Source organism: Lathyrus oleraceus, chromosome 7, assembly GCF_024323335.1.
Source record: "Lathyrus oleraceus cultivar Zhongwan6 chromosome 7, CAAS_Psat_ZW6_1.0, whole genome shotgun sequence".
In the NCBI taxonomy this organism is placed as follows: Eukaryota; Viridiplantae; Streptophyta; class Magnoliopsida; order Fabales; family Fabaceae; genus Lathyrus; species Lathyrus oleraceus.
The window spans coordinates 414,687,092-414,759,180 of NC_066585.1; the positions used below are offsets into that span (position 1 = coordinate 414,687,092).

The 72,089-nt window shown below is 35.4% G+C and overlaps 2 protein-coding genes across 2 annotated transcripts; both read left to right on the forward strand.

The window, feature by feature from the left end:
- The first annotated feature begins 33,698 nt into the window (after positions 1-33,698).
- LOC127104112 (uncharacterized mitochondrial protein AtMg00810-like) lies at positions 33,699-37,812 on the forward strand. The gene is made up of 2 exons (XM_051041320.1): positions 33,699-33,884; positions 37,228-37,812. The coding sequence occupies exons 1-2, from the start codon at positions 33,699-33,701 to the stop codon at positions 37,810-37,812; spliced, it is 771 nt and encodes a 256-aa protein (XP_050897277.1).
- A 32,659-nt stretch (positions 37,813-70,471) lies between these two features.
- LOC127104113 (uncharacterized mitochondrial protein AtMg00810) lies at positions 70,472-70,945 on the forward strand. Its single transcript, XM_051041321.1, has one exon. It carries the CDS (start codon positions 70,472-70,474, stop codon positions 70,943-70,945), a length of 474 nt encoding a protein of 157 aa, XP_050897278.1.
- The last annotated feature ends 1,144 nt before the right edge of the window (positions 70,946-72,089 follow it).

The window sequence follows — 72,089 nt, forward strand, 5'->3', positions numbered from 1 at the left end:
AATACATTACATATATATATATATAATATATAATATTAAGTAGTAATCAAAATATCCCAATTGATATTTCATCTTCCAACACCAATTGACCAATTATTAATGTTACCAAAAATGTCCTCTATTATACTTATTATATTGGTCTGTCTCTTTATTAATAATTAATCCCTTCAGAGTTCACTGGTTACTCTATTGGTCCCAATTGACAACCGGTTACCTCATACCGTTAACGGGTTAACACCTTAAAAAATGGGAAAAATTCCAATTTCCATTAATTCTCTCAGTAACTTCTTTCCTTAATTAACTCCTCTTTTATTTTCCTTTCCATATACCATTTTTGCCTACAATTTTCACATAACATGATTTTTCCACAACAATCAACATGATATCAACACATAGCATGGATAGGGAGTATGAACACAACAAGTTTATCACAAATTCACACAAACCCTAACCCCACAAATATAGATTATTTTCCCCCAAAGGCTAAAACTATCTAAGAACTCACCTAGTAGAAGAAGATGAAGTTGGTGATGATAAAGATGAGATGATGAAGATGATTTTCCATCTTCTTCCTTCCTTCCTTTCTTCTCTTCTTCCTCTTTCTCTTTCTTCTTTCCTCTTTCTTTCTTTCTTCTTCTTCTCTCTTTCTCTTTTCTTTCTGATAAACTCTCATTCTCTCTTCTTCTATTCTTATCCTTTCTTCTTTTCTTTCCTTTACCACACATAATACATTACATATATAATATATATAATATATAATATTAAGTAGTAATCAAAATATCCCAATTGATATTTCATCTTCCAACACCAATTGACCAATTATTAATGTTACCAAAAATGTGCTCTATTATACTTATTAATATTGGTCTGTCTCTTTATTAATAATTAATCCCTTCAGAGTTCACTGGTTACTCTATTGGTCCCAATTGACAACCGGTTACCTCATACCGTTAACCGGTTAACACCTTAAAAAATGGGAAAAATTCCAATTTCCATTAATTCTCTCAGTAACTTCTTTCCTTAATTAACTCCTCTTTTATTTTTCTTTCCATATACCATTTTTGCCTACAATTTTCACATAACATGATTTTTCCACAACAATCAACATGATATCAACACATAGCATGGATAGGGAGTATGAACACAACAAGTTTATCACAAATTCACACAAACCCTAACCCCACAAATATAGATTATTTTCCCCCAAAGGCTAAAACTATCTAAGAACTCACCTAGTAGAAGAAGATGAAGTTGGTGATGATAAAGATGAGATGATGAAGATGATTTTCCATCTTCCTTCCTCCTTCTCTCTTCTTCTTTCCTCTCTTTCTTTCTCTTTCTTTTTCTTTCTCCTTTTCTCTTCTCTCTTCTCTCTCCTGCTTCTCTATCCTATCTCTTAGTTTTTTCTTTTCTTTCCTTTACACACAATAATCAAATATAATATATATAATATTATATTAAGTAGTAACCAAATATCCCAATTGATATTTCATCTTCCAACACCAATGACCAATTATTAATGTTACCAAAAATGTCCTCTATTATACTTTTAATATTGGTCTGTCTCTTTATTAATAATTAATCCCTTCAGAGTTCACTGGTTACTCTATTGGTCCCAATTGACAACCGGTTACCTCATACCGTTAACCGGTTAACACCTTAAAAAATGGGAAAAATTCCAATTTCCATTAATTCTCTCAGTAACTTCTTTCCTTAATTAACTCCTCTTTTATTTTCCTTTCCATATACCATTTTTGCCTACAATTTTCACATAACATGATTTTTCCACAACAATCAACATGATATCAACACATAGCATGGATAGGGAGTATGAACACAACAAGTTTATCACAAATTCACACAAACCCTAACCCCACAAATATAGATTATTTTCCCCAAAGGCTAAAACTATCTAAGAACTCACCTAGTAGAAGAAGATGAAGTTGGTGATGATAAAGATGAGATGATGAAGATGATTTCCATCTTTCTTCCTTCCTTCTCTTCTTCTCTTCGTCCCTTTCTCTTTCTTCTTTTCCTCTTCTTTCTCTTTTTCTTCTTCTCTCTTTCTTTTCTTTTTTTTCTTCTCTCTTTCTTTTCTTTCTGATAACTCTCATTCTCTCTTCTTCTATTCTTATCCTTTCTTCTTTTCTTTCCTTTACCACACATAATACATTACATATATAATATATATAATATATAATATTAAGTAGTAATCAAAATATCCCAATTGATATTTCATCTTCCAACACCAATTGACCAATTATTAATGTTACCAAAAATGTCCTCTATTATACTTATTAATATTGGTCTGTCTCTTTATTAATAATTAATCCCTTCAGAGTTCACTGGTTACTCTATTGGTCCCAATTGACAACCGGTTACCTCATACCGTTAACCGGTTAACACCTTAAAAAATGGGAAAAATTCCAATTTCCATTAATTCTCTCAGTAACTTCTTTCCTTAATTAACTCCTCTTTTATTTTCCTTTCCATATACCATTTTTGCCTACAATTTTCACATAACATGATTTTTCCACAACAATCAACATGATATCAACACATAGCATGGATAGGGAGTATGAACACAACAAGTTTATCACAAATTCACACAAACCCTAACCCCACAAATATAGATTATTTTCCCCAAAGGCTAAAACTATCTAAGAACTCACCTAGTAGAAGAAGATGAAGTTGGTGATGATAAAGATGAGATGATGAAGATGATTTTCCATCTTCTTCCTTCCTTCCTCTTCTTCTCTTCTTCCTCTTTCTCTTTCTTCTTTTCCTTTTTCTTTCTCTTTTTCTTCTTCTCTCTTTCTTTTTCTTTCTGATAACTCTCATTCTCTCTTCTTCTATTCTTATCCTTTCTTCTTTTCTTTCCTTTACCACACATAATACATTACATATATAAATAATAATATATAATATTAAGTAGTAATCAAAATATCCCAATTGATATTTCATCTTCCAACACCAATTGACCAATTATTAATGTTACCAAAAATGTCCTCTATTATACTTATTAATATTGGTCTGTCTCTTTATAATAATTAATCCTTCAGAGTTCACTGGTTACTCTATTGGTCCCAATTGACAACCGGTTACCTCATACCGTTAACCGGTTAACACCTTAAAAAATGGGAAAAATTCCAATTTCCATTAATTCTCTCAGTAACTTCTTTCCTTAATTAACTCCTCTTTTATTTTCCTTTCCATATACCATTTTTGCCTACAATTTCACATAACATGATTTTCCACAACAATCAACATGATATCAACACATAGCATGGATAGGGAGTATGAACACAACAAGTTTATCACAAATTCACACAAACCCTAACCCCACAAATATAGATTATTTTCCCCCAAAGGCTAAAACTATCTAAGAACTCACCTAGTAGAAGAAGATGAAGTTGGTGATGATAAAGATGAGATGATGAAGATGATTTTCCATCTTCTTCCTTCCTTCCTTTCTTTCTTCTTCCTCTTTCTCTTTCTTTTTCCTCTTTCTTTCTCTTTTTTCTCTCTCTTTCTTTCTCTTTTTCTTCTTCTCTCTTTCTTTTCTTTCTGATAACTCTCATTCTCTTCTTCTATTCTTATCCTTTCTTCTTTTCTTTCCTTTACCACACATAATACATTACATATAAATATATATAATATATAATATTAAGTAGTAATCAAAATATCCAATTGATATTTCATCTTCCAACACCAATTGACCAATTATTAATGTTACCAAAAATGTCCTCTATTATACTTATTAATATTGGTCTGTCTCTTTATTAATAATTAATCCCTTCAGAGTTCACTGGTTACTCTATTGGTCCCAATTGACAACCGGTTACCTCATACCGTTAACCGGTTAACACCTTAAAAAATGGGAAAAATTCCAATTTCCATTAATTCTCTCAGTAACTTCTTTCCTTAATAACTCCTCTTTTATTTTCCTTTCCATATACCATTTTGCCTACAATTTCACATAACATGATTTTTCCACAACAATCAACATGATATCAACACATAGCATGGATAGGGAGTATGAAAACAACAAGTTTATCACAAATTCACACAAACCCTAACCCCACAAATATAGATTATTTTCCCCCAAAGGCTAAAACTATCTAAGAACTCACCTAGTAGAAGAAGATGAAGTTGGTGATGATAAAGATGAGATGATGAAGATGATTTTCCATCTTCTTCCTTCCTTCTCTTCTTTCTTCTCCTCTTCTCTTTCTTCTTTCTTTTCCTTTCTCTTTTTTTCTTCTCTCTCTTTCTTTTTCTTTCTGATAACTCTCATTCTCTCTTCTTCTATTCTTATCCTTTCTTCTTTTCTTTCCTTTACCACACATAATACATTACATATATAATATATATAATATATAATATTAAGTAGTAATCAAAATATCCCAATTGATATTTCATCTTCCAACACCAATTGACCAATTATTAATGTTACCAAAAATGTCCTCTATTATACTTATTAATATTGGTCTGTCTCTTTATTAATAATTAATCCCTTCAGAGTTCACTGGTTACTCTATTGGTCCCAATTGACAACCGGTTACCTCATACCGTTAAACGGTTAACACCTTAAAAATGGGAAAATTCCAATTTCCATTAATTCTCTCAGTAACTTCTTTCCTTAATTAACTCCTCTTTTATTTTCTTTCCATATACCATTTTTGCCTACAATTTTCACATAACATGATTTTTCCACAACAATCAACATGATATCAACACATAGCATGGATAGGGAGTATGAACACAACAAGTTTATCACAAATTCACACAAACCCTAACCCACAAATATAGATTTTTTCCCCCAAAGGCTAAAACTATCTAAGAACTCACCTAGTAGAAGAAGATGAAGTTGGTGATGATAAAGATGAGATGATGAAGATGATTTTCCATCTTCTTCCTTCTTCCTCTTCTTCTCTTCTCCTCTTTCTCTTTCTCTTTTCATCTTTCTTTCTCTTTTTCTTCTTCTCTCTTTCTTTTTCTTCTGATAACTCTCATTCTCTCTTCTTCTATTCTTATCCTTTCTTCTTTTCTTTCCTTTACCACACATAATACATTACATATATAATATATATAATATATAATATTAAGTAGTAATCAAAATATCCCAATTGATATTTCATCTTCCAACACCAATTGACCAATTATTAATGTTACCAAAAATGTCCTATTATACTTATTAATATTGGTCTGTCTCTTTAATATATTAATCCCTTCAGAGTTCACTGGTTACTCTATTGGTCCCAATTGACAACCGGTTACCTCATACCGTTAACCGGTTAACACCTTAAAAAATGGGAAAAATTCCAATTTCCATTAATTCTCTCAGTAACTTCTTTCCTTAATTAACTCCTCTTTTATTTTCCTTTCCATATACCATTTTTGCCTACAATTTTCACATAACATGATTTTTCCACAACAATCAACATGATATCAACACATAGCATGGATAGGGAGTATGAACACAACAAGTTTATCACAAATTCACACAAACCCTAACCCCACAAATATAGATTATTTTCCCCCAAAGGCTAAAACTATCTAAGAACTCACCTAGTAGAAGAAGATGAAGTTGGTGATGATAAAGATGAGATGATGAAGATGATTTTCCATCTTCTTCCTTCCTTCCTCTTCTTCTCTTCTTCCTCTTTCTCTTTCTTCTTTTCCTCTTTCTTTCTCTTTCTGATAACTCTCATTCTCTCTTCTTCTATTCTTATCCTTTCTTCTTTTCTTCCTTTACCACACATAATACATTACATATATAATATATATAATATATAATATTAAGTAGTAATCAAAATATCCCAATTGATATTTCATCTTCCAACACCAATTGACCAATTATTAATGTTACCAAAAATGTCCTCTATTATACTTATTAATATTGGTCTGTCTCTTTATTAATAATTAATCCCTTCAGAGTTCACTGGTTACTCTATTGGTCCCAATTGACAACCGGTTACCTCATACCGTTAACCGGTTAACACCTTAAAAAATGGGAAAAATTCCAATTTCCATTAATTCTCTCAGTAACTTCTTTCCTTAATTAACTCCTCTTTTATTTTCCTTTCCATATACCATTTTTGCCTACAATTTTCACATAACATGATTTTTCCACAACAATCAACATGATATCAACACATAGCATGGATAGGGAGTATGAACACAACAAGTTTATCACAAATTCACAAAACCCTAACCCCACAAATATAGATTATTTTCCCCCAAAGGCTAAAACTATCTAAGAACTCACCTAGTAGAAGAAGATGAAGTTGGTGATGATAAAGATGAGATGATGAAGATGATTTTCCATCTTCTTCTTCCTTCCTCTTCTTTTTCTTCCTCTTTCTCTTTCTTCTTTTCCTTTTTCTTTCTCTTTTTCTTCTTCTCTCTTTCTTTTTCTTTCTGATAACTCTCATTCTCTCTTCTTCTATTCTTATCCTTTCTTCTTTTCTTTCCTTTACCACACATAATACATTACATATATAATATATATAATATATAATATTAAGTAGTAATCAAAATATCCCAATTGATATTTCATCTTCCAACACCAATTGACCAATTATTAATGTTACCAAAAATGTCCTCTATTATACTTATTAATATTGGTCTGTCTCTTTATTATAATTAATCCCTTCAGAGTTCACTGGTTACTCTATTGGTCCCAATTGACAACCGGTTACCTCATACCGTTAACCGGTTAACACCTTAAAAAATGGGAAAAATTCCAATTTCCATTAATTCTCTCAGTAACTTCTTTCCTTAATTAACTCCTCTTTTATTTTCCTTTCCATATACCATTTTTGCCTACAATTTTCACATAACATGATTTTTCCACAACAATCAACATGATATCAACACATAGCATGGATAGGGAGTATGAACACAACAAGTTTATCACAAATTCACACAAACCCTAACCCCACAAATATAGATTATTTTCCCCCAAAGGCTAAAACTATCTAAGAACTCACCTAGTAGAAGAAGATGAAGTTGGTGATGATAAAGATGAGATGATGAAGATGATTTTCCATCTTCTTCCTTCCTTCCTCTTCTTCTCTTCTTCCTCTTTCTCTTTCTTCTTCCTTTTCTTTCTCTTTTTCTTCTTCTCTCTTTCTTTTCTCTTTTCTTCTTCTCTCTTTCTTTTTCTTTCTGATAACTCTCATTCTCTCTTCTTCTATTCTTATCCTTTCTTCTTTTCTTTCCTTTACCACACATAATACATTACATATATAATATATATAATATATAATATTAAGTAGTAATCAAAATATCCCAATTGATATTTCATCTTCCAACACCAATTGACCAATTATTAATGTTACCAAAAATGTCCTCTATTATACTTATTAATATTGGTCTGTCTCTTTATTAATAATTAATCCCTTCAGAGTTCACTGGTTACTCTATTGGTCCCAATTGACAACCGGTTACCTCATACCGTAAACGGTTAACACCTTAAAAAATGGGAAAAATTCCAATTTCCATTAATTCTCTCAGTAACTTCTTTCCTTAATTAACTCCTCTTTTATTTTCCTTTCCATATACCATTTTTGCCTACATTTTCACATAACATGATTTTTCCACAACAATCAACATGATATCAACACATAGCATGGATAGGGAGTATGAACACAACAAGTTTATCACAAATTCACACAAACCCTAACCCACAAATATAGATTATTTTCCCCCAAAGGCTAAAACTATCTAAGAACTCACCTAGTAGAAGAAGATGAAGTTGGTGATGATAAAGATGAGATGATGAAGATGATTTTCCATCTTCTTCCTTCCTTCCTCTTCTTCTCTTCTCCTCTTTCTCTTCTTCTTTCCTCTTTCTTTCTCTTTTTCTTCTTCTCTCTTTCTTTCTCTTTTTCTTCTTCTCTTTTTTTTCTTTCTGATAACTCTCATTCTCTCTTCTTCTATTCTTATCCTTTCTTCTTTTCTTTCCTTTACCACACATAATACATTACATATATAATATATATAATATATAATATTAAGTAGTAATCAAAATATCCCAATTGATATTTCATCTTCCAACACCAATTGACCAATTATTAATGTTACCAAAAATGTCCTCTATTATACTTATTAATATTGGTCTGTCTCTTTATTAATAATTAATCCCTTCAGAGTTCACTGGTTACTCTATTGGTCCCAATTGACAACCGGTTACCTCATACCGTTAACCGGTTAACACCTTAAAAAATGGGAAAAATTCCAATTTCCATTAATTCTCTCAGTAACTTCTTTCCTTAATTAACTCCTCTTTTATTTTCCTTTCCATATACCATTTTTGCCTACAATTTTCACATAACATGATTTTTCCACAACAATCAACATGATATCAACACATAGCATGGATAGGGAGTATGAACACAACAAGTTTATCACAAATTCACACAAACCCTAACCCCACAAATATAGATTATTTTCCCCAAATGCTAAAACTATCTAAGAACTCACCTAGTAGAAGAAGATGAAGTTGGTGATGATAAAGATGAGATGATGAAGATGATTTTCCATCTTCTTCCTTCCTTCCTCTTCTTCTCTTCTTCCTCTTTCTCTTTCTTCTTTTCCTCTTTCTTTTCTTTTTTTCTTCTCTCTTTCTTTTCTTTTTCTTCTTCTCTCTTCTTTTTTTCTTTTGATAACTCTCATTCTCTCTTCTTCTATTCTTATCCTTTCTTCTTTTCTTTCCTTTACCACACATAATACATTACATATATAATATATATAATATATAATATTAAGTAGTAATCAAAATATCCCAATTGATATTTCATCTTCCAACACCAATTGACCAATTATTAATGTTACCAAAAATGTCCTCTATTATACTTATTAATATTGGTCTGTCTCTTTATTAATAATTAATCCCTTCAGAGTTCACTGGTTACTCTATTGGTCCCAATTGACAAACGGTTACCTCATACCGTTAACCGGTTAACACCTTAAAAAATGGGAAAAATTCCAATTTCCATTAATTCTCTCAGTAACTTCCTTAATTAATTAACTCCTCTTTTATTTTCCTTTCCATATACCATTTTTGCCTACAATTTTCACATAACATGATTTTTCCACAACAATCAACATGATATCAACACATAGCATGGATAGGGAGTATGAACACAACAAGTTTATCACAAATTCACACAAACCCTAACCCCACAAATATAGATTATTTTCCCCCAAAGGCTAAAACTATCTAAGAACTCACCTAGTAGAAGAAGATGAAGTTGGTGATGATAAAGATGAGATGATGAAGATGATTTTCCATCTTCTTCTTCCTTCTCTTCTTCTCTTCTTCTCTTTCTCTTCTTCTTTTCCTCTTTTCTTTCTCTTTTCTCTTCTCTCTTTCTTTCTCTTTTTCTTCTTCTCTCTTTCTTTTTCTTTCTGATAACTCTCATTCTCTCTTCTTCTATTCTTATCCTTTCTTCTTTTCTTTCCTTTACCACACATAATACATTACATATATAATATATATAATATATAATATTAAGTAGTAATCAAAATATCCCAATTGATATTTCATCTTCCAACACCAATTGACCAATTATTAATGTTACCAAAAATGTCCTCTATTATACTTATTAATATTGGTCTGTCTCTTTATTAATAATTAATCCCTTCAGAGTTCACTGGTTACTCTATTGGTCCCAATTGACAACCGGTTACCTCATACCGTTAACCGGTTAACACCTTAAAAAATGGGAAAAATTCCAATTTCCATTAATTCTCTCAGTAACTTCTTTCCTTAATTAACTCCTCTTTTATTTTCCTTTCCATATACCATTTTTGCCTACAATTTTCACATAACATGATTTTTCCACAACAATCAACATGATATCAACACATAGCATGGATAGGGAGTATGAACACAACAAGTTTATCACAAATTCACACAAACCCTAACCCCACAAATATAGATTATTTTCCCCCAGGCTAAAACTATCTAAGAACTCACCTAGTAGAAGAAGATGAAGTTGGTGATGATAAAGATGAGATGATGAAGATGATTTTCCATCTTCTTCTTCCTTTCTTCTTTTCCTCTTCCTCTTTCTCTTCTTCTTTTCCTCTTCTTTCTCTTTTTCTTCTTCTCTCTTTCTTTTTCTTTCTGATAACTCTCATTCTCTCTTCTTCTATTCTTATCCTTTCTTCTTTTCTTTCCTTTACCACACATAATACATTACATATATAATATATATAATATATAATATTAAGTAGTAATCAAAATATCCCAATTGATATTTCATCTTCCAACACCAATTGACCAATTATTAATGTTACCAAAAATGTCCTCTATTATACTTATTAATATTGGTCTGTCTCTTTATTAATAATTAATCCCTTCAGAGTTCACTGGTTACTCTATTGGTCCCAATTGACAACGGTTACCTCATACCGTTAACCGGTTAACACCTTAAAAAATGGGAAAAATTCCAATTTCCATTAATTCTCTCAGTAACTTCTTTCCTTAATTAACTCCTCTTTTATTTCCTTTCCATATACCATTTTTGCCTACAATTTTCACATAACATGATTTTTCCACAACAATCAACATGATATCAACACATAGCATGGATAGGGAGTATGAACACAACAAGTTTATCACAAATTCACACAAACCCTAACCCCACAAATATAGATTATTTTCCCCAAAGGCTAAAACTATCTAAGAACTCACCTAGTAGAAGAAGATGAAGTTGGTGATGATAAAGATGAGATGATGAAGATGATTTTCCATCTTCTTCCTTCCTTCCTCTTCTTCTCTTCTTCCTCTTTCTCTTTCTTCTTTCCTCTTTCTTTCTTTTTCTTCTTCTCTCTTTCTTTCTCTTTTCTTCTTCTCTCTTTCTTTTTCTTCTGATAACTCTCATTCTCTCTTCTTCTATTCTTATCCTTTCTTCTTTTCTTTCCTTTACCACACATAATACATTACATATATAATATATATAATATATAATATTAAGTAGTAATCAAAATATCCCAATTGATATTTCATCTTCCAACACCAATTGACCAATTATTAATGTTACCAAAAATGTCCTCTATTATACTTATTAATATTGGTCTGTCTCTTTATTAATAATTAATCCCTTCAGAGTTCACTGGTTACTCTATTGGTCCCAATTGACAACGGTTACCTCATACCGTTAACCGGTTAACACCTTAAAAAATGGGAAAAATTCCAATTTCCATTAATTCTCTCAGTAACTTCTTTCCTTAATTAACTCCTCTTTTATTTTCCTTTCCATATACCATTTTTGCCTACAATTTTCACATAACATGATTTTTCCACAACAATCAACATGATATCAACACATAGCATGGATAGGGAGTATGAACACAACAAGTTTATCACAAATTCACACAAACCCTAACCCCACAAATATAGATTATTTTCCCCCAAAGGCTAAAACTATCTAAGAACTCACCTAGTAGAAGAAGATGAAGTTGGTGATGATAAAGATGAGATGATGAAGATGATTTTCCATCTTCTTCCTTCCTTCTCTTCTTCTCTCTTCTCTTTCTCTTTCTTCTTTTCCTCTTCTTTCTCTTTTTCTTCTTCTCTCTTCTTTTCTTTTTTTCTTCTCTCTTTCTTTTCTTTCTGATAACTCTCATTCTCTCTTCTTCTATTCTTATCCTTTCTTCTTTTCTTTCCTTTACCACACATAATACATTACATATATAATATATATAATATATAATATTAAGTAGTAATCAAAATATCCCAATTGATATTTCATCTTCCAACACCAATTGACCAATTATTAATGTTACCAAAAATGTCCTCTATTATACTTATTAATATTGGTCTGTCTCTTTATTAATAATTAATCCCTTCAGAGTTCACTGGTTACTCTATTGGTCCCAATTGACAACCGGTTACCTCATACCGTTAACCGGTTAACACCTTAAAAAATGGGAAAAATTCCAATTTCCATTAATTCTCTCAGTAACTTCTTTCCTTAATTAACTCCTCTTTTATTTTCCTTTCCATATACCATTTTTGCCTACAATTTTCACATAACATGATTTTTCCACAACAATCAACATGATATCAACACATAGCATGGATAGGGAGTATGAACACAACAAGTTTATCACAAATTCACACAAACCCTAACCCCACAAATATAGATTATTTTCCCCAAAGGCTAAAACTATCTAAGAACTCACCTAGTAGAAGAAGATGAAGTTGGTGATGATAAAGATGAGATGATGAAGATGATTTTCCATCTTCTTCCTTCCTTCCTCTTCTTTCTCTTCTTCTTTTCTCTTTCTTCCTTTTTCTTTCTCTTTTTCTTTTCCTCTTTCTTTTTCTTTCTGATAACTCTCATTCTCTCTTCTTCTATTCTTATCCTTTCTTCTTTTCTTTCCTTTACCACACATAATACATTACATATATAATATATATAATATATAATATTAAGTAGTAATCAAAATATCCCAATTGATATTTCATCTTCCAACACCAATTGACCAATTATTAATGTTACCAAAAATGTCCTCTATTATACTTATTAATATTGGTCTGTCTCTTTATTAATAATTAATCCCTTCAGAGTTCACTGGTTACTCTATTGGTCCCAATTGACAACCGGTTACCTCATACCGTTAACGGTTAACACCTTAAAAAATGGGAAAAATTCCAATTTCCATTAATTCTCTCAGTAACTTCTTTCCTTAATTAACTCCTCTTTTATTTTCCTTTCCATATACCATTTTTGCCTACAATTTTCACATAACATGATTTTTCCACAACAATCAACATGATATCAACACATAGCATGGATAGGGAGTATGAACACAACAAGTTTATCACAAATTCACACAAACCCTAACCCCACAAATATAGATTATTTTCCCCCAAAGGCTAAAACTATCTAAGAACTCACCTAGTAGAAGAAGATGAAGTTGGTGATGATAAAGATGAGATGATGAAGATGATTTTCCATCTTCTTCCTTCCTTCCTCTTCTTCTCTTCTTCTCTCTCTTTCTCTTTCCTCTTTCTTTCTCTTTTTCTTCTTCTCTCTTCTTTCTTTTTTCTTCTTCTCTCTTTCTTTTTCTTTCTGATAACTCTCATTCTCTCTTCTTCTATTCTTATCCTTTCTTCTTTCTTTCCTTTACCACACATAATACATTACATATATAATATATATATATAATATTAAGTAGTAATCAAAATATCCCAATTGATATTTCATCTTCCAACACCAATTGACCAATTATTAATGTTACCAAAAATGTCCTCTATTATACTTATTAATATTGGTCTGTCTCTTTATTAATAATTAATCCCTTCAGAGTTCACTGGTTACTCTATTGGTCCCAATTGACAACCGGTTACCTCATACCGTTAACCGGTTAACACCTTAAAAAATGGGAAATTTTCCAATTTCCATTAATTCTCTCAGTAACTTCTTTCCTTAATTAACTCCTCTTTTATTTTCCTTTCCATATACCATTTTTGCCTACAATTTTCACATAACATGATTTTTCCACAACAATCAACATGATATCAACACATAGCATGGATAGGGAGTATGAACACAACAAGTTTATCACAAATTCACACAAACCCTAACCCCACAAATATAGATTATTTTCCCCCAAAGGCTAAAACTATCTAAGAACTCACCTAGTAGAAGAAGATGAAGTTGGTGATGATAAAGATGAGATGATGAAGATGATTTTCCATCTTTCCTTCCTTCCTATTCTTCTCTTCTTCCTCTTTCTCTTTCTTCTTTCCTCTTTCTTTCTCTTTTCTTCTTCTCTCTTTCTTTCTCTTTTTCTTCTTCTCTCTTTTTTCTTTCTGATAACTCTCATTCTCTCTTCTTCTATTCTTATCCTTTCTTCTTTTCTTTCCTTTACCACACATAATACATTACATATAATATATATAATATATAATATTAAGTAGTAATCAAAATATCCCAATTGATATTTCATCTTCCAACACCAATTGACCAATTATTAATGTTACCAAAAATGTCCTCTATTATACTTATTAATATTGGTCTGTCTCTTTATTAATAATTAATCCTTCAGAGTTCACTGGTTACTCTATTGGTCCCAATTGACAACCGGTTACCTCATACCGTTAACGGTTAACACCTTAAAAAATGGGAAAAATTCCAATTTCCATTAATTCTCTCAGTAACTTCTTTCCTTAATTAACTCCTCTTTTATTTTCCTTTCCATATACCATTTTGCCTACAATTTTCACATAACATGATTTTTCCACAACAATCAACATGATATCAACACATAGCATGGATAGGGAGTATGAACACAACAAGTTTATCACAAATTCACACAAACCCTAACCCCAAATATAGATTATTTTCCCCCAAAGGCTAAAACTATCTAAGAACTCACCTAGTAGAAGAAGATGAAGTTGGTGATGATAAAGATGAGATGATGAAGATGATTTTCCATCTTCTTCCTTCCTCCTCTTCTCTCTTCTTCCTCTTCTCTTTCTTCTTTCCTCTTTCTTTCTCTTTTTCTTCTTCTCTCTTTCTTTCTCTTTTTCTTCTTCTCTCTTTCTTTTTCCTTCTGATAACTCTCATTCTCTCTTCTTCTATTCTTATCCTTTCTTCTTTTCTTTCCTTTACCACACATAATACATTACATATATAATATATAATATATATAATATTAAGTAGTAATCAAAATATCCCAATTGATATTTCATCTTCCAACACCAATTGACCAATTATTAATGTTACCAAAAATGTCCTCTATTATACTTATTAATATTGGTCTGTCTCTTTATTAATAATTAATCCCTTCAGAGTTCACTGGTTACTCTATTGGTCCCAATTGACAACCGGTTACCTCATACCGTTAACCGGTTAACACCTTAAAAAATGGGAAAAATTCCAATTTCCATTAATTCTCTCAGTAACTTCTTTCCTTAATTAACTCCTCTTTTATTTTCTTTCCATATACCATTTTTGCCTACAATTTTCACATAACATGATTTTTCCACAACAATCAACATGATATCAACACATAGCATGGATAGGGAGTATGAACACAACAAGTTTATCACAAATTCACACAAACCCTAACCCCACAAATATAGATTATTTTCCCCCAAAGGCTAAAACTATCTAAGAACTCACCTAGTAGAAGAAGATGAAGTTGGTGATGATAAAGATGAGATGATGAAGATGATTTTCCATCTTCTTCCTTCCTTCCTCTTCTTCTCTTCTCCTTTTCTCTTTCTTCTTTTCCCTTTCTTTCTTTTTCTTCTTCTCTCTTTCTTTCTCTTTCTTCTTCTCTCTTTCTTTTTCTTCTGATAACTCTCATTCTCTCTTCTTCTATTCTTATCCTTTTTCTTTTCTTTCCTTTACCACACATAATACATTACATATATAATATATATATATATAATATTAAGTAGTAATCAAAATATCCCAATTGATATTTCATCTTCCAACACCAATTGACCAATTATTAATGTTACCAAAAATGTCCTCTATTATACTTATTAATATTGGTCTGTCTCTTTATTAATAATTAATCCCTTCAGAGTTCACTGGTTACTCTATTGGTCCCAATTGACAACCGGTTACCTCATACCGTTAACCGGTTAACACCTTAAAAAATGGGAAAAATTCCAATTTCCATTAATTCTCTCAGTAACTTCTTTCCTTAATTAACTCCTCTTTTATTTTCCTTTCCATATACCATTTTTGCCTACAATTTTCACATAACATGATTTTTCCACAACAATCAACATGATATCAACACATAGCATGGATAGGGAGTATGAACACAACAAGTTTATCACAAATTCACACAAACCCTAACCCCACAAATATAGATTATTTCCCCCAAAGGCTAAAACTATCTAAGAACTCACCTAGTAGAAGAAGATGAAGTTGGTGATGATAAAGATGAGATGATGAAGATGATTTTCCATCTTCTTCCTTCCTTCCTCTTCTCTCTTCTTCTCTTTCTCTTTCTTCTTTTCTCTTTCTTTCTCTTTTTCTTCTTCTCTCTTTCTTTCTCTTTTTCTTCTTCTCTCTTTCTTTTTCTTTCTGATAACTCTCATTCTCTCTTCTTCTATTCTTATCCTTTCTTCTTTTCTTTCCTTTACCACACATAATACATTACATATATAATATATAAATATATAATATTAAGTAGTAATCAAAATATCCCAATTGATATTTCATCTTCCAACACCAATTGACCAATTATTAATGTTACCAAAAATGTCCTCTATTATACTTATTAATATTGGTCTGTCTCTTTATTAATAATTAATCCCTTCAGAGTTCACTGGTTACTCTATTGGTCCCAATTGACAACCGGTTACCTCATACCGTTAACCGGTTAACACCTTAAAAAATGGGAAAAATTCCAATTTCATTAATTCTCTCAGTAACTTCTTTCCTTAATTAACTCCTCTTTTATTTCCTTTCCATATACCATTTTTGCCTACAATTTTCACATAACATGATTTTTCCACAACAATCAACATGATATCAACACATAGCATGGATAGGGAGTATGAACACAACAAGTTTATCACAAATTCACACAAACCTAAACCCACAAATATAGATTATTTCCCCCAAAGGCTAAAACTATCTAAGAACTCACCTAGTAGAAGAAGATGAAGTTGGTGATGATAAAGATGAGATGATGAAGATGATTTTCCATCTTCTTCCTTCCTCCTTCTTTCTTCTTCCTCTTTCTCTTTCTTCTTTTCCTCTTTCTTTCTCTTTTCTTCTTCTCTCTTTCTTTTCTTTTTCTTTCTCTCTTTCTTTTTCTTTCTGATAACTCTCATTCTCTCTTCTTCTATTCTTATCCTTTCTTCTTTTCTTTCCTTTACCACACATAATACATTACAAATATAATATATATAATATATAATATAAGTAGTAATCAAAATATCCCAATTGATATTTCATCTTCCAACACCAATTGACCAATTATTAATGTTACCAAAAATGTCCTCTATTATACTTATTAATATTGGTCTGTCTCTTTATTAATAATTAATCCCTTCAGAGTTCACTGGTTACTCTATTGGTCCCAATTGACAACCGGTTACCTCATACCGTTAACCGGTTAACACCTTAAAAAATGGGAAAAATTCCAATTTCCATTAATTCTCTCAGTAACTTCTTTCCTTAATTAACTCCTCTTTTATTTTCCTTTCCATATACCATTTTTGCCTACAATTTCACATAACATGATTTTTCCACAACAATCAACATGATATCAACACATAGCATGGATAGGGAGTATGAACACAACAAGTTTATCACAAATTCACACAAACCCTAACCCCACAAATATAGATTATTTTCCCCCAAAGGCTAAAACTATCTAAGAACTCACCTAGTAGAAGAAGATGAAGTTGGTGATGATAAAGATGAGATGATGAAGATGATTTTCCATCTTCTTCCTTCCTTCCTCTTCTTCTCTTCTTCCTCTTTCTCTTTCTTCTTTTCCTCTTTCTTTCTCTTTTTCTTCTTCTCTCTTTCTTTCTCTTTTTCTTCTTCTCTCTTTCTTTTTCTTTCTGATAACTCTCATTCTCTCTTCTTCTATTCTTATCCTTTCTTCTTTTCTTTCCTTTACCACACATAATACATTACATATATAATATATATAATATATAATATTAAGTAGTAATCAAAATATCCCAATTGATATTTCATCTTCCAACACCAATTGACCAATTATTAATGTTACCAAAAATGTCCTCTATTATACTTATTAATATTGGTCTGTCTCTTTATTAATAATTAATCCCTTCAGAGTTCACTGGTTACTCTATTGGTCCCAATTGACAACCGGTTACCTCATACCGTTAACCGGTTAACACCTTAAAAAATGGGAAAAATTCCAATTTCCATTAATTCTCTCAGTAACTTCTTTCCTTAATTAACTCCTCTTTATTTTCCTTTCCATATACCATTTTTGCCTACAATTTTCACATAACATGATTTTTCCACAACAATCAACATGATATCAACACATAGCATGGATAGGGAGTATGAACACAACAAGTTTATCACAAATTCACACAAACCCTAACCCCACAAATATAGATTATTTCCCCCAAAGGCTAAAACTATCTAAGAAATCACCTAGTAGAAGAAGATGAAGTTGGTGATGATAAAGATGAGATGATGAAGATGATTTTCCATCTTCTTCCTTCCTTCCTTCTTCTCTTCTTCCTCTTTCTCTTTCTTCTTTCCTCTTTCTTCCTTTTTCTTCTTCTCTCTTTCTTTTCTTTCTGATAACTCTCATTTCTCTTCTTCTATTCTTATCCTTTCTTCTTTTCTTTCCTTTACCACACATAATACATTACATATATAATATATATAAATATATATTAAGTAGTAATCAAAATATCCCAATTGATATTTCATCTTCCAACACCAATTGACCAATTATTAATGTTACCAAAATGTCCTCTATTATACTTATTAATATTGGTCTGTCTCTTTATTAATAATTAATCCCTTCAGAGTTCACTGGTTACTCTATTGGTCCCAATTGACAACCGGTTACCTCATACCGTTAACGGTTAACACCTTAAAAATGGGGAAAAATTCCAATTTCCATTAATTCTCTCAGTAACTTCTTTCCTTAATTAACTCCTCTTTTATTTTCTTTCCATATACCATTTTTGCCTACAATTTTCACATAACATGATTTTTCCACAACAATCAACATGATATCAACACATAGCATGGATAGGGAGTATGAACACAACAAGTTTATCACAAATTCACACAAACCCAACCCCACAAATATAGATTATTTTCCCCCAAAGGCTAAAACTATCTAAGAACTCACCTAGTAGAAGAAGATGAAGTTGGCGATGATAAAGATGAGATGATGAAGATGATTTTCCATCTTCTTCCTTCCTCCTCTTCTCTCTTCTTCCTCTTCTCTTTCTTCTTTTCCTCTTTCTTTCTCTTTTCTTCTCTCTTTCTTTCTTTTTCTTCTTCTCTCTTTCTTTTCTTTCTGATAACTCTCATTATTCTCTTCTATTCTTATCCTCTTCTTTTTCTTTCCTTACCACACATAATACATTACATATATAATATATATAATATATAATATTAAGTAGTAATCAAAATATCCCAATTGATATTTCATCTTCCAACCCCAATTGACCAATTATTAATGTTACCAAAAATGTCCTCTATTATACTTATTAATATTGGTCTGTCTCTTTATAATAATTAATCCCTTCAGAGTTCACTGGTTACTCTATTGGTCCCAATTGACAACCGGTTACCTCATACCGTTAACCGGTTAACACCTTAAAAAATGGGGAAAAATTCCAATTTCCATTAATTCTCTCAGTAACTTCTTTCCTTAATTAACTCCTCTTTTATTTTCCTTTCCATATACCATTTTGCCTACAATTTCACATAACATGATTTTTCCACAACAATCAACATGATATCAACACATAGCATGGATAGGGAGTATGAACACAACAAGTTTATCAAATTCACACAACCCTAACCCCACAAATATAGATTATTTCCCCAAAGGCTAAAACTATCTAAGAACTCACCTAGTAGAAGAAGATGAAGTGGTGATGATAAAGATGAGATGATGAAGATGATTTTCCATCTTCTTCCTTCCTTCCTCTTCTTCTCTTCTTCCTCTTTCTCTTTCTTCTTTCCTCTTTCTTTCTCTTTTTTCTTTCTCTCTGTCTTTCTCTTTTGTCTTTCTCTCTTTCTTTTTCTTTCTGATAAACTCTCATTCTCTCTTCTTCTATTCTTATCCTTTCTTCTTTTCTTTCCTTTACCACACATAATACATTACATATATAAATATATAATATATAATATTAAGTAGTAATCAAAATATCCCAATTGATATTTCATCTTCCAACACCAATTGACCAATTATTAATGTTACCAAAATGTCCTCTATTATACTTATTAATATTGGTCTGTCTCTTTATAATAATTAATCCCTTCGGAGTTCACTGGTTACTCTATTGGTCCCAATTGACAACCGGTTAACCTCATACCGTTAACCGGTTAACACCTTAAAAAATGGGAAAAATTCCAATTTCCATTAATTCTCTCAGTAACTTCTTTCCTTAATTAACTCCTCTTTTATTTTCCTTCCATATACCATTTTTGCCTACAATTTTCACATAACATGATTTTTCCACAACAATCAACATGATATCAACACATAGCATGGATAGGGAGTATGAACACAACAAGTTTATCACAAATTCACACAAACCCTAACCCCACAAATATAGATTATTTTCCCCCAAAGGCTAAAACTATCTAAGAACTCACCTAGTAGAAGAAGATGAAGTTGGCGATGATAAAGATGAGATGATGAAGATGATTTTCCATCTTCTTCCTTCCTCCTCTTCTTCTCTTCTTCCTCTTTCTCTTCTTCTTTCCTCTTTCTTTCTCTTTTCTTCTTCTCTCTTTCTTTTCTTTTTTTCTTCTCTCTTTCTTTTTCTTTCTGATAACTCTCATTCTCTCTTCTTCTATTCTTATCCTTTCTTCTTTTCTTTCCTTTACCACACATAATACATTACATATATAATATATATAATATATAATATTAAGTAGTAATCAAAATATCCCAATTGATATTTCATCTTCCAACACCAATTGACCAATTATTAATGTTACCAAAAATGTCCTCTATTATACTTATTAATATTGGTCTGTCTCTTATTAATAATTAATCCCTTCAGAGTTCACTGGTTACTCTATTGGTCCCAATTGACAACATTTAGAGCACAAAGGAGCTCTAATTGTTACAACTAACAAAAGATATAGTACACAGGTACTCAATTGATCTCAACTGACAACTAATTGAGCATTTAAGGGAATATGGGATATTACATTCTCCCCCCTTAAATTGAAATTCGCCCCCGAATTTCCTTCACTCAGCAAACCAACAAACCTTTCATCAACATCTTAGATCAACACTTGACTTCTCTTCGATTTCAAGTCTCGGACATACTTATTCTTCTAACTTATCTTTGCTGACAAATTTTCCTTCTTTCATGAACTCTTGAAACTTCTTTATTTCCATCACAATCTCATTCTAATACTGGATTAACATTTAAACTTGCTCTCACTTAATTCCTCTTATATACCGCTCAACATTAGTGGGTCACTTTCTTCCCGGAAACCACGACTTCCCTTCCTTGTACTAAGTTACACAAAACATAATTACAACATCTTATCTGGACTTGGTTAATCAATACTCATTAATTCTTCATAAGAAAATTTATTGATTCCTTAACCACACACAATATTGACTACTCTTCCCTTATTATTCCTTCAACAAATGTGACAAACTTGTAATCCATCCACCGATAATCTCATCAACTTCACTTGATCTGATAATGTATGCTACAAGCCCTTACTCCTACTGCTTCCCTTCTCTCGTACTACTCCAATGAGATAGAACCATTAGCACGAGATTGTCTTACTCTCATCCTTACCTTCATTCTTACGAGTTACTATCTCCCTGATCCCCATAGACTTGATTGGGCTCTTTCTCTCGTCACCCTCCATTGTGATACTCTGATTCCAATAGTGGAACACCTGGGATTCCTAGGCACTACTGTTTAGCTAACAATCTTCAAAGAAACACACTTACCTTTCAGGGTGCCTACTACCCAAAATGGTACTAGAACCTTACCGACCTCCATTAGTAGAATAACTTCCTTGATGACTCACAAAAGTGTAGAATAAGACCAACACTCTTCAAAAGATAGGTATCCAGGGGTTACATTACTACAACCATGAAACGTAGAACATCTAAGTTCATCATGTGTTCGATGTAGCTAAACCAAACCAGTTTGACAACGTCTGGTTCTGGTTACTATATTCCATATCAAATCCTCTCATAGGGTTTTGATTCATTCAATATTCCTCTCGACACATAATCTCGGCCAATAACAAAGTAACACCGTCAAGGAACTTTAAATTATCAACAAAACACCACTTCTAAGGAACTTAAGCAATCTAGAACATAACTATGAGTGTCCATACATCTCGTAGAGTCACACAAAATATTCCATACACATCTAGAGATAACATTTCACTTGTATCCAAAATCATTCATCTCAATCATTTTGTCCCATCTTCCATAACCTTAGCTCATGCTCTTACTAACATACCATCCGAGTTACATGTTTAACCGTAGGAATAACTGATTCTCGTTCCTCCTGGGAAGTATAACTCATGAATCCTTCCAATAGGGTAAAGTATCATCGTACACATCCATCACCATTCTCAGGGAGTCTACATCTAAGGCTATGAATCCAAATGAATTAATCAATTTCATACCATGACCAACCACTTCACACCTTATCAATATCTATACCACATACCTATCTAATCTCTTCCAGATCACCGCTTAGTAGGTCTCTTCCAAGTCTGTTCCGTATAGTTATTCATAATCATAATAGTGGTACTTCCCAGACTTACTTAAACTGAGTATGGTCTACTAAGTTGGTTTTCCCACATGTCTGACTTCCATGGTATCTCCTCAGATGACAAACTACGCACTACACCTTCAGAAATCCCAATCTCAAAACTACCGATCTGACTTGTGGTGACTTGCAACTCCATCCTCAATTTGTACATCCACCACGGTACACTTATGACATTTAGGACATCCTTAGCTCCAACACGGTGTGAATGTTTATACTCTGCGACTAACCAACCAACCAAATACTTCTCAAGGAGATAAATAACAACCAGACTTCCAATAAGCCAATATTACTCTTTCAATCCAAATAAAATGCACTTAAGATGAACCTTATCATTGCCACACGCTTATGATTGGAATTTTCTTCGAAACCAATACCTACTACTCCCTTCATCATACTGGGGTTACTTGTCTAGATGACTTGCTACGGACAATCCTCATTGTCCCCCAATAAGCTCTTACAACATAACATATTCAACATCCTACACTTAGTCCATATGCTCCAGCTTAGCTTATCTTTCATTGTCTATCATCAACTCAACCTCTTAGAATACAAGACTCACTGCTCAACAAAATGTATGTTACTTACATCCATCTCAAGACAAGGAATCCACTACACTTACTTGTGACCATAATACTTCTATCACATACTTCTCTTAACACCAAGGTCTAACTTCCTCTATTCCACTATGTAACACCCCAGACTGCTTTCAGGATTATCAACTAACCCCACAAATCAACACGGGCCTTTTTCAACATGTTTTGTCCTCACTCGCACGCTTTTCAGGAAACTTCCCAGAAGGTCACCCATCCCAATACTACTCCAAGTCAAGCACGCTTAACTATGGAGTTCTTATTGATTAGGATACCGAAAAGAAGATGTATCTTGTTGATATAGGTAGTACCAATTAATCCTTATAAGCCTTCTTTCAACCATGTAGTCTCATACCTGCACATCCTCAGGATCCCTCTCATTCCGATGTGAATTCGGTTTTTCCCCTGGAAGCTGCTAGGAGTGTCTCATTGTCATGCATCATGCATCGACAGCCACTCCATCGCCCTCGGATGTTACATGTAACCACTCTTTGGCCTCTCCGACCTCGAGTGTTACACACTACATACTCTAGAAATCCTCGATGTGAACAATCATCAACTACACGCCCATAACTTTGTCTTAATGAATCTTAATGGTCCCATTGCGCCTCTATCTAAAATGTGCCCCATTGCAACAGTTGTATTGCAAAATCCACACTACTTCCGCACTCGGTGTTCACTTGTCTCCCTATGGTAATTCTCTCCGTTCCAATTACAAAAACCATTCTACTAGAAGTCCTTAAATCCAACTTAATTGCCCTTATCCTCAATCAGTTCTCATACAACCAAAACCCATTGGAGCTTCCATTACTATATAATGGGCGTTATCTCATTCCAACACAAACTCTTATAATTGATCCTTAGGTAACTCATCATTCCATTACAGTTGCTCACTAACACTAAACCTCTGACTAGCTATCTTGAACCCGATCTCCCTTCTAAGACTGGATATACTTGGTTTATCTTCTAGCTTCCATTTGGTCTATACATGTTTCACTTGGAATAACCAACCATGTCCTCGAGTCTCTCCTTAGACTTCACCACTACCTTAGGCTCCCAACAAAACTGAACGTCCTTAACCCTCAAGTCTTTAACCACTTACAAGGTACCATCCCAAATATATATATTCCATTAAGTACTCTCGTTCTTCTAAAATATTTTAGTGGCCTTAGAAACTGAAACACTGATACACTACCTCACTTCCAAACCTTATGACATATGCGTAACATAACCATCCTTTCTACTTTACCATACGGAATTATTCACAATACTATTCCATATTAGTGAGTATATCTTACTCCACTAAGAAATTCACTCATTCCTCAAAATTCTGACAATTCATCCAATAGAGATCCTCAACTTCTCAACTCTGTTAACACCGCAGAATCGCTTGAATGATACACTACTCTTCAATTCCATAATACCCAAATCATAACTCCTCTGAAACTTCAACCGGGTTATCCGATTCTCCCTACTTTCTAACTCTTGGCTTGAGCCTATTCTCAAAGCACAAGTTCAACCCACACTTCGGAGTCCTCGTGGTCGCTCAACCATGATCCTACCTACCATGCACATAGCATTAGGTTGATCAGGCCCAATACTATATACAGTGATATTAAGAATCATGTTGGCTAAACACACATATGAGGTAGGAATAGATTTACTTATGATGTTTCAAGGCTAGGTCGAGAATCGACCTGCTCTGATACCAACTGTAACAACCCGTATAATATATATCTAGAATAATATCATACAAGTGTTAAATTTTGGTACTGTCACAACATAAGTGCCTAATGGCATCAATATGTATACATGTCCAAACTAAAACATCAATGGAACATGTTATACAATAATGCCTAAACAATAAAAAATCTAAGAACTATGTACAATATCTTCATTGCACACAACTCCACAGCGGAAGATCATAATGAACAGCAACCCTTGAAACATCCATAACAGTTTCTCTTAGATCCAACCTGTAAAGAATACCTGAAAAATAACAACAATGATGGGATGAGATAATAATCTCAGTGAGTTCTCCTATCCTATGGGTCCACTCGGCTCTACAGGGTATTCTAATCGATATTCAACTCATATCCAACTCAAGTCAACAAGGGAACGAAGACTTGAACGATGGGGAACTAACTCGCAATTGTATGGCAACATGCATCTGAGTTCTCATAACTCAACCACGATCATTATTCAGATTCACGCAACATCGATCCCCAACCGGACCTACGTCTAGGCCAAGGCTTGGTTCACGCATGTCCGTATGATTCGACTTTCGCGGTGGATATCAGGTTCCCCTATGGGACTCTAACCCACTTTTAAGAACCATCACTCGTATGGGACTCTAACCCACTTTGAGTATCTTTCACCGTATGGGACTTTAACCCACTTAGGTGTCCACCTTTCCCCCATGTCCGCCATGGTTGGGGCTCAAACCCAATTGAGGCTCGAATCATTGGTCCCACATCCCAATGCTTACACGTTTAAGCATACCAATAGAGATGTGTACCATCACAGAAAAACACACATTCTGAATACATGATCGGTTCCACAAAACATTGGTTCCACGAACCATAACAAATTCATCAATCATAGGTGACTTCATTCACCATAATACACAAATAATAATAATACACAAATAATAACATGGCATGTTCCATACAATGCGTCTCATTCTCAATCATGGCAACAATTCGTCCACGACCTCACATAAGCGTCGTACGAATGAATACCGTATTCTCATACATGCATCTCACATGTTCCATAACCTAGATTATCTTTCTAGGTTATTAATCAAATTATTCTTCTAGGTTTCCTCACTCATCTTTGTAAGGTTTTTAATCGTGTTATTTCACCTTCCACATAACAACAATATTTAATTTCATCATGATAAAATTCATGGCATTTATAAATCACATACTATTTTATAACATGGAACAATAATAATAGTCCTTTACGTTATCTTTAGTCATGTTATTTCACAATCAACCATATCAACCATGTTTAACACCCATCATAAATATAATTCATTTAATTTGTAAGACACATAATATACAATAATATGATATCATAATAATAGCCTTTTTCATTATCTTACTAATGCATCCGTCCGCATCCAAAACGGAGTTATAACGCTCAATTAATTCATTAATCTATCTTAATCAAGATTTAGATTAATATTTATTCATTGCATAAGCATTCAATAATAACCTCTCTAGCCTAGTGGTAAGGCATGTACAGTTCAAAGGAGGTCCTGAGTTCGAACCCCACTGGTGACAAATTCTGCTCAGACAGAAAATTTAATTCTGTTTCAGTGTTAATCGGTTACCTCATACCGTTAACCGGTTAACACCTTAAAAAATGGGAAAAATTCCAATTTCCATTAATTCTCTCAGTAACTTCTTTCCTTAATTAACTCCTCTTTTATTTTCCTTTCCATATACCATTTTTGCCTACAATTTTCACATAACATGATTTTTCCACAACAATCAACATGATATCAACACATAGCATGGATAGGGAGTATGAACACAACAAGTTTATCACAAATTCACACAAACCCTAACCCCACAAATATAGATTATTTTCCCCCAAAGGCTAAAACTATCTAAGAACTCACCTAGTAGAAGAAGATGAAGTTGGTGATGATAAAGATGAGATGATGAAGATGATTTTCCATCTTCTTCCTTCCTTCCTCTTCTTCTCTTCTTCCTCTTTCTCTTTCTTCTTTTCCTCTTTCTTTCTCTTTTTCTTCTTCTCTCTTTCTTTCTCTTTTTCTTCTTCTCTCTTTCTTTTTCTTTCTGATAACTCTCATTCTCTCTTCTTCTATTCTTATCCTTTCTTCTTTTCTTTCCTTTACCACACATAATACATTACATATATAATATATATAATATATAATATTAAGTAGTAATCAAAATATCCCAATTGATATTTCATCTTCCAACACCAATTGACCAATTATTAATGTTACCAAAAATGTCCTCTATTATACTTATTAATATTGGTCTGTCTCTTTATTAATAATTAATCCCTTCAGAGTTCACTGGTTACTCTATTGGTCCCAATTGACAACATTTAGAGCACAAAGGAGCTCTAATTGTTACAACTAACAAAAGATATAGTACGCAGGTACTCAATTGATCTCAACTGACAACTAATTGAGCATTTAAGGGAATATGGGATATTACATGTGGCCACTGAGAAGTAACTGGCTGACATTTTCACTAAGGCATTGGACGCAAATCACTTTGAATAATTAAGGGGTGAACTTGGAATTTTCATTTTTGAGAAATTATAACAATTATTATTATTTAAGCATGCAATGAAAACTTTCTCTTCCCTCCATGCATTGGTACAGGCTACTCAAAGGAAATCATTTCAAACTTTCCTAATTTGTTTCCAAACACAATATCTCCTTATTTCCATCTACTATGTCGTTTCAGTTCACGTTATTCTCAGAAATTTCCTCTTCTTTGTGCTTACATATTTCCATCTAAAAATCCTCTTCCAAGATATTTTCAAGATGTCGAAACAATTTGCTTTAACACCCATCAGCGTCTCAAAGGACAACTCAGCTTCATCCCCCTGAAAGCTAGGGTTGCTTCCTCTACTGCAATGGTGGGCCCCTCCAAGATGGTCCTTGATGTAGTTCCTTTGTCAATGGTCCATGATTTGTCCCTGTTCAAAAGAAGGCGAGAACTCCATCTGCAAAGAAGGATAAGGTAACTGCTGTGAGTAAGTCTCTCAAACCATCTATTGTTATCAAGAAAGCTAATTTTATGATAAGTCTTTATGTTTAACCCATTCAATCTGCTAATGTTGAATTTAATGTCAATACTCCTGCTAAAGAGGTTATTGGGTCAAAATCTGTTAGTATAGTGGAACCATCTGGTTAATCTGTATTGGAAAAGGTAAATCCTAATGTGAGTGAGGTTGAAAAAAATTCCATTAATAAAAGTATCTGCAGGTTAGTGGCTACTGTTCTGAAGGAAGCTAGGTTTGGTGATGTGCTGGATTTACAACATCCTTGGTCCGAGCAGAGCATCCAGCTGAAATCATCCCTTAAAACCCTATTGATGGTTTTGATAATGAATTCATCTCAACTGAGTCTGATAAAAAGTTGTGTCTCTTGATAACCTTGTGTCTGTGACTACCGAGGAGAAGCAGGATGTGTCTGATGAGGAGGAAAACCCTGATAGAAGGAAAGAAAAATCCATTATCATTGTGAATGTTGATGAGTTCAACTCGAATGAAGAACTCATTGCAAATAATCTGGCCTGTGGCATTGCCAAGAGGCTGAAGAATAGAAGATGTAAGGTTGTGATGAATGAAGGCACACCCTCTAAAACTGCCAAGAAGAAAGTTGTTATTGATCCCACCCAAAGGTGGAGGAAAGTTATGGCTCCTACTAGGAAGAGGAATGAGATCTCTTTTAGTGATTTTGATTATGATGTTGAACATGATGTTCAGAACATCACCCAAGAAAGAAAGTAGTGATGAGAAAGATATGTGTGAATGTTCCTGAGGCGCATTTAGATAATATCTCATTCCACTCTGTCGATAATATGGAGAGATGGAAATTTGTTTACCAGAGAAGGCTAGCTCTGGAAAGGGAACTTGGACAAGATTCACTTGAGTGCAAGGAAGTTATGAAACTCATTGAACATACAGGTTTGATGAAAAGTGTTACAGGCTTTGGAAAATGCTATGAAGTTCTAGTGAAGGAATTTATTGTAAACATCCTTGCTGACTGTGATCACAATAAAAGCAAGGAATTTAGAAAAGTTTTTGTGAGAGGAAATGTGTGGAATTTTCACCTAATGTGATTAATATGTACATGGACAGATGTGAAGATGAACGACCTGCAGGTTTGCAAAGAAATGAGTGTAAAATAGGTTGTACAATGGCCTAGAAAAGGAAAGCTGCCAGCAGGAAAATTCAGTGTAAAGTATGCAATCCTTCACAAGATTGGTGCTGCTAATTGCGTTCCCACAAACCATACATCAACCATTGTCACTGGATTGGGGAAGTTTATCTATGTAGTTGGTATCAAGACCAACTTTGATTTTGGAAATTATTTTTTTGAACAAACATTGAAGCATGTTGGTACTTGTGCAGTGAAGATGCCCATTGCATTTCCTTCACTTATATGTGGAATCATTCTTAGTCAACATCCACATATCCCGAATAGTGTTGATGTTGCTTGCAAGGGGGAATCAACTCTTTCTCTTCATTACAGGTTATTTGCAGGACACATTTCCCATATATTGCCTTGACATTTGACAAAGAGTATGCCAGTTCAACCTCCAACACTAGTCTGGTTGATGAATTAAAGGATACCTACAAAGTTTTGGATGATACTATCAAGACCTACACTGAAAGGAGTATCAGGCTTGAAAGACTGATCAAATATTTGGCTAAAGAGAGTCCTAATGAGAATGTGGTTGGTGATGCTAAAGAAAGAGATGAGGAAGAAGAGGTTGGTGCTGCTGGTGCTACCTCTACAGATGAATCAGATGCTTATGCTGGCATCTGAGCTGTTTATTTTTCTTTTTGTTTTTGTATGTTTTTTGTAGACCTTTTCCCTGAATATTGAACCTTTGTGTGTCATGGTCTGTACCTCTAACTCACAAATTCTACTACTGCTTTTCTCTATTGTTTTGTTATCATTGAAGAATGTCTGTTTGGTTTATCATATTCTGGCTAAAAAGGGGGAGTAAATAGTGTAGAGTTGTGCTCTTTAATGCTTTTTTTGATGCCTTGTGTGCATTGTGTGAAGGTTGTTTCTTAAAGGGGGAGCATGTTTCCTGTGGGAAAGGGGGAGTTATTTATATGTTGTTGATCATGGCATTCAAGGAAGGTTTGATATGGTTGTGCTTAGGCTGTTGTGTGCTTGATGTGATGTCAGACATAATATCTTGACATTTTGTTTTAGAGAATTTCTTCTCTGAAGGAGGCTTGGAGTGTGAGAGTTTATTTCTCTCTATGTGTTTTTATGAGGCTAGGTTTCTACTTATTTTTGTTGTGTGTGCCTCTGATATGTCCTGGTGTTATACCAAGTGTCTCGTGTTTTGGTTTTTGTGGCGCACACTTCAAAACTGGAAGCAGGATGTAGTGTTAAACCGATGCTAATTATAGCGTCGCTCAAAGAGAACACTATAAGTACATTAATATGTAAAGTCTACAATATAGTACAAACATGTTTAGTGTTACACAATGGTCAATATTATAATTAGTGTATCGCTATCTCTAGCGACATTATTGTGTTGTTTTCATTTAGTTAGTGCCAACCTTATACGGCGCCAAGATCTAGCTATACATATAGTGTCGACTATACACGACACTAACATTCTATCTATATCCTTGTAGCGGTGGCTATGACCTACACCAACTTTCATGTACATGTTAAGTAGCGTCGGTTGTAGAAGACTTTATATTGCTACGTGTATTCATTAGCGGCGGCCCTAGCTGATGCTAAAGTTTTTTTTACCGGCCAAAACCTAGTTGGGATGAAACTTGTTTTAAATTTCTCTTTTAAGGATTTACTAAAACCTGTTTAAATCCATAATGGATTGCTGCATTGATATATTACCATAACCTGTTTTTAATTTCATTGATATAGTAATATCACATCAAATCTGTTGATATTTGTAAATATATTGTATATCGAATAGTCCCACATCGACTATATCATGTAATTAGTTATAATCTCTCAATATATAATAAAGTCTCCGCAATGCTTTTCAAAATACACGGTTTATTCAAATGTCTCTTAGTCTCTTGTATTTCAACATGGTATCTAGAGTCTGCTAAGAGGAAATTATTTCTTTGTCGTGCTTTACCCGGTTGACCCACTGTCTTCCTGTGAGAATTATTATTTTATTTTATTTGCAAACCGTGTCATCACTCCGATTTGCCTCTCACTTTTCAAAATTCTCCGGTAACCTACCAGCAAAAGCGCCTCTTTCGATCCAGCAATTCCCCATTTTTCATTGGTAGAAACCTCCGCACGTGACAGCACGTCCGATAGCCGATCCCGACAATTTTTCCACCGCTCAACTCTTCATGGAGCAATTGTTTCAGATTCGATACTCATGGCTACTCCTCATAACTTTAAGCCAAACTACGATGATTTCCTCAGGTGGTATCAGAATTATCAGAACTTATATTCTACTGCTTCGGTAGCACACACTGGTAATTCATCTGCTTGTATCTCTCAATCATCTTCTCTTGGATCTTGGGTCCTTGATTTTGGTGCGTCTGATCATGTTACCGGTAATAAAAATCGTTTCTCTTCTCTCTCTACATCCGATTTCTTACCTACTATAACTTCTGCCAATAGTTCTCAAACCCGATCCGAAGGGATTGGTACTGTTCGAATTCTACCTTCTCTCTCGGTTACTTTTGTCCTCTATGTACCTAATTATCCATTTAATTTACTTTCAATCAATCGTTTAACTCGTTCTCTTGATTGTAGTGTCACCTTCACTAACATTAATGTTACCCTGCAGGATCGGAGTTCGGGACGGACGATTGGTGTCATATGTGAGTCTCAAGGCCTTTATTACCTCTCAGTGTCATCTCAGACATGCTCAGCCAAAGATTCTCCACTCACTATCCATGCTCAGTTAGGTCATCCCAGTCTTTCCAAACTACATAAGTTGGTGCCAAATTTATCGAAGGTATCCAATTTACATTGAGTCGTGTCAACTAGGGAAACACACCCGTGGCCAGTTTCCCAATCGAGTCAATAAACGAGCTTCGTCCCCTTTTGCTTTAGTTAACACTGACGTTTGGGGTCCTTCGCGTACTGTCTCTACTCTTGAGTCTAGGTATTTTGTCACCTTTATTGATGATTTTTCACGTTGCATGTGGTTATTTATAATGAAGAATAGATCTGAATTATTTTCTATTTTTGAACAATTCTATCAAGAAATAAGAACTCAATTCGGTGTGTTTATCTGTACCTTAAGAAGTGACAATGCCCATGAATATTTATCCCAACAATTTCAGAATTTCATGTCACGCAACAGTATTCTCCATCAAACATCTTGCCCTCACACACCTCAACAAAATGGGGTAACTGAACGCAAAAATCGACATCTTGTAGAAACCACTTGAACCTTACTTCTCCATGGTAATGTTCCACTTTGGTTCTGGGGGGATGTTGTGCTAACGGCATGTTACCTTATAAATCGCATGCCCTCATATGTCATTGACAATAAAATCCCTCATTCAATCCTTTTTCACAATTCCTCCCCGAGTCTTCGGGTCCACATGTTTTGTACACAATCTCTCTCCTGGTCTTGATAAACTCTCAGCTCGATCACTAAAGTGTGTCTTTCTTGGTTATCATCGATCCCAAAAAGATTATCGTTGTTATTCACATACTCTACAAAGATACCTAGTATCGGCCGATGTTACCTTCTTCGAGTCGGATCCATATTTTGAGTCCAATCACGAAACTCTAGAACCCATTCAAGAAAGTACTCCCACACCTTTTCTGACAGTTATTAATGTCCCGCCTACCATTATCCCTCATTAGTCTAGGGCTCCTGACCCATCCACTTCTCGACCACTTTAAAATATCAGCGTTGTCACCCAACGCCTGTTGTTCTTGTTCTTGAGGTCATACATGTCCCTGAGGTCATATATGTCCCTGAGGTTATTGTAGACTCTCTTCCGACGCCTCCGCCATCACCGGATCTGATCCTACAACCTGAGTCTGATCTTCCTATTGCCCTTCAAAAAGGTATACGTCAAACACGAAATCCTTCTCCACATTATATTGATTTATGTTATCATAGTCTTTCCCCTTTGCAGTATACTTGTTTGTCTTCTTTGTCTTCTATTTCTATTCCTAAAACTCTAGGTGAAGCATTGTCTCACCCTGAGTGGAGGCAAGCAATGATTGATGAAATGTGTGCTCTTCAAAGCAGTCTACCCCATGGGAAATCTTTAGTAGGTTGTCGTTGGCTTTATACAGTGAAGGTTGGTCCAGATGATAAGATTGATCGATTTAAAGCTTGCTTGGTAGCCAAAGGATACACTCAGATTTTTGGATTGGATTATAGTGATACCTTCTCGCCTGTAGCAAGATGACATCTATTAGACTTCTTCTAGCCATTGCAGCCATTCAACATTGGCCTCTTTATCAACTTGACATCAAAAATGCTTTTTTACATGGTGATCTTGAAGAAGAAGTATATATGGAGAAACCACCTGGATTTGTTGCTCAGGGGGAGTCATCGAATATGGTGTGTAGGTTACACAGGTCTCTTTATGGTCTTAAGCAATCTCCGAGAGCTTGGTTCGGTAGATTCAGCACTGTAGTACAACAGTTTAGAATGGTTCGGAATGAAGCTGACCATTCTGTTTTTTATCGTCACTCAGCCTAATGGTGTATTTATCTTATTGTGTATGTAGATGATATTGTCATAACTGGTAGTGATCAGCAGGATATACTCCAGCTTTTAAAGCAACATCTCTCGAATTAATTTCAGACAAAAGATCTTGGTAAACTTCGATATTTCTTGGGTATTGAGGTAGCCCAATCTAAAGATGGTTTGGTGATTTCTCAACGAAAATATGCTATGGATATTTTGGAAGAAACGAGTTTGTTGAATGTTAAACCAGCTGATACTCCTATGGATCCAGGTGTCAAACTACTACCCAATCAGGGGGAGCCTCTATCCGACTCAGGAAGGTATAGAAGATTGGTTGGAAAGTTGAATTATCTCACAGTCACTCGTCCAGACATTTCTTTTGCAGTTAAACTGGTAAGTCAGTTCTTAAACTCCCCATGTCAAGAACACATGGATGCTGTTATTGGGATTCTGAGATACATCAAACATGCTCCAGGAAAAGGTCTAGTGTATGAAAATAAAGGACATACTCAGATAGTTGGATACTCCGATGCTGATTGGGCAGGGTCACCCATTGGTAGACGATCCACCTCTGGGTATTGTGTACTTGTTGGAGGAAACCTTATATCCTGTAAAAGTAAGAAACAAAATGTAGTTGCAAGATCAAGCGCCGAGGTAGAGTATAGGTCCATGGCAATGGCAACATGTGAACTTATTTGGTTAAAACAGTTGCTCAAGGAACTTCAAATTGAAGAAGCAAGACCAATGCCACTTATTTGTGATAATCAAGCCGCATTGCACATTGCTTCAAATCCAGTCTTCCATGAGAGGACCAAACATATTGAGATAGACTGACACTTTGTTAGAGAGAAAATCGAATCAGGTGACATCGTCACAAACTTTGTCAACTCTAATGATCAATTGACAGACGTGTTTACAAAATCTCTGTGAAGTCCCAGAACTAATTATATATGTAACAAGCTTGGTTCATTTAACTTATATGCTAAAGCTTGAGGGGGAGTGTTGATATTTGTAAATATAATATTAAGAATATTTGTATATCGAATAGTCCCACATCGACTATATCATGTAATTAGTTATAATCTCTCTCTATATAATAAAGTCTCAGTAGTGCTTTTCAAAACACACGGTTTATTCAAATGTCTCTTAGTCTCTTGTATTTTAACAAAACCAAATAGCAACACATGATTCATGTTTTTTTAAAAGTACATTTCAATAGCCGCTGGAATTTACTAATAAGAATCAAAAGAATTTAACAAAATGGTGATAAGAATATATCTATCACAAATTCAGTTTACAAGGCATAAATTCAAAAACATACAATGTATCTGATATTTTAGACTATCTCTAAAAGAAAATCAGAAAGTGTTCAATATGTATCTAACCAGACATGGTCCCCACAAAAATCAAATTGTTTCATATCATAGATACACAAACATCAAAACCTCATGATCGTTAATTAAACATCTTAGAATAAGCTTTTTTTTCTCTTGATCACGCCTTATCAGCAAACTGTAATTATAAGCAGTTAACATAGTATGTGTCAATTTACCATAAATATCAAGTTAACTTTTAAAATTCAGTATAACATAAAACATCATAAAAGAACCAGCACAAAACCAAATAAATCAATCCATTTGATTTTTCCAATCCCAATATAAGCAAATATATGCTATAACTTTAATCCATTTGAATGAAATTTGCATATTTTTCCAATGTGATTGACTATATAACATTAAACACTCACTTAAAGAATGCTACAGAAGGTAAGAAAATTTATCATTGAATTTACAGATTGCCAACTATTTAATCATATGTAATTATAGTTTTATACTATAGAAACATTCCAGAATAATAGCATGCACAGCTAAGCCCTTCAACATACGAAATAATATAATCTAATAAGTTGTCATTGCTGATTAGATGAGAAAAAAAATAACAGTATCTATATAAATATTCTAACAAAAATGTAGAAGAACAATAGAATTATTATGATGATGATTATTGAAGCACACATAAATTAAAGCGCACAGTAAATCAATCAAGCTACAATGAGCATTCATGTCTATAGAAAACAAAATTTAGAAATTTTCACCATAAATTCTAATGCAGAATATTGAACTTCGAAAACATGGACGAAAATCATGAATCAATAATTCGAATAAAAACCACAAATCATCAAATATAACTCTCTTATTCCTAATTCACTAACAAAGATGCATAATTTAACAATGAGAACAAACCTGTGACAAACTGATTCTGACTCATCATCTATCACTCATTTTGTCTTCATCGATCGACTGCTCCTCAGACTCGTAATCGTGGTGAGTAGTATGATGGACACTAAAAGGAGCCGTAGAAGGACCCGCCTAATCCGACTGCCACATAGAAAACACCTTTTTTAGTTTTTCAAATTTACTTGTCAACTCTTTTGTCTCCGCCTTAGCTTTGTCTACATGCACATTAGTTAATGCAACATCTTCATGTGTTGCAGAAGCCTCATCTCTAGCAGCTTCAATGGCTTGGTTTTTTACTTCTCTATTATGGTTTATAACTGTCACTTGTGTCAAGTAATACACTCCATATGGTATGTTGACCGCTATTTGGGCAGCTCCATCACACCTGCTTTGTGACTTACCCCCGACAACGTCTTTTTAAAGTTGCAGCTTTTCTGATCCATCCATATTATTATCTATTTGTGTGGCTTGTGTCAGACGATTCACGTAATCTTCTTGTACAACACAAGATAAACGTGTCAATATGAATGAGTAATCAAATTTATAGAGGAATAATAGAAAAATGTGAACTAATACTAATTAACCAACTTAGAAATATTCACATATTCCAATGTCCTCTCATAACTATATCATTAAGTAGTATTTAGCTAATATCTTGCCAGGACATATAATTCCCTCTTAAAAGATTAATCACTAACCAATTATTAGAAAATTTCAAAACATATATTGACCAACTCAATGGTAATTATCACAAAAAATAAAAGATATTACTCCCCATGTGTGAAAGACACCAAATTATCCAAATCTCATGATTAAAAAGATAGGTTGAAAGAGACCAAAATATCCAAATTTAAAAATGAAACTCAACAATTGTCAAAATCTCAGTGACATCTTTAAATAATGTTTCATAAGACTCATGTACATATTACTATCCAAATCTCAGTGACATCTTTATATATCATCTTTAAATCCTATTTCACAAAAACTTAGGCAAGTGGGAGGGAGCGGAAGTGAATGTTGTTACTTGTATTGTCACCAGAAATAAGGTCAGACTTGTGGCTCAATGATACAATCAAATTGAAGGAGTAGATTTTGATGAGACATTTTCTCCAGTTGCTCGTCTTGAAACCATAAGATTGTTGTTAGGAGTGCATGTATACTAAAGTTCAAACTATTTCAGATGGATGTGAAAAGTGTCTTTTTGAATGGATACTTAAATGAAGAGGTGTATGTTGAATAACCCAATGGATTCATAGATCCTACTTTCCAAATCATGTGTTAAAATTAAAGAAACTCTATATGAGCTAAAGCAAGTTCATAGGGCTTGGTATGAAAGACTGACAGAGTTTCTTGTCAATAATGGCTACAGGAAATGAGGAATAGACAAGCCCCTGTTTCTTAAGGAGAATGATGGGAAACTCCTGATTACTCATATATATGTGGATGACATTGTGTTTGGTGGAATGTCAAGTGAGATGGTTCAACATTTTGTCAAGCAGATGAAAGCTGAATTTAAGATGGGTCTTGTTGGTGAATTAACCTGTTTTCTTGGTCTTCAAGTGAAGCAGATGGATGATTCTATCTTAATCTCTCAAAGTAAGCATGCCAAGAACATAGTGAAGAAGTTTGGTATGGAGAATGCTAGTCACAAGATGACACCTGCACCTACTCATTTGAAGTTATCTAAAGATGAAAAAGGTGTTGATGTGGATCAAAGTCGGTATAGGAACATGATTGGTAGCCTGTTATACCTTACAGCTAGCAGACCTGACATCACATTTGTTGTAGGTGTTTGTACAAGATATCAAGTTGTGCCTAAAATGAGTCACATCAATAAAGTGAAGAGGATTCTGAAGTACATCAATGGTACAAGTGACTATGACATGTTATACTCTCATGGATCTAATTTCATACTTGTAGGGTATTATGATACGGATTGGGCAGATAGTATTGATGATAGGAAATGCATTTCAGGAGGTTGCTTCTTCTTAAGGAACAATCTTATATCTTGGTTTAGCAAGAAGCAAAATTGTTTATCCTTATCCACTGTTGAGGATGAGTATATTGCAGCAAGAAGCAGTTGATCTCAGTTGATTTGAATGAATCAGATGTTAAAAGAATATAATGTCAAACAAGATGTCATGACATTATATTGTGACAACATGAGTTCTATCAATATTTCCAAAAAAACCTATTCAACACAGCAGGACAAAGCACATTGACATCCGTCATCACTTTATCAGGGGTCTTGTTGAAGACAAGGTTGTTACCCTTGAGCATGTGGCCACTGAGTTACCCTTGAGCATGTGGCCCCTGAGAAGTAATTGGCTGATATTTTCACTAAGGCACTGGACGTAAATCAATTTTAAATACAGCATGGTCAACCACAATGGAGAAACAAAGATTTAAACCAATAGAGAAAGCATTAACAAAAGGGAAATGCAGTAAAGACACACACACGCACAAATTAGTATGAAAACAACGACCGCGTTTCAATTTGTTCCCTTGGGAACATATTTGTGTTCGAAAACATGTCAAAGGTTTAACGAGGCGAATTCAAAATTAAATTTAAAGTCGAAAGAAAAAAGATATAAAATGCAAAACCTAATAACATCAACACTTGAAGCCTATAAAATGAAACCAAAAAGAAAAATTCAGAATGTCTGTAACAAGAATACATTGTGAAATACCAATCAACAATATTACCTTTTTCCCAAAAATTACAGAAAGACACGGTTCCTCAAAGAAGGAACATAAGGGACCATGATCATAAGGAACTAACTCAAATGCTAAAATTAAACAAGCTATGTATACAACAACCAACAAAAGAACAAATGGTAATAACAAGCTTTCTCTTTCAATCAAATCAATGTTTATATTGGACGTATTTTAGACAGTGTCCCTATACAGTGTCAAATTTTTGTGTCAAAATATTCCTCCTTCCAGTTAATAATTCTAGGACAAGGTAAGAAACTATGGTTAGACTATTCATAATTTGACCAATACCAGCTATATCCCTTAAAACATAATTAATACATGATGTAGCTGAGTGAAGGTACACCTAGACTTAAGGCTTGCATGCCTATATAAAACCCAACGGATTTTAATTTCATGATAAATAGTGTGTCAAATACTTTTATCCATGGTGTCACTTAAGTTAATTTTGATTTAAGGGTTAAAACCAAATCAAAGGTCAAGTCTTAAATAAATAAACAAAGGGACCACCCAAAAACATGATTTAGCTACACTTTACTAATCAAATTGCTTGAAAACAGAAACATCATAATAATAGTTGTTAAACTAAAACTAAAACAACGACATAATAGTTGTTAAACTTACTAAATGTTCCAAAAAGCACTACTACAATGGCGTATTATAAACTAAAACTAAAACTAATGTATATCATTGTTCTCTCAATCTTAAACTAAGAAGTCCGAATTCAAACACAGACACAAGAAACTTGCTAATGTAAATAGCATAGGACACGAACACGACTATACATGTTTTATATATTAATATAATAATGTAATTTATGGGCAGAATTTGTAAATAGTTTAAAGTGAGAAGCAAAATTTATGTTTATTTAAGATAAAACAATCAAAAATTCTTTCAACATTTTCAAACATATTTCAAACATGATAATTGATATTCATATATATACCTTGTGAAAACCGAAGCAATGGTGTGCAAATATGAAAATAACCAGAGAAGATAAAAGAATTTTGTGGAGACAAAAGCACTGAAGTATAAAAAAATAAGGAATCATAATTGTGTTGTTTTTATAGTAAAGAAGTGGAATATGAAAGCTAAAACCCTATTTATTTTTTAAATTTTTAAATTTTTTGAGTTTGCCTTTTTTTATAAAATAAATCCTGGAATCTTTTGAACTGGATCGTGTCCTTTATTTGAAATAAGGTGTCGTACCCGTCTCTGCAACACTTAATTTTTTTCGTTGGACACTTCAAAAATGTGACTAATACGTGTCGGTGTCCGACACAGTGACACACCATGTGAATGGCGTGTCGGAGCTTCATAGATCTTGAATCATTGAATTATTTGTCATTATTATTGGCTCGACCACATCAGTTAATCTTTTATCGACTAAACCACATATTTGTTCAACTTCTGTAATAGGAATAACTGGTGACATTTCTTTAGATTGATAAGGCATTTCATCCTCGGTGTTATCTATCTCCATATAACCCCTTGGTTTTGTGGTGATTGATACACACCATCCACACATGTTTCTACACATATCTGGATAGGAGAGATAATACACTTGTTTTGCTTCTTGTGCATGAATGAACGAGCCATATAGATGATATCATTTATTCATCTTAATGTTAACAATACTGTATTTAGTAATAACTCTTGTGCCACTATTATTTATTGGATCAAACCAAGCACAATAAAATAGGGAAATCTTGTTGTTAAAGTCATGGTATTCCAATTGAAGGATACGTTGGATGATACCATAAAAATAACGCTATCCTCCCTTTGTAAGACCTTTAACATTACCTCACAATTAGTAGTATTTTTACCACGACTCTATTCTTTAGTGTGAAACTTGTATCCATTAACAAAGTAGATGTGCCATGATGTTGCCTTAGCTTTAGGACCGAGACCTATGCCTTCATATATGGGTTAGGTGTTCCATTTCTCTCATCATTCACCAAAAAATATATACATCTAACCTTATAGAGATTTTATATGAAAAATACACTTACATATTTCTTTAGCCATGAAGGAAATTTCTCGTGTATAAGACCAGAAGCATCTTCTTCATTGATAAGATCATATTGCACGAACAATCTGACATCTGCCATAAAATGTATGAGTATTTATACACAATGGTTGAGAACAAGAAATTATTTTACAAAATGTACTTACTTAAGATACAGTTTAACCTCATCACAATTTATTATGATATGCACGTGAGCAGATTCCAATTTCTTATCAAGTACCCAATAGACCCAAGGCTTTCCACTAGGACGACCACATTTGCTAAAAAATGAAATTGTTAGTTGGACATTCTCATGATATGATCCAGGATCGTTTCTTAAACTTGTACGTGGCAATAAACTAAAAGGTCTTGAAAAATTGAGAGCAAAAATAAGTAGTTTCACGATGCAAGTACGCAGTGCATATAGAACCTTTAACCCTTACTTTATTTTTCACTTAAAGCTGGTAGTCTCCCATCAATCTAAGAGTGAAACGGTTAAAATATGTTTTTTCATTAAAATAATCTACAAAAAGTACACATCATTTACCTTTCAAATGAATACATCCAACAATGTTGTACAGGACCACCAATGATTCCTTCATTAGGTAGATGAGTTGGGAGATGTATCTAATCAGACATGGTCCCTACAAAAATCAAATTGTTTCATACCATAGATACACAAACATCAAAACCTCATGATTGTTAATTAAACATCTTAGAATAATCTTTTTTTCTCTTGATCACGTCTTATCATCAAACTGTTATTAAAAGCAGTTAACATAGTATGTGTCAATTTACCTTAAATATCAAGTTAACTTTTCAAATTCAGTATAACATAAAACATCATAAAAGACCAGCACAACCAAATAAATCAATCCATTTGAAATTTCTCATCCGAATATAAGCAAATATATGCTACAACTTTAATATAGCTTACAACTTTAATCCATTTGAATGAAATCTACATATTTTTCCAGTGTCATTGACTATCTAATATTAAACACTCACTTAAAGAATTCTACAGAATGACTATCTAATATTAAACACTCACTTAAAGAATTCTACAGAAGGTAAGAAAATTTATCATTGAATTTACAGATTGTCAACTATTTAATCATATGTAATTATAGTTTTATACTATAGAAACATTCCAGAATAATAGCATGCACAGCTAAGCCCTTCCACATACGAATGAATATAATCTAATAAGTTGTCATTGCTGATTAGGTGAGAAAAAAAAATAAAAGTATTTATATAAATATTCGATCAAAAATGTAGAAGAACAATGGAATTATTATGATGATGATTATTGAAGCACATAGTAAATCAATCAAGCTACGACTATTCCTGTCTATAGAAAACAAAATTTAGAAATCTTCACCATAAACTCTAATGTAGAATATTGAACTTCGAAAACATGGACGAAAATTATGAATCAATAATTCAAATAGAAACCATAAATCATCAAATACAACTCCCTTATTCTTAATTCACTAACAAAGATGCATAATTTAACAATGAGAAGAAACACAATGAGAACAAACCTGTGAGAAATTGATTTTGACTCATCATCCATCACTTATTTTGTCTTCATCCATCGATCTCGGTGTTATCTATCTCCATATAACCCCTTGGTTTTGTGGTGATTGATACACACCATTCACACATGTTCCTACACATATCTGGATAGGAGAGATAATACACTTGTTTTGCTTCTTGTGCATGAATGAACGAGCCATATAGATGATATCATTTATTCATCTTAATTTCAATAATATTGTATTTGTTAATAACTCTTGTGCCACTATTATTTATTGGACCAAACCAAGCACACTAAAATATGGAAACCTTGTTGTTAAAGTCATGGTATTCCAATTAAAGGATACGTTGGATGATACCATAAAAATAACGCTCTCCTCCCTTTGTAAGACTTTTAACATTACCTCGCAATTAGTAGTATATTTACCACAACTTTATTCTTTAGTGTGAAACTTGTATCCATTAACAAAGTAGATGTGCCATGATGTTGCCTTAGCTTTAGGACCGAGACATATGCCTTCATATATGGGTTAGGTGTTCCATTTCTCTCATCATTCACCTAAAAATATATACATCTAACCTTAGAGAGATTTTATGTGAAAAATAGACTTACATATTTCTTTAGCCATGAAGGAAAATAGACTGACATCGGCCATAAAATGTGTGAGTATTTATACACAATGGTTAAGAGCAAGAAATTATTTTACAAAATGTACTTACTAAAGATACAGTTTAACCTCATCACAATTTATTATGACATGCTAGTGAGCAAATTCCAATTCCTTATCAAGCATCCAATAGACCCAAGGCTTTCCACTAGGACGACCACATTTGCTAAAAATTGAAATTGTTAGTTGGACATTCTCATGATATGATCCAGGATCGTTTCTTAAACTTGTACTTGGCAATAAACTAAAGGTCTTGAAAATATGAAGGCAAAAATGAGTAGTTTCACGATGTAGGTAGGCAGTACATATTGAACCTTTAACCCTTGCTTTATTTTTCACTTAAAGCTTGTAGTCTCCCATCAATATAAGAGTGAAATGGTTAAAATATGTTTTTCCATTAAAATAATCTACAAAAAGTACACATCATTTACCTTTCAAATGAATACATCCAACAATATTGTACAGGACCACCAAGGATTCCTTCATTAAGTAGATGAGTTAGGAGATGTATCTAATTAGACATGGTCCCTACAAAAATCGAATTGTTTCATACCATAGATACACAAACATCAAAACCTCAAGATCATTAATTAAACATCTTAGAATAAGCTTTTTTTCTCTTGATCACGCCTTATCAGCAAACTGTTATTAAAAGCAGTTAACATAGTATGTGTCAGTTTACCATAAATATCAAGTTATCTTTTAAAATTCGGTATAACATAAAACATCATAAAAGAACCAACACAACCAAATAAATCAATCCATTTGAAATTTCTCATCCGAATATAAGCAAATATATGCTAAAACTTTAGTATAGTTTAATACTTTAATCCATTTGAATGAAATCTGCATATTTTTCCAATGTGATTGACTATATAACATTAAACACTCACTTAAAGAATGCTACAGAAGGTAAGAAAATTTATCATTGAATTTACAGATTGCCAACTATTTAATCATATGTAATTATAGTTTTATACTATAGAAACATTCCAGAATAACAGCATGCACAACTAAGCCCTTCCACATATGAAATAGTATAATCTAATAAGTTGTCGTTGCTTATTAGGTGAGAAAAAAAATAAAAGTATTTATATAAATATTCGAACAAAAATGTAGAAGAACAATGAAATTATTATGATGATGTTTATTGAAGCACGCATAAATTAAAGCACACAGGAAATCAATCCAGCTACAATGATCATTCCTGTCTATAGAAAACAAAATTTAGAAATCTTTACCATAAACTCTAATGTAGAATATTGAACTTCGAAAACATGGACGAAAATTATGAATCAATAATTCAAATAGAAACCATAAATCATCAAATACAACTCTCTTATTCTTAATTCACTAACAAAGATGCATAATTTAATAATGAGAAGAAACACAATGAGAATAAACCTATGAGAAACTGATTTTGACTCATCATCCATCACTCATTTTGTCTTCATCCATCGATCTCGGTGCTATCTATCTCCATATAATCCCTTGGTTTTGTGGTGATTGATACACACCATCCACACATGTTTCTACACATATCTGGATAGGAGAGATAATACACTTGTTTTGCTTCTTGTGCATGAATGAACGAGCCATATAGATGATATCATTTACTCATCTTAATGTCAACAATGTTGTATTTATTAATAACTCTTGTGCCACTATTATTTATTGGATCAGACCAAGCACAACAAAATAGGGAAACCTTGTTGTTAAAGTCATGGTATTCCAATTGAAGGATACATTGGATGATACCATAAAAATAACGCTCTCCTCCCTTTGTAAGACCTTTAACATTACCTCGCAATTAGTAGTATTTTTACCACGACTCTATTCTTTAGTGTGAAACTTGTATCCATTAACAAAGTAGATGTGACATGATGTTGCGTTAGCTTTAGGACCGAGACCTATGCCTTCATATATGGGTTAGGTGTTCCATTTCTCTCATCATTCACATAAAAATATATACAAATAACCTTAGAGAGATTTTATGTGAAAAATAGACTTCATATTTCTTTAGCCGTGAAGAAAATTTCTCGTGTATAAGACCAGAAGCATCTTCCTCGTTGATAAGATGATATTGCACGAACAATCTGACATCGGCCATAAAATGTGTGAGTATTTATACACAATGGTTAAGAGCAAGAAATTATTTTACAAAATGTACTTATAGTTTAACCCCATCACAATTTATTATGACAAGCACGTGAGCAGATTCCAATTCCTTATCAAGCACCCAATAGACTAAAGGCATTCCACTAGGACGACCACATTTGCTAAAAATTGAAATTGTTAGTTAGACACTCTCATGATATGATCCAGGATCGTTTCTTAAACTTGTACTTGGCAATAAACTAAAGCTCTTGAAAATTGAGAGCAAAAATAAGTAGTTTCACGATGCAAGTAGGCAGTGCATATTGAACCTTTAACCCTTGCTTTATTTTTCACTTAAAGCTTGTAGTCTCCCATCAATCTAAGAATGAAACAGTTAAAATATGTTTTTTCATTAAAATAATCTACAAAAAGTACACATCATTTACCTTTCAAATGAATACATCCAACAATATTGTACAGGACCACCAAGGATTCCTTCATTAGGTAGATGAGTCGGGAGATGTATCTAATCAGACATGGTCCCTACAATAATAAAATTGTTTCATACCATAGATACACATGTTGGTGTAAGCCCTAGAGGCCAATACTTTTGGTACTTGTATCGAATTATTTAAAAGGCATTTTCTTTATTATGGTTGATTAATAAAGTCCCTAGAATAGATAGTCCGTTTAATGTATTAAGTGTGACTTAATCATGAGAACACATTAAACATAAGGCCACTATTCTTAAAGTATCCATAGTCGAGCTTTAGTGTGAAGTGGGATAACATTAAAGCATTAAGACTATTATGTTTGTAGACTGATGATCACATCTCATGGGTCATGGATAAAGAGTTATCAAGTCTTAAACATAGGTATGAGTATTAGGAGTTATATTTATACCGGATTGACCCGCTATGAGAATACTATATAGAAAGTTATGCAAAGTGTCATAAGTTATTCTCATGGTGATAATAGTGTATACCACTCTTCGACCTGAAACCACTATGGATCCTAGATGTAGAGTTGAGTGCCTTATTACTGATCCAACGTTATCCGTAACTGGATGACCATAAAGACAGTTGATGAGTACTCCGCAAAGCATGTTGAGGGACATGAGTGTCCTAGATGGAATTTGCCAATCCTGCGTAACAGGATAAATGTCTATGGGCCCAATATTGAACTGGACAAGGGTGACACGGTCTATACCTTGTGTTCAATATAAACATAAGGGCAAAGGGGTAATTATACACATAATTATTATCACAGGAGGTTTTGTCAGATCACATGACATTTTCGTGACTTGGGTAGCAGTGATGTGTTGCTAGATACCGCTCACTGTTTATTATGTTAAATGCGTGATTTAATATAATTGCCAACGTCGCGAAAACCTATAGGGTCACACACAAAGGACGGATTGATGAGAGATAGAATAATTAAGGAACATCGTAAGGTACGGTGTACTTAAGCAGAATACGAAATATGGTAAGGTACCAAATACTTAAGTGATTTTGGCATATTATGAGATATAGGCCAAAATGCACTTAAGTGGGCTTTTTGGATTGAAGCCCACACAAGTGGTTCTATAAATAGAGCTCTTGTGCAGAAGCTTTGTATGGGAATACAACACAACTGAAGAGTTGGAATTTCGTATCTCTCTCTCACTCAAAGCCTTCATTCATAACAGCTAGCACTGCGATTGAAGTAATCCGTTCGTGTGGACTGAGTAGAGACGTTGTCATCGTTCAACGTTCGTGATCGCCCCATGGATTTGTATCAAAGGTTTTGATCATTATCAGAGATCTGCACCAAAGGTTTGAATCGCCACAAGAGGTAACGATTCTATCACTGATCATGCCCATTCGTAAGGATCACTAAATGGAGAAATTTTAAATTCCGCTGCGCCTTGGATGGCAATTCTCCTTCAACACAAACATCAAAACCTCATGATCGTTAATGAAACATCTTTGAATAAGCTTTTTTTTCTCTTGATCACGCCTTATCAGCAAACTGTTATTAAAAGCAGTTAACATAGTATGTGTCAATTTACCATAAATATCAAGTTAACTTTTAAAATTCAGTATAACAAAAAACATCATAAAAGAATCAGCACAACCAAATAAATCAATCCATTTGAAATTTCTCATTCGAATATAAGCAAATATATGCTACAACTTTAATATAACTTACAACTTTTATCCATTTGAATGAAATCTACATATTTTTCCAATGTGATTGACTATATAACATTAAACACTCACTTAAAGAATGCTACAGAAGGTAAGAAAATTTATCATTGAATTTACAGATTGCCAACTATTTACTCATATGTAATTATAGTTTTATACTATAGAAACATTCCAGAATAATAGCATGCACAGCTAAGCCCTTCCACATACGAAATAGTATAATCTAATAAGTTGTCATTGCTTATTAGGTGAGAAAAACAAATAAAAGTATTTATATAAATATTCGAACAAAAATGTAGAAGAACAATGAAATTATTATGATGATGTTTACTGAAGCACGCATAAATTAAAGCACACAGGAAATCAATCAAGCTACAAAGATCATTCTTGTCTATCAAAAACAAAATTTAGAAATCTTCACCATAAACTCTAATGTAGAATATTGAACTTCGAAAACATGGACGAAAATTATGAATCAATAATTCTAATAGAAACCATAAATCATCGAATACAACTCTCTTATTCTTAATTCACTAACAAAGATGCATAATTTAACAATGAGAAGAAACACAATGAGAATAAACCTATGAGAAACTGATTTTGACTCATCATCCATCACTCATTTTGTCTTCATCCATCGATCTCGGTGTTATCTATCTCCATATAACCCCTTGGTTTTGTGGTGATTGATACACACCATCCACACATGTTTCTACACATATTTTGATAGGAGAGATAATACACTTATTTTGCTTCTTGTGCATGAATGAACGAGTCATATAGATGATATCATTTATTCATCTTAATGTCAACAATGTTGTATTTATTAATAACTCTTGTGCCACTATTATTTATTGGATCAAACCAAGCACAATAAAATAGGGAAACCTTGTTGTTAAAGTCATGATATTCCAATAAGTCTTGGGACTAGTTTGGCATATTGCATTTCATATTTTAGAGCATTAGGCATTGCATTTTGCATATCATCTGAAAATAAGAAAGTCATCCTCCAAAGTCTTTCAGAAGATGGAGAAGTTACATGATTCAAGCCTAAGGGTCTCTATGGATTGATGATCAACCATCTGAGGGTTTGCAGTTCAATTAGGGTTTCCTGATCCTTTAGAGGTCTTGAGCATTATCTTGTTTGCAAGGATATACTACCATCATCATGGTTCTATCATCATCAAGAGTTGCAGAGTTTATCCTCAAGTTCCTTTGGATTAGGGTTTTGACCTTTGGTCAACCCTAATCAATGACATTCTTCCAACTAGGGTTTCTCAAGGAGATGAGGCATTTTATTGGGATGAGGATCACATGAGTGTCATAAGGAGCTTACGTGAGCTAGGGTTTCATTTTTTGGCAATTTCCCCAAGTGGTAGAGGCTCAAGCTGATCAGGGCATTTTAAGGTCATATGTGGACCAACAAGTCAACTGTGCAGTCAACTGAGGGCTTTGAGGTGGGGAAGTGAGTTGATACACCTCAATCATGTTCAAAAGAAGTCCATTTGTCATTTCAAACATATATCTTGAAGATTTTGACGTCATGGCAAAAGTTTCCAAAAATGGAAAAGTGACTTGTAATTTCAAGTTTCCAAAAATGGCAAGTTTTTTGGTTCACATTCAACTTGATTTTTCAACATCAAATAAGTTTCAAATGGATTTTTAGTGAACATGAAAGTTGTAGATCTTTCTCTCCCCTTTTCAAAAAGTCCTATTTCATGATCATCTGATGATGGGTTGAGAAGTTATGGCCAAATGATCACAAAGTATACATGGAATTTCAAAGTGGCATAACTTTTGATTCAAAACTCCAAATTGGTCCATTCTTTTTGCAAAATACTTCTCATGGCCAATACTTTTCAAATGAAGCCTTGCCATTCATGGAAGAAGCTCATATGATCATTTGTTCACACATGTGCAAAATGGAGGGAAATTTCACAATTCAAATTTGGCTTAGGCAACAAGCAAAATACCATTCAAATCTTGTTTATTGGTTGATTTTAAGTGAAATCATACCCTTGCATGGTACTGTTCACGTGCACATGGCCACATGCTAGCTCACTTTTGCAATTTTGCAATTTACTTCATATTTCCTTAATCATGATTAGGGAAAGGTTAATTGTGATTTCAGTGTCATTAACAGGTCATATATAAGCCAAACCCTAACTGCATTGGCTCATAATAACAGAATTCAGATCCAAAATCTCCATTTCCCTCCAATTTTTCTCTCACTTTGATTTCCAATTTTCTTCATACAAACATCAACAATTCTTGTAGATTCATGCTCCTGGTGTAATACTGAGCAAGAATCATCATCTGGATTGGATAATTGAACAAGATTTGGAGCAGTTCATGCACATGAACATGGAGATGGAAGCTTGAAATTGAAGCAGATCTAGGAGTTTTCAACGGTTTCTTTTTGCTTAGAGCTTCAAGGCAAGGATATTGGAGGAGATCTGGAACTTTGGAGAGCTTGAACAAGCGATTCCAGCAACCTTCATCTCAAGTAGGTTAAAAATTGATCTTCTCTTTTTGCCAATTTCTTGCTATGATTGTGTAGATCTTGTTATGCTGAGCCTGCTGATAGGTTTAGATCTTGATTTGGCTGAATATTGATCATGATATGTGAACTTAAAGTTTTGATGTTGAATATGTTTGTGCTCGATCCGGAAATTACATGATGAATTAGGTTGAATGAGTATGATATTTGAGATCCTTGTTGAAAGAGCTTTCGAACCATATATAATTTGTAAGATTCTGGAAAAAAATTCGTGATTCTCCGCCGGAGACGGCCGGAGAAGACGACCGGAACTACTGTTCTGGCGTCTGGTTATGTGGCTAGGGTTTAGTCCACGTTGGATCCACGTGCGTGCTTGTTTGGCTATTCCATTGGCCATGATTCATTTGACCGTGCCAAGTATGCGAAGACCGATGATGTGTGCATGCCATGTAATTAATGAAACGATGTGTTTCATTTAGCTGGCGTGGCGTCCATGTAATTGCCTGCGTGTGAGAACCATTGGCCTGTGTTGCTTTGACTACGCCTTGTGTACTTTGACTTGCTGACTATGCTTGCCATGCGTTTAAGTGATGATGTGCGTTTTGATGTTTGATTGTGGACCGCTTGATGTGTTTTCGCGCCAGATCCAACGGCTGGTGCATTTTCTGATTTAAATTCAAATTATTTCATTTCCCTCTATTTCATTTAATATTTCATTTTATTTGCTCATTTTAGAAAAATCATAAAAAATAGTAAAATAGTCCAAATTGACTCCAATTTTTTTCATGATCTTGTTTTAATCTCTAGTTTTTTATAGGATTAATTTCATGATTTGTTTGTTTCTGGATTTTTAATTGTGAATTTTTTATTGAACCTTATGCCAAATTGACATGTTACATTAAATGCCTTGTGAAATGTTATGTGTTGATCCAATCGACCTGAATTTTTGCATGCTTGCTCTTCACATGTGATATGAATTTTTGATGATTGGTTTGGAATTTTTATCATATGCCATCACTGTTTTTGACACATGAAGATATAATGTGACAATTTGTGTCACATTTTTGGCATTCATTTTGTGCATTTTTGTTCACCTATCATTTGAGCTCTTCTGGATCTAATGTTTTGCATGATGTTTGTTCATAACATGAGTAGCTTGCATAAAAAATTTCATAGCCATTGGATGCATTTCTGTTTTGATTTGGATTTTCTAATTTGGATGTCCATTTTGTGCTCATTTTCTAATTTGTACATAAACTAATTGTGCTTTGTGTTTCAGGTTTGGACATTTAGCATTAATGGTTGGTTTGCTCTCACTTTGTGAGATGTAAATACTTTTGAGTACTAACTCTTGTTGTTTTGTAGGTTCTAGTTGAGCTCATTGCTTCATTTGAGTGCTTGAGCATTGTTCCTTGAGTTGTGTGCAGTCGGATAGTTTCACTGTTTGTTTTTTGATTGGTTGTCTGAGATACTAACTGGTTAGTTTTTGTACAGGTACATTAGTTGCTAGCTTTTAGCTCTTGCTTGAGCTTTGGATTGTGGTTGATACACCACTTAGGTAGCTATTCTCTTACTCCATGTAGTCTGGAAGTCCTGTCACCTTTTTGGCAGGCATTTTGCTGGCTGAAGTCCTCTTTAAGAGGCGATGTTTGTCATTGTTTACATTTGTGCCAAAGACCTCCAAGTGAGGCATGTTACTTGATAAGTCCTCCTAAGTGAAGAGGCAATTGATGGATAAAAGGGATTAGCAATCAATCCCCCGTTATTCAGTGAGTCGTTCATTATGCTCGCACTACGTACTGATGCTCTAGAACATGTACCCAAGATCTTTGTATAGAGTCAGTCAAGTGGAATAGGGTCCCTCTTTCTGGATCCCCACGCTTCCTTTATCATGAGCTCACCCAGGCCAGGGTTAAGAGCATGAGGTCTCATCCTCATTACCATTTTAATCTGCTTACCCTAACTCTCAATGTTAGTGGTTAAGAGCTACAGATCACCCATTACAGATTGGCTTGTTTGTCGAGGTTGATATGACCCCTCTTGACTAAAGTCTACCCTTGGTTTGAAGCCTCTTGTATGAATATAGTGTGTGATGTTTGTTCACTTGTGTTGATGTTTATTTGCTGTTTGAGTTGAATCGCTTCTGAGGAAGTAGGATGCATGTTAGAGACCTCAACTTAGGGATTATTGTTTGCATGACAACTATTAGGCTCGAGTCAGTCTCCCTATTAGTTTGTTGTTTCCCTGGTCTCTGGTTAGGAGAGAGTTGTACCCCTGTTAAGGGGAACTACGTCGCCCTGATTCTCATACCAGATGAGATACGTAGGCAGGAGATTCAGCGAAATCTCTCTGGGCACCCTTTTTCTTTTTGTGTGTGTTCACCCGTCATTGGGTTACTCATTTGGGGTTCATTCTGATAACCTTTTTCTTTGGTGTTCGCGGGATAGCGATTGCTTGTTGTTAGGAGTCGGATGTAAGTCCATGTATTGGCATTCTGTTTCCTTTTGTTTGGTTGTTGTTGTTAGACTATGGCACGGATCTAGAAGGGGGGGGGGGGGTTGAATAGATCCCAATTAAAAATTGAGTCGGCGCTACCAATTAAAAATTGGTTTTAAGTGCGGAAGCGGCCGAGGAAAATATAGTCTAAAACGAACTGTTATTGGAAAACCGGATATGCGTCAAGCCTATGGATTAGTGACAATGTAGAATACGAATCACTCCACTAGTTACACTATCAAGGATTTGTTTCACTAGCTAGGATTCCTAGTTCCAATGATTCAAAGAGTAAACCAAACTATATACACAACTAAGATAATTTTGGTTTAGGCAAGTTATCAAACACTTGGTGTGCAAAAACACTCCAAGTGATATTTATGTTGAGTAAGTGCTTTCAATTAATCTAGTACAATATTCTATTGTACTTTGGATTCAAAAACAGAGTTTTAACCTCTTACTCAATTAATACCAAGGTTTGACAAAAGTGCTTATACCAGAATCACTTAATTTTTAAGCTAAAACAATTATGCAGAAAATTAGAGAAGACAAAGATTTGATGAGGCAGTTCCCCCGCCGTCCTCGCTTCGGGGTACGTCTGCCCTCAATTCTAAAACTAGAATTGAGATGATTTAATAGATATCACCTGTTGAATTTAACCGTTTATACAAGGATTGCAAAGCAAATATACAACAGAACTCTCAAGATGTTGAATGTTGCTTCCACTCCTTGTTCCTTGATTCAAGATGAATCAAGCCCTTCGATTGTTGTTGATAGACCTCCGATTCTAGCCCCTTTGTTAAATAACCCTCAGTTCTTCAAACCATCGGCCCGGATGATCTCAACTACAACAAATCGAACCCGAATTCTTCCCTTCAATATCACTGAATCCGCTACTAGATTGACGAAGACTTCCTCTTCTCAATCACCTTCGCTCAGCTGAAAATTGATGAAGAAATTCGTCCAAAAACCCCCCAAACACAAACCAGTCTTGGAGGATAAAACCCCAACGGTTTTATTCAAGAAAAAACCTGTCACAAGCTTCAAGCCGAACCGGATTCCCCAATCACGACTTCGAACCTTATCACCTTTAACCAATCACAAATCACTTCAAAAATGGTTGTGTGTAGTTGATGTGTTGTGAGATGTTGAAGATGAAGATGATGAATCTTGGACACTTATTTCACTTTTTCTTGTTTCTTTGAACGCTTGAATCAATTTGACAAATGTTAGTTGATACAAGTAACTAAACTTCTATATATAGTAACCAAGTTACCAACCAAAAATAACAGCTTTTCAAACAGAGTGGAAAATATTCAGAAACTGAATTTGCGCACGAGCGGTCGACCATAGCAGGTCTATGCGTCGATGCTTGGCCTGCAATTTTGGACAGGCTGAAGAATGCTTCAGTATGCGTCGACCATAGGTCGGCGTGCACTGACCCGTGGGAAAATGAAAGTTTCATGCCACGACCATGTGGTCGACTCAAGTCTTCTATGCGTTGACCCGTGACCAAGTGCATTATGCCATGCGCCGACCTGCGGTCGACTCAAAGCCTCCATGCGCTGACCAGTGACCAACAGCATTATGCTATGCGCTGACCCGTGGTTCATGCGCTGACCCTTGTGGTCGACTCAAACCCTGCAAATCTGCAAAAATTCATATTTTTGTGATTTTCATGCATTTTGTCATGATCACATTTTGTCCACATATGTTGTATGAAATATAGCAGTTTTAGATGAGCATAGAAAAGGATATGTTGCATTTGTTTTGTAGAAGTGGAATCGACAATGCCGATTCATCCATGGTGGTCATTTGTCATCATCGAAACCTATGATTGTGTGTTGTATGACAATTTGCCTTTACATACTCCCCCTTTTTGATGATGACAACTTGTGTAAAGCCAAAGAGAAAAACAACATGCAATATTTACACACATTATGCCTACTCCCCCTTTCTTTTATAATCTAAGGCTATCTGCACAAACGCTAAGGCTATCTGCACAAACGACTGTTAATTGTGGTGAATATTTTGGCTGCTTGTACCTCTTCTCCCCCTTTGACAACATCAAAAAGAGAAAAGGAACGATAATTCAACGTAACAAAAAAATTTAGCAGGAGATAGGAAATCAGATAATAATATCACACCAAATATCATTACTGAAGAAATAAAAAAGAAGATAACATTAAATTGGATTGGCATAAACGAGCACAACAGAAAAATAGTTTAGTCAAACGACACAAAAATACAGATGCATATGTAGTTCTATGTGCTAATGGTCTCGTCCTCGATGGTAACATATATCTGGGTTTCTGTAGGGGTCTGCCAAAGACGATATTTGATCAGCAATACCACCTAGATACTTGATACCCCGTCGACCGACCGCTCATGGCGTTCAAACGTTTCGGTAAATGCTGCATACCGTTCATTCATGCTTGTAGAGAGGTTATCGAGCCTCTCATTTTGTGCTTGAATTTGGCTGCTAATATGAGCATAGCGCTCATCTTGAGTTTGCATGAAGGATTGTTGAGCCAGCTGCATATCTCGCATCATATCCAACAGTTCGGAAGAGTTTGCGTGATGTGGAGGAGACAGATGAGATTATTCATCACCATATTGATACGGCTGGTAGAATTGGCGTTGTGTTGACCAACCCGTATGTTGCCATTCACCCCAGCCACCCTGGTTGGGGGGATCTTCTTCAGTTGAATGTGAATGCTGAACCCAAGCGGAGTTTGTGTAGTCGTGAGTGTCAACTTGTGGAGGACTATCATCTCCACCATGCTGATCAAAGGCTTGTTCTGCTTCCTCTTCTTCATTTTCCTCTTCGTCTTCTTCTTCATTTTCATCACTTTCATCATCTTCTTCAACAGTCGTAGGGACATACCCTCTGCGAACAAATTTGTAGATTCTCCGCTCATCACACCAAAAATATCCCATCATAGACAAAGTTTTTGGGCTGCATTCTTTGTCTGATGAAATGGAGGTATACGGGAAGGACGAATAATCAACTTCGGCTGCAGTAAGGATCTCTTGAATAAAAGATCCGTAGGCAAGAGCCGTTCCTCGTCCGGAGTCACGTAAACTGAACATCCTACTAGCAATGTAGTAGGGCCAGTTGATTTTCCGCTTATTTTTCAGAATGTATATGAGATGAACCTCGGCCTATTCAACTCTGGAGAGACCACCCTTCTTAGGTCGCAGGATGCGTGAGACAATCCACTGGAGAATCCGCTCTCCTGTTTTCAGCTTGCCGGCAGTGACGGTTCGTGGGAACGCATCACTGTTCACAATCTGGTCAGGGTAGGGTCGTTTCAGCATGCCGTTCAACGCGCTCTTAAACTCATAACCTTCTATTGGGTGAGAGTTAGTTACCTCAGCTAGAGGATTTTCATCAGCATCCAATGACATATCAAAATATTTGTTCCAAACATTTGACTTAAACGATACCTTTCTCGTGTCGATCCTGGAGTGAAACTTGTGCCCACGAAATTTGTCATGAAGGCAGGCGTAGAACACGCAGACCAGGTCTTCGCTATATTTGGCATTGCATTCCAGGAATTTGACAATGTCGTGGTACTGTAGCAGAGACATGATTTCTGCGAGATACATGCGTTCTGCGGTGAGTTTGTAGAATGCATGCTGCCGCACAACTCCTCTTTTACCAATATCTTTGTTGAAGGAATCGACGAGAGCCGGTGGAACTAGCAATACAGCGGTAATGGGTAGAGAGGCAGAGGATGGTTCCTGTGATCTCTTTCCAGTAGGTCTGCGGGATGCGGAAGCCATTGGAAATGATTTTGAAGCTTTGTGTGTGGGTAGAGAGTGAAGCTTGGTGAAGGTTTTTGAGAATGATTTGCAAGATGGAGGTTTCCCTTTTTTTATAGAGGGGGATTTAGGGTTTTGGGAAGAGGAGAGACCAAGAGACAATAGGCACTAGGTAGATGCAACTCACAATATAGTGGGAAGTTTGAAATGTAAATGCACACTTAATGAGAATTTTGAATGTAGATGCATGAGAAGTTTGAAGGTTTTCTGCAGAAAAACTGAATTTTTAAGCGATGCGTCGACCATACCTCTGCATGCGTCGACGCATACTGTTTGATTTTTGAAAAAGAAGAAAATTTTGAAGTGTGCGTCGACCATTGCCCTGTTATGGTCGACTCATACAGGCAAAATTTGCAATTTTCACTATTATGCACATGTGCTCACAGGTTTGATGCATAAATACAAAGCCACACAACATTTAAACATCCAAACAGATATGGCATAAGAAACGATACATATATGTACAATATTTTCATGTAGTACAACCATTTAACTATGAAGGTTGAGAGAGAGAAGGGTAAAGGAACAATATCACCTCGATGCCGGAATAGCTTGATGAACAATACACTTGTGCTTGCAACAACATCAGCTTGTTAGAAGTACAAGACTATAGTTCTAAATGAAATAAGATAAATCCAGCAATTTATAATGCCCGTTCCGAAATGTCGAGAATACCAAGTTCTCGGCGAATATGAAAGAAAGGTTCAGTAGCTAGCGGCTTTGTGAAAATATCCGCTAGTTGATTTTCAGTATTAACATGTTCAAATACAATATCACCTTTCTCTACATGATCCCGAAGAAAGTGGTGTCGAATTTCGATATGTTTGGTGCGAGAATGCAACACAGGATTTTTGGTAAGATTAATGGCACTTGTATTGTCACAAAAAATGGGAATACGTTCGAGTTTGAGGTTAAAATCCAATAGTTGTTTCTTAATCCATAGGATTTGAGCACAACAACTACCGGCGGCAACGTATTCTGCTTCGGAGGTTGACAAAGCAACTGAAACTTGTTTCTTGCTATGCCAACTGACCAAAGAATTTGAAAATAAGTGACAAGTGCCACTGGTGCTTTTCCTATCTGATTTGCAACCGGCAAAATCGGAATCGAAGAAACCTACCAATGAGCAATCATTACCTTTGGAATACCATAGTCCATACTTCGGAGTACCGAATAGGTATCGAAGTATTCGTTTGACAACTTTTAGATGGGATTCCTTGGGACATGATTGATATCTTGCGCACATGCACACGCTAAACATAATGTCGGGACGAGAAGCAGTAAGATAGAGAAGTGATCCAATCATACCTCTATACCGTTTTACCTCTACGTCCTTACCGTTTTCATCTTTATTCAAGTTTGTACATGTTGGCATGGGAGTGTCAATGGTCTTGGCTTTTGCCATGTCAAATCTCTTGATAAGGTCCAAACAGTACTTTGTTTGACTCACGAATGTTCCTTCTTTGAGTTGTTTAATTTGCAGACCGAGAAAGTACGTGAGCTCCCCCATCATACTCATCTCGAATTCACCCTGCATAAGATCCGAAAACTCTCTCACGAGATTCATGTTAGTAGACCCAAATATAATATCGTCTACATAAATTTGCACTAATATCAAGTGCTTTCCTTGATGTTTAATGAAGAGAGTTGTGTCAACCTTTCCTCTTGAGTAACCTTGATCGAGTAAAAATTTACTTAGTCGCTCATACCAAGCTCTAGGAGCTTGTTTGAGACCATATAATGCCCTTTTTAGTTTATAAACATGATCAAGATACTCATGAGATTCAAAACCCGGAGGTTGTGCGACGTAGACCTCTTCATTTATGTGACCGTTAAGGAACACACTCTTAACATCCATTTGGAATAGTTTGAAGTCTTTCGCACAAGCGAAGGCAAGGAGAAGGCGTATAGCCTCGAGTCAGGCAACCGGAGCATAAGTTTCCTCATAGTCGATGCCTTCCTCTTGGTTATACCCTTGCGCGACTAAACGCGCCTTGTTACGGGTTATTACCCCGTTTTCGTCCAGCTTGTTCCTAAACACCCATCGGGTGCCGATTACTCGATGATCTCGCGGAGGAGGGACAAGGTCCCAAACCTCATTTCTAGTGAACTGATTTAGTTCCTCCTGCATTGACAAAAACCAGTGTTCATCGAGTAGGGCTTCTTTAGGGTTTTTAGGTTCCATTTGCGAAACGAAAGCGAAGTGATAACAGAAATTACTTAGCTTCGATCGAGTTGTAACACCCTTTGAGATATCTCCGAGAATGTTGTCGATTGGATGGTCTTTGGGAGACTTTCAAGCTTGAGGGAGATCATCGTTTGAAGGCGGATGAGCTACCTCAGCTTCCTCATGGTGTACATCTTTATCCTCCTCAACTTTGACTTTGTCGGGTTGATCAATCCCCGGCTCGCCACCTTTGAGTATGTCTTCTGTAGATGTACCTGCACCATGAACAACACTACCCTTTCCGACGTTTCTCGGATAGGATTCATCAAAAGTGACATGTACAGACTCTTCCACAGCAAGTAATCGTTTATTATATATTCTATATGCTTTACTCGATTGAGAGTATCCGAGGAAGATACCTTCGTCGGCCTTGGAATCGAATTTGCCCAAGTTTTCCTTTCCATTATTTAATACAAAACATTTGCAACCAAAAACATGTAAGTGAGAAATATTTGGCTTTCGCCCTTTTAAAAGCTCATACGGTGTTTTATTTAGAATGGGGCGAATGAGCACCCTATTCAAAACATAACACGCCGTACTAATGGCGTCTGCCCAAAAATATTTCGGTAAACCACTTTCGTTAATCATTGTTCTTCCCAATTCTTCCAAATTCGATTTTTACGCTCCACAACCCCATTTTGTTGAGGAGTACGTGGAGCGGAGAAGTTATGATCGATACCATGGTTACCGCAATATTCTTCAAATAAATGGTTTTCGAACTCACCCCCATGGTCGCTTCTAATTGCAACAATGTTTGTATTTAATTTATTTTGGGAAAGCTTAGCAAATCTTTCAAAGGCGGCGAACGTATCGCTCTTGCTTACTAAAAAGATAGTCCAACAAAATCTAGAAAAGTCGTCCACTATTACGAAACCGTAATAATTTCCTCCTAGACTTTTAATCCTAGACGGCCCAAATAAGTCCATATGAAGAAGTTTGAGAGGTCTCGTTGTTGAAACGATATTTTTGGATTTAAATGAGATCCTCGTTTGCTTCCCTTTTTGACAAGCATCACAAAGGTGGTCCTTGGTGAACTTTATTTTGGGGAGACCTAAGACTAGATCTTTTGAGACTATTTTGTTTAGTAAGTCAAAGTTAACATGTGCTAAACGCCTATGCCATAACCATGAATCTTCACTCATTGTTACAAGGCATTTGTCACTTGTTAACGATACTTCGTTCAAGTCTAACATATAGACATTATTCACTCGTAGGCCATTAAACATACTCTTCTTATCATCATTATGTACAATTTTGCAACAATCTTTTGAAAACGATACATTGTATCCTTTGTCACATAATTGACTAATGCTAAGTAGATTGTGTTGAAGACCTTCGACAAGCAATACATCAGAAATAGTAGTGGAAGAAGGGTTGCCTACACTACCTTTACCTAGTATTGCTCCACGGTTGTTGTCACCATAGGTTACATATCCTTTCTTCTTAGCCACTAAGTCAATGAAGAGTGATATGTCTCCTGACATATGCCTTGAGCATCCATTGTCGAGAACCCATCTTCTCTTGGTAGTCTCGAGGCATTGTACCTATAGAAATGCAATTAACACGAGAAGGTACCCAATGGCTTATTGGGTCCTGAATGGTGAGGAACGAAATGGTTGCATTTGGGCAGCCATTGATAAATGCCTTTAGGAACTAAAAATCTCCTAAATCTGCATTTAGCAATGGAGTGGCCTTTCTTGCAACAATAAAGACAAGAGAAATTTACATTTTGATTGCCTTTGCTATCTTCATCCTTTATAACATATTTATATTTTTGATATGGATTAACCATACTTTTTCGAAAGTTTGATTTATCGATAGCAAAGGTAATCTTGGGCTCAAGAGCCTTGTCAAGTTTGGCCTTTAGGTTTCTTACTTCACCTTGCCAAATGTAACAAGTATCACACCCAAAGTTCATCATTCTAATTCTAAGGTCCTCACAACCTGCTTTTGTGCTTTCTACTATAGAAGCCTTAAGTGCCTCAAGTTTCCTTTCAGATTCTCGAATTTTTTGTTCTAAATGAGTAAAAATTTTGTTGTTTGAGGCAAGCCTTTTAAAGGCCTCTTTAGCTTCACAGTGTAAAGTATCAAATGCAGTTTGTAATTCATGATGAGACATACTAGAGGATTTTTCATATTTAGCATGTCATACATGTTTCTTTTTGTTCTTTTGATGAGCAGAGAGACATAGGTTTGCATTTTCATCTTCATCACTAGAACTTTCATCATCGGAGGAGTCGCTATCGCTTTCCCAAGCTATGTATGCTCTCCTTGGCTTTGATGATTTCTTGTGTGATTTGTATGATTCCTTTTCCTTTGTCTTCTTGTTCATCGGACAGTCCGGTTTGTAATGACCGGGCTTTCCACACGTATAGCACGACCCTCTAGTCATTTTACCTTTTGAGTCATCATTTTTAGAGTACCTAGATTGTTTCCGGAAGTTTACCAAGTTCTTCTCGGAATGTTGGATGTCGTTCTTTCTCACGTAACGATTGTAACGTTTAACGAACAACCCCATATCTTCGCTCTTGTCCTCTTCTTCTTCGTCGCTCGAGGAATAATCACTTTGCTCTTTTGCTTGAGACTTTGAGGAGGAAGTCTTTAGAGCCATTGATTTCTTTTCACTCACCTTAGCTTTGTCCTTCTTTTCTTTCTTTTTGTGTTGTTCTAGGCTCAAGAGTACTTGTTCGTGCTCTTGTAGCTTGTCAAATAATGTTGTCAAGTCTAATATGGTAAGATCATTTGCTTCTTTGATGGCGGTCACTTTAGGCTGCCATTCCCTGTTAAGACACCTCAAGATCTTGTTAGTAACAACATCATTGGAAATAGGCCTACCTAGTGAATGTAATCGATTGATAAGATGAGTAAATCTCTTTTGCATGTCAGGAATGGTTTCCCCTTGCTCCATGAAAAAGAGATCAAACTCTTGTGTTAGTGTGTTGATTCTTGCCAACTTAACATCGTTCGTCCCCTCATGGGCGATTTGTAGTGAATCCCACATGGCCTTAGCAGTAGGACAATGGGATACACGATAGTATTCATCTACACCTAATGAGGAAATTAGGATATTTTTGGCTTTCCAATCATAGTTGTATTTCTTTTCATCATCATCGGTCCATTGTGCTTCGGGCTTAGGCACCAATTCATTATTCTCATTGGTCATGGTTATTTCAATTGGACCATTGAGAATAACGTTTCATAGCCATTGGATGCATTTCTGTTTTGATTTGGATTTTCTAATTTGTATGTCCATTTTGTGCTCATTTGCTTGCCTTTGCTTTACATTGATCATTTGATGCCTTTGCCTTATGAATTGATATTGGTCCTTTTGAGGACATCTTGTTGATTGTTTAAGTGTCCAATATGCAAAAGATTGACTTCTGTTTTGATCATTTGATTTGGTTTTGAACTTGATCTTTGTACTAGTGTTTTGTACATAAACTAATTGTGCTTTGTGTTTCAGGTTTGGACATTTAGCATTAATGGTTGGTTTGCTCTCACTTTGTGAGATGTAAATACTTTTGAGTACTAACTCTTGTTGTTTTGTAGGTTCTAGTTGAGCTCATTGCTTCATTTGAGTGCTTGAGCATTGTTCCTTGAGTTGTGTGCAGTCGGATAATTTCACTGTTTGTTTTTTGATTGGTTGTCTGAGATACTAACTGGTTAGTTTTTGTACAGGTACATTAGTTGCTAGCTTTTAGCTCTTGCTTGAGCTTTGGATTGTGGTTGATACACCACTTAGGTAGCTATTCTCTTACTCCATGTAGTCTGGAAGTCCTGTCACCTTTTTGGCAGGCATTTTGCTGGCTGAAGTCCTCCTTAAGAGGCGATGTTTGTCATTGTTTACATTTGTGCCAAAGACCTCCAAGTGAGGCATGTTACTTGATAAGTCCTCCTAAGTGAAGAGGCAATTGACGGATAAAAGGGATTAGCAATCAATCCCCCGTTATTCAGTGAGTCGTTCATTATGCTCGCACTACGTGCTGATGCTCTAGAACATGTACCCAAGATCTTTGTATAGAGTCAGTCAAGTGGAATAGGGTCCCTCTTTCTGGATCCCCACGCTTCCTTTATCATGAGCTCACCCAGGCCAGGGTTAAGAGCATGAGGTCTCATCCTCATTACCATTTTAATCTGCTTACCCTAACTCTCAATGTTAGTGGTTAAGAGCTACAGATCACCCATTACAGATTGGCTTGTTTGTCGAGGTTGATATGACCCCTCTTGACTAAAGTCTACCCTTGGTTTGAAGCCTCTTGTATGAATATAGTGTGTGATGTTTGTTCACTTGTGTTGATGTTTATTTGCTGTTTGAGTTGAATCGCTTCTGAGGAAGTAGGATGCATGTTAGAGACCTCAACTTAGGGATTATTGTTTGCATGACAACTATTAGGCTCGAGTCAGTCTCCCTATTAGTTTGTTGTTTCCCTGGTCTCTGGTTAGGAGAGAGTTGTACCCCTGTTAAGGGGAACTACGTCGCCCTGATTCTCATACCAGATGAGATACGTAGGCAGGAGATTCAGCGAAATCTCTCCGGGCACCCTTTTTCTTTTTGTGTGTGTTCACCCGTCATTGGGTTACTCATTTGGGGTTCATTCTGATAACCTTTTTCTTTGGTGTTCGCGGGATAGCGATTGCTTGTTGTTAGGAGTCGGATGTAAGTCCATGTATTGGCATTCTGTTTCCTTTTGTTTGGTTGTTGTTGTTAGACTATGGCACGGATCTAGAAGGGGGGGGGGGGTTGAATAGATCCCAATTAAAAATTGAGTCGGCGCTACCAATTAAAAATTGGTTTTGAAAATTGGTTTTAAATGCGGAAGCGGCCGAGGAAAATATAGTCTAAAACGAACTGTTATTGGAAAACCGGATATGCGTCAAGCCTATGGATTAGTGACAATGTAGAATACGAATCACTCCACTAGTTACACTATCAAGGATTTGTTTCACTAGCTAGGATTCCTAGTTCCAATGATTCAAAGAGTAAACCAAACTATATACACAACTAAGATAATTTTGGTTTAGGCAAGTTATCAAACACTTGGTGTGCAAAAACACTCCAAGTGATATTTATGTTGAGTAAGTGCTTTCAATTAATCTAGTACAATATTCTATTGTACTTTGGATTCAAAAACAGAGTTTTACCCTCTTACTCAATTAATACCAAGGTTTGACAAAAGTGCTTATACCAGAATCACTTAATTTTAAAGCTAAAACAATTATGCAGAAAATTAGAGAAGACAAAGTTTTGATGAGGCAGTTCCCCGCCGTCCTCGCTTCAGGGTACGTCTGCCCTCAATTCTAAAACTAGAATTGAGATGATTTAATAGATATCACCTGTTGAATTTAACCGTTTATACAAGGATTGCAAAGCAAATATACAACAAAACTCTCAAGATGTTGAATGTTGCTTCCACTCCTTGTTCCTTGATTCAAGATGAATCAAGCCCTTCGATTGTTGTTGATAGACCTCCGATTCCAGCCCCTTTGTTGAATAACCCTCAGTTCTTCAAACCCTCGGCCCGACTGATCTCAACTACAACAAATCGAACCCGAATTCTTCCCTTCAATATCACTGAATCCGCTACTAGATTGACGAAGACTTCCTCTTCTCAATCACCTTCGCTCAGCTGAAAATTGATGAAGAAATTCGTCCAAAAACCCCCAAACACAAACCAGTCTTGGAGGACAAAACCCCAACGGTTTTATTCAAGAAAAAACCTGTCACAAGCTTCAACCCGAACCGGATTCCCCAATCACGGCTTCGAACCTTATCACCTTTAACCAATCACAAATCACTTCAAAAATGGTTGTGTGTAGTTGATGTGTTGTGAGATGTTGAAGATGAAGATGATGAATCTTGGACACCTATTTCACTTTTTCTTGTTTCTTTGAACACTTGAATCAATTTGACAAATGTTAGTTGATACAAGTAACTAAACTTCTATATATAGTAACCAACTTACCAACCAAAAATAACAGCTTTTCAAACAGAGTGGAAAATATTCAGAAACTGAATTTGCGCACGAGCGGTCTACCATAGCAGGTCTATGCGTCGATGCATGGCCTGCAATTTTGGACAGGCTGAAGAATGCTTCAGTATGCGTCAACCATAGGTCGGCGTGCGCTGACCCGTGGGAAAATGAAAGTTTCATGCGCCGACCCTGTGGTCGACTCAAGTCTTCCATGCGCTGACCCGTGACCAACTGCACTATGCCATGCGCCAACCTGTGGTCGACTCAAAGCCTCCATGCGCTGACCAGTGACCAACAGCATTATGCTATGCGCTGACCCGTGGTTCATGCGCTGACCCTTGTGGTCGACTAAAACCTTGCAAATCTGCAAAAATTCATATTTTTGTGATTTTCATGCATTTTGTCATGATCACATTTTATCCACATATGTTGTATGAAATATAGCAGTTTTAGATGAGCATAGAAAAGGATATGTTGCATTTGTTTTGTAGAAGTGGAATCGACAATGCCGATTCATCCATGATGGTCATTTGTCATCATCGAAACCTATGATTGTGTGTTGTATGACAATTTGCCTTTACAGTTGTTAGGAGTCGGATGTAAGTCCATATATTGGCATTCTGTTTCCTTGTTTGTGTTGTTTGTTTGGAGTCAGATATAAACCCATGTATTGGCATTTTGTTTCCTTTTGAGTGTTTCTTTTGACGTCTCAGCGTCTCTTTTTGGTGTTTTGTTTCGGCGTGCATTATCCGAGCTACGGGTGCTCTGATTCTTCTCTGGATAGAGAAGATACGTAGCCATAGGATGCGATGTCCTAGCGAGCATGTTTCCCATTTCCCCGAACTACGTTGACTCTGATGTTTGTTTCTGACGAACTACGTAGGCCCAGGACGCAACATCCTGCCGAGTTCACTTCCTCCGTCTTCTTTCGCTTGTTTTATTATTCCAGTTTGTGCAATTTCTTTGAGCAGTTTATTAGCAACCTTATTCTATTCTTTTCCTATTCTTTTGAGCGTGGATCCCGTCGAGTACGGCGGACGTGAGGGGTGCTAATACCTTCCCCTTGCGTAACCAACTCCCGTACCTTGCAATCTCAGGTCGTAAGACCGTTCCTTTCCCTTTCTTAGGTTAGTCATGCGCTCCCTTTCCGTCATAGGATGAATAGCGTCGGTGGCGGCTCTGTAAACTTGTTTTTTTTCCGCCGGTTGTTTTTCGCGTTGCGACACAACCTACTAATTTTCTTACCTATGGTCTACAATTTTAATCATCGCCCTTTGCCTATCAAAAAGTGCTTGTCCCCCCTCCTCTTCCTCATCCGAAACTGGGTAGTTTTTTTTTGAACTTTTGATAAGTGCGTATAAACAAACATTCTCTTCACATAAAAAAAGTAGTTACATAACACATCTTTAAATTGCATTATGTATATCAAAATGCAGCTAATGAAGGTGTAATTCTTTTTGCAATGAGTTTTGTAGAAAAACATCTTAGTCTACAACCACAACATAAAACAAACAAACTTTGTCAAAAAGTTAGCACCATTGATCCAAGAAAGTAATAAATCATCACATTATCAAAAAGTCAATGACAGGGAAATGATATAGATCCAATTTATGTTGAAGATGTACTCTTGTGGTACAATCAGTATGAAATGCAGGGTCAACCACAATGCCGAAACAAAGATTTAAACCCATAGAGAAAGCATTAACAAAAGGGAAAAGTTGTAAAGACACACACACACAAGTTAGAATGAAAACAACGATTGTGTTTCAATTTGTTCCCTTGGGAACATATTTGTGTTCGAAAACATGTCAAAGGTTTAACGAGGCGGATTCATAATTAAATTTAAAATCGAAAGAAAAAAAATATAAAATGCAAAACCCAATAACCTCAACATTTGAAGCCTATAAAATGAAACCAAAAAGAAAAATTCAGACAGTCTGTAACAAGAATACATTGTGAAATACCAGTCAACAATATCACCTTTTTCCCAAAAACTGCAGATAGACAGAGTCCCTCAAAGAAGGAACCATAAGGGACCATGATCATAAAACTAACTACTAATTCAAATGCTAAAACTAAACAAGCTTTGATAGGGCATTTCATCCTCGGAATCATCTATCTCCACATAACTCCTTGGTTTTGTGGTGGTTGATACACACCATCCACATATGTTTCTACACATATCTGGATAAGGGAGATAATACACTTGTTTTGCTTCTTGTGCATGAATGAACGAGCCATATCGATGATATCATTTATTCATCTTAATGTCAACAATATTGTATTTATTAATAACTCTTGTGCCACTATTATTTATTGGACCAAACCAAGCACAATAAAATAGGGAAACCTTGTTGTTAAAGTCATGGTATTCCAATTGAAGGATATGTTGGATGATACCATAAAAATAATGCTCTCCTCCATTTGTAAGACCTTTAACATTACCTCACAATTAGTAGTATTTTTACCACGACTCTATTCTTTAGTGTGAAACTTGTATTAGAGTTATATCTTAGGATATGAAAAATCAGCACTATAGAATAATTAAGGGCAGCCTTAATTTAATAGAATAAGAAAAGTTCAGCACTATAGAATAAGTAAGGTCATCCTTAAATGCAGAGCTTGAATGATTCAACTCTTGAATGTTCAACTCCTCTTGTATAAATAGAGCATCATGCTCCATTCCAATTCAATATAAAAAAAGAATTAGTTTCTCTCTTTTCTCTTTTAGCTTTCTATCTCTTCTCTCTCATATCTCACTTTAATATGGTATCATAGAGCTTCGGTTCTATCCATGGCAGCGACTCCGGTAACTACAGATCCGGCCACCGCAGCGACTCCGGTAACTACAGCTCCGGCCACCGCAGCATCTATGTCATTCCAACTCAATATCACAAAAAAACTTGATGAGAAGAATTTCCTACTTTGGCACCAACAAGTAGATCCTTTCGTTAACGCGAATAATCTTCAAAACTACCTTTACCTTCGTGACATACCGAATCAATATCTAACTGATGAAGATCGTGCAGCTGCTCGTGAGAATCCTGCGTATCGCACCTGGATTACGCAAGATCAGTGGCTTATGACGTGGCTTCAATCCATGCTTTCACCTTCGATTATTTCACGTGTTCTTGGATGCGTTCATTCCTACGAGCTCTGGGAACATATTCTTACGCATTTTCAAAAGCTTACACGTGCGAAAGCAAGACAACTACGAGCGGAACTCAGATCTATAACACTTGAAGACAAATCTGTTGGTGATTACCTGGTTCGCATCAAAGTTCTTGTTGATGCACTTGCTTCAGTTGGAGATCCAGTTCCAGATCAGCAACACATTGATGTGATTCTTGAAGGTCTTCCTCAAGACTTTGCCTCTGTTATTTCAGTCATTGAAAGCAAGTTTGATTCAGTAGAACTTGAAGAAGTTGAAGCTCTTCTTCTTGCTCATGAGATGAGATTCAACAAGTATAAGAAACACTCTCAAATGGAGGTGGTTGCCACACTGAATCTCACTCAAGCTAATTCTCAACCTGAAACTGATAATTCCAATAACAAGAACACTGAACAAGCTGTGAATTCAACCTTTAATCCAACCTATTCAAGAGGAGGTTGTGCATCTGGCCGTGGTGGTGGACACGGCCGTGGGAGAGGTAGGTTCAACAACATTCAATGTCAAGTTTGCTTCAAATATGGTCACCTTGCTGCTAACTGCTATCACAGGTTCAATCAACAGTTTCAACCTAACATACCTACTGATTTTCAAACAATGAACTTACAAAATTTCTACAATCCGTATCAACCAATTGATGGGCCTCAGTTTGCTCAGCCCATGGTTAACACTTGGTCACGCCCAAGCTATCAACCAAGACTTGCTCCTCTCCCTGTTCCTCAGTCACATATCACTCCCAAAGCTATGATTGCTAACACAGCTTCAGTTCCAAGCAGTGCCTGGTTCCCAGACTTAGGAGCTTCTTATCATGTTACCAATGCCTCTCAAAACATACAGCAGACCACCCCTTTTGAAGGTCCTGATCAGATCTTCATTGGTAATGGTCAAGGTTTGCACATTCACTCTTCAGGATCTTCTTATTTTCCCTCTCATTCTAAACCCAACACTCCATTAGCTCTTCATAATTTACTGCTTGTTCCTTCTATTACAAAGAATCTGATAAGTGTCAGCAAACTCTGTCTTGATAATAGAGTTTTCTTTGAGTTTCATGCTGATATGTGTTATGTCAAAGCTCAGGCTACCAATGAAATTCTACTCCAAGGTCGTGTAGGAAGTGATGGCCTATACCAATTTTCCCACCTTCAGCTTCTTAAGTCTCCTTCAACAAGTCAAGTCTCATGTCTCACCTTAGACTCTAATGCTCCTGTTTCAAGATCTGATTCCAGTACTAGTGATAAGGTTTCAGTTTCTAATCAAAATATATCAGCTAATAACTCATATAATTCTCAACATACTTGGCATTTACCCCTTGGTCATCCAAATTCTAATACTATGAGACTTGTTTTAGCTCAATGTAATATTCCTTATTCTAATAAAGCTGAATCTGTCTTTTGTTCTGCCTGCTGTATGGGAAAGGCACATAGGATGCACTCCCCTCAATCACAAACTCAATATCACTCTTCCTCTTGAATTAATTTTCAGTGACCTATGGGGTCCTGCCCCAGTCAAATCCTCCCAAAACTTTACCTACTACATCACCTTTGTTGATGCATACACTAGATTTACTTGGATCTATTTGCTCAAAAATAAATCTGAAGCCTTAACTATCTTTAAACAATTCAAAGTCATGGCTGAATTACAATTTGGATTTCCTATTAAATCTGTCCAAACTGATTGGGGTGGTGAATTTCGCCCATTTACAAAATTTCTTTCTGATCTTGGCATCATTCATCGTCTAATTTGCCCTCACACTCATCACCAAAATGGTGTAGTGAAGAGGAAGCATAGACACATTGTTGATCTTGGTTTAACTCTCTTGAGTCATGCCTCTTTACCTCTCAAATTTTGGGATCATGTCTTTTTAACTGCTGTCTACCTAATAAATAGGTTACCAACCATGTCTCTCAATCAACATATACCATATGTTGTCCTTTTCAATCAAAATCCTGATTATAAATTCCTCAAAATCTTTGGGTGTGCTTGTTTTCCTCTCCTTCGCCCATACAACTCTCAGAAATTTGACTTTCGATCCCATGAATGCCTTTTTCTAGGATACTCTACAGCTCACAAAGGTTACAAATGTCTCTCCCCAAGTGGTAGAATATTCATCTCTAAAGATGTCATTTTCAATGAGTCCAAATTTCCTTACAATGATACTTTTTTTTCCTAATGTTTCTCTCCCCTCATCAACCATTCCATCCTCTTCTTCATCTAAAGTAACCCTTAACACACAAGCTCTCCCTAATGTTTTTCCCATTCCTACTGCTTCCACTACCTCACACTCCTCTTCTTCTTCTCAATTCAATTCCAGCCACACACTTACTGCCTCTGTGTCAGCCAACCCTATAACACAAACAGCCAGCACTAATCCTACTCCTTCACCCTCTTCAAATGCCAACAATCAGCCCACTACTACCACTTCACCATCCTCCTCCTCTATTTCTGCTCCTAGGGATCCTAACCTTCAGCCTCTCCCCACCAATACTCATCCTATGACTACTAGAACTAAATCTAGTGTACCCTTACCTCGTCTAAATCCTTCCATTTTTCTTGTCAATTCTGAGCCTAAGAGTGTTAAAACTGCTCTCCAAGATCCTAAGTGGTTTGCTGCTATGCAAGATGAGTATGGTACCTTGATAAGGAATAACACTTGGTCTTTGGTACCACTGCCTGCTAACAGGAAAGCAATAGGCTGCAAGTGGGTTTTTCGTGTAAAGGAAAATGCTGATGGGACAGTAAATAAGTACAAAGCTAGGCTTGTTGCTAAGGGGTTCCACCAAGTCCATGGATTTGAATTTAATGAAACTTTCTCCCCTGTTATTAAACCGGTCACAATTAGAATTATTTTGACTCTTGCTCTCACTTATAATTGGCCTCTGCAGCAATTGGATATAAACAATGCCTTTTTGAATGGCATTCTTGAAGAGGAGGTTTATATGATGCAACCCCCTGGATTTACTGCCCCTAATTCATATATGGTTTGTCACTTGCACAAGGCCTTGTATGGCCTCAAACAGGTCCCAAGGCAATGGTTTGAAAGACTCAAAACCACTCTTTTATCCTTTGGATTTCTGAACAGCAAGTGTGATGCTTCATTGTTCATCTACAAGCATCACAGTGCTGTCATTTATATGCTAGTTTATGTTGATGATATAATCATCACAGGGAACTCTCCTCCTCTCATCAAGCAAATTACTCAACAACTAAATCATGTGTTTTCTCTCAAATAACTTGGTGACTTGGATTATTTTCTGGGCCTTGAGGTGAAGAAACTGTCCAATGGTAATCTCCTTCTCACTCAATCTAAGTACCTAAGGGACTTGCTAATCAAAACTGATATGGAGAATTCCAATCCAGTTGCTACTCTTATGGCATCCACCACCAAACTCATCAAAACAAGGTTTGCTGCCTTGTCTGATGCCTCTCACTACAGGTCCATTGTAGGGGCCCTGCAGTATGCAACAATTACACGCCCAGAAATCTGCAATGCTGTTAACAAAGTATGTCAGTTCATGGCACACCCCTTGGAGTCCCATTGGCTAGCTATCAAGCGTATTCTACGCTACCTAAAAGGCACTATCACCTCGGGTTTATTGTTCACTCCTGCCTCCACTGTTCTGTTCTCTCTGCAGGCCTACTGTGATGCTGACTGGGCTGCTGACCCAGATGATAGAAGATCCACCTCTAGGTCAGTTGTGTACTTAGGCTCTAATTTGATCTCTTGGTGGTCTAAAAAGCAAACTGTTGTTGCTCGTTCTAGTGCTGAGGCAGAATATCGCAGCTTGGCGCACACTGATCGCTCGACTGTGTGAGTTGAGAATGGGATACAAACTGCAAGTGCACAGTTCTATCGCGTAGTTTTAAAAGATATCGATCCCACAGGGACTTATGAATCGATATACCGTTATCTAAGGTTACTACGTAAATCTAAGGTGAAAATGTTTGATTTTTTGGGGAAAAACTAAGAGCTAAACTAAGATCTAGATTAAATATTAATAAAACGGATATCGGTATGTAGTTCGTCAGAACTAGGGAATCAAGTCTTTGTCGGTTTCTTGGTTTTAAAATAAATCGTTTCGGTTAACTTTATTGGTTAAAGGTTTTATCTCAAACTCTCGCTCTGTTGAATAAACCATGATTTTATATTAATGTAGCTGTCACTTATAATTAAGTCAAAAATCATATTTTGAAAACAATAAAGTTGCAGAAACTCTTTTTAAGAAAATACTGACCGTTTTAAACACCCTTATCTCAAACTCTCGCTCTGTTGACTTAGGTTATATAATCAAATCCAAATGCTAAACTCTCGTCCTCACATTCAATCTTTAAAAATACTTTTTGGAAAAGGTCAGAATTTAATTAACTCTAAAACTTGCTCTCGCCCTGATCTAGAATTAATGCCTAACTTACACTGTCCAGTTAAAACCTCAAACTCTCGCTCTATTGATTTTAACTTCTTTATGTCCTTTACTTTTGTAAAAAATCTTGTTATTAAACCTGTAAGTTGAGACCGTAAAAAGATTGATTTTAGTTTTAAGTTTAGATAGACCGACTCAGTCTTGATCCCTTATTCTGCTTACTTTACATACCGATACCTAGGCGAATTAGCCAGACATGCTAAATAAACAAGAATACATATCATGCATAAACAGACTCATTCCAGGCAGATAATATAGATAAATAATAAAACAAAATATTAAATAATGATTAAAGAACCTGAATGCGTAATACAATAGTCTTGAACACTCCACCACAAGCCGGTAGGATTTGTTCTTCGATTCTTCAATTAAACAATAAATTAAACCAAGGAAATAAAACTAGAATCTAACGTAAGGTTAGATCCGATAAAAAGTTGCACAATAGTTTCCGGTGTAGAAACTATTATGCGAAAAATATCTAAATGCCAAAAAGGGAAAGGTAAATTGCAAGGGAAAAAGAATGTAGAACTTGCAGAAG

What these genes read in the sequence shown, in the direction of transcription:
- LOC127104112 (XM_051041320.1), top strand. Translation starts at nt 33,699, where the DNA reads ATGGATATTTTGGAAGAAACGAGTTTGTTGAATGTTAAACCAGCTGAT. An exon ending in TTTCTTTTGCAGTTAAACTG is followed by an intron (nt 33,885 to 37,227) that starts GTAAGTCAGTTC and finishes TTTGTCAAGCAG; the next exon opens with ATGAAAGCTGAATTTAAGAT.
- LOC127104113 (XM_051041321.1), top strand. Translation starts at nt 70,472, where the DNA reads ATGGAGAATTCCAATCCAGTTGCTACTCTTATGGCATCCACCACCAAA.